This window comes from Conger conger, chromosome 10, assembly GCF_963514075.1.
Source record: "Conger conger chromosome 10, fConCon1.1, whole genome shotgun sequence".
In the NCBI taxonomy this organism is placed as follows: Eukaryota; Metazoa; Chordata; class Actinopteri; order Anguilliformes; family Congridae; genus Conger; species Conger conger.
Window position 1 is genome coordinate 22,510,280 of NC_083769.1, and position 71,428 is coordinate 22,581,707.

Genomic DNA, 71,428 nt, shown 5'->3' on the forward strand with positions numbered 1-71,428 from the left:
TGAAAAAAATCGTGCAATTGTTAAACACCAAGACACGTTTTTGGCCTACTCCAAAAACAATTGCAGCATGTTTTCATTAAAAGTGGGCACCTTTATAATTGCATAGTTTAACGATTATGAATGCACATTGTCAACAATATAAAATTATTTTGTTCATGCTAATTGAACATGCGAATCTATGTGATATAGACGAATCACTGATTGTATAATTACAATAGCAAATAGTGCTAATATAATTTAAAAGGAAAAATTAAAAAATAAATAACCATTATTTATATGAGATTCTACTGCTTCTCTCTTACCTTTGTCATGAATCTGTCGGCCTTCGTGTTCTCCTCGTCTTTGAATATGATGTCTGGGTTGTAGTTGCAAACTAGTTCGTTGAACCGTTCCGAGTTGCGCGTGATTTTGCCTTCTGCTCTGCCACTGGCACCCAAATTGTTCTCCGAAAAATTAGGGACGAAGTGCTTGTAAGGCATTGGGGTCAGCTTCCGCATCTTTGGTCGGAGGCCAATGCCAGGGCCCGGCCCGCATGCACCAGCCAATAACCATGTCCATGCGCACACTGATAACAGACCGAGCCGTGCCAAGCTAAGCCAATTCGGCAGCGGCATTGGCGCGAGCTTTGTGTGCCAAGGGACAAACCACCTGGTTAGCCCGCAGCGCGAGCTCCGTCTGGGGCACCTGCGGCCATCTGACTAAGTAGAGCCGCAGAGGCTTGCCACGTCCAGCTCACGTCGGTCGTGTCAAAGTAGCTAACAAATAATTATGTTTCAGTGTTGTAACAGCAGTGGTATTTTTAGGGTTCAGTCGTAAATGCAGCGCAGAATAGGCCTATTTATATTTGCAAAACAGCAAGGTCTTGTTTTGTTGAATTGTTAATTCAGCAGGCTGCAACAGACACTAGGCGTATTAATTGTTAATGAATAGGTAGTTCATCGTATGTAAATTAAAAAAACTGGTATTAGTTTGTCACTTATGTAGCACGCGAACTTGCAAGAAGCCTATCAATCTGGCTTATATTAGGTAAACAGTAAAAGGCTAATTTATAGTAAAACACATTCGAGAATGATAAATCACCTGTCATTTTAGTTGAACTCAATAAGCATGTAACCTATCGCATAAAATTAATCAAACAACAAACAATGCAAGGTATACATGATTACATTTCATATTAAATCTAAAAAATTAAACACAGTTCAATCTACCAATAATGTCAGAAATAAACTGCTGATACTGGCAAAATCGTGTGCCTCACTATTCTATAGGGATTAACAGGTGTTTCACAGACATACAGCAATCGACCAGGTCACGCTCTCTTACGGTTTGAACTACTTTAATGCGCAGTCCTCGAGACCACCTTATGCTATTGTACTCCACCGAGGAAATCCCTCTGCACGTCCCATCTAATATTAATGTCATCCCATTAGTTCGTTTATCCAGCTCATTGTGTTCATTGCTGTGTTGAAGTTTCGCCCGCTTGCTGTCTCCTATCCAGGCTCCGTGCGGTCCTGACCGTTTCGCTCCAGCCATTGGTCTTATTAGTGTCCGGACAAGATTGCCCTCCCTTCCTGCGCGCGCGCACAAAACCGACAGTGGCGCACACGCCTCCTTCATTTCTGTCCAGAAGTGCTGTGTATCGCGCGCGCAGCCGAAAAAAAGATGACTTGCATGACTAATAATCAAGGTTTTTTTTGTTGCAAATCAAGGAGTCAGTCCCAAGTATATTATCAGCGCTTCATTTATATAACTTTATTCACCACCAAGGTGAATGGTCATAACCGTCGAAGTTTGAGAAACCTTTACATAATATTACTTAAAGGTTTTATTCAGTAGCGTATAGCCTACCCAGAATGTGCGTAATAAAGGTTAAACGGATTAAAGTAAACTTAATTTATGGTTATTAGGCATTATCAAACTTCCCTGCACTTGTACGCTCATAGCACGAGGACACATTCGTTTTTTCTTTTCTTTTTTTGTGCTGCAGTTACATTTGCCATCTATAATTAGCTCAGATTAAAGGTGAGGGCCCCTGACACTGAGCCCACGTTCCCTGTCGCGGCTTCCTGCAGAAGAGACACCGCAGCCCTGGCACGGACTCGGTCTGACATTCGTAAGCTCCCCTCCCTTTGTTCGCGGCTGGACCAGAGGACACACCGCTGACACTAAGCCCCTGACCTCCGTGCACTGAAGAACTCCTAAAGCTGGAACCACCCTGCACGAGCTCTATCAGCGTATTATTTTTAAACCTCCCCAAAGAACAATGGTGTGGATTTTTTTAAAGTCAGTGAATGCCTAGAGATAACGACGACACGATTCAGAGCTGAATGTGAGAGTGAAGGGGAAAAGAAAAAAAGAACAGAATAATATCAGAATGATTTCCTCCAAATAAAATCGTATTTCCAGGTTTCTGACAACTTGGACATTTACATCATCATAAATCAGCAGGGAGAGTGCAAAGGGCAAGGTGTTATGCTGAGGCCATTAACTTCTGTAGTTTCCTGGAAAGACCCACACCCTAGACACACACACACACAGACACACACACACAGATCAGTATGTACACATTAAACTGCAGTAGTATCAATATATGTCCATCTGTCTGTCCTCTCAAATAGATAGAGATCATGGTTTCTACCTTACATGGGACCTGGTTTACCCAGTCTCCAAGCATCTTGATCCCATGATGAATGTCTACACCACCCTAGACCAGGAATTCTCTTCTGAACTTCTGTGTTTTTGAGCCTGGTCATGCATTGTGTAGCTCTAGTATTTTTCCTGTGTGGAATAGATGACCAGCTCATGTAGTAGAAGACCTTTTGGGTGTTCATTACCATGCCTGACAATGATGCACATTGGACAGTTGGTAAAATTCCAACAAGCAAAGTTGGACTGAAGAGTCTGTTCTTCATTATGTGTCTCATATTATAGACACCCTGCTACAGAATGTGCCCATATGCCCAATCACCATTCAACACCCTTTAACGTGTTGCTAATTACTACTTTTATTTTCCTTATTCTTCAATATGCCACCTGTCAGTTGGTACTGTATTTACATGGGAGTATCAAGCTTCATTCATAGATACTCTAGTTCAGATCCGGGGAGGATGACATGCTACCCAACCCAAAATCAACTGATCTGAAAGGTTGCGTATTCCTGTCTAGCTGAAAGACACAGAGGAGGGTCAGGGCTGGGCTCAACCCTGCCAGTGGCAGAGATCAAGGATAGCTCATTGAGAGGAAATAGAAAACACAACCAATGAAGATCACAGAAGAAATGTTTTCACTGGTACGATTGGGGTGCTACTGATGTGCTTTTCCTGAGAGCACAAATTCAAAATATTTAATTAGGCAGGGGAAGAGAAGAACCGTCTGTGTGCTTGAAATTGATTTGATGTAATCATTATTCCTTTTTATTTATGTACTTTATGTAGCACACCCCCCACCCACCCACCCACCTCCCAAACCACCACATCCCCCACCCCTCCCTGCCCTCTTTCTCTCTTCAGGATGGGAGTACAGTACTGTGAATAGCAACGTTTCCTGCTCAGCCACACCACAGAAAACGAGATCTTTCCTGTCCGGGTTAGTCTGCCCCCCTCACGTCCCACAGCCCAGTTATCCATTCACCTGAGTTCAGGAGTGGCCTCCGGCTGTTCCCCCCATGGAGATTTTGCCAAAATCGGTTATCGCTACCGTCTGGCCGGAGTGAACGCCGTCCTCATCCCTTTGTCAGATGCCGACAGATATGCAGACATAAAGGTCCAATTAAAACTTTCTCCTGTGGGGCTTTGCTGAGTAGAGCCTTCTTTTTTTAACTTGTAAAATAAACTGGTTGGTTTTTTTTATAGTTTTTTTTGTTTGCTGGGTTTGTGAGGGTTTCACACAAAGCCAGACGGGGCATTTTTGCGAAAGTGTGTCTGTTGACTTCCACAGACTTCATCTCCAGCAGCTGAGAAAACCTGTTTCCTGTAATCGGGGGGGGGGGGGGGGGGGGGGGGGGGCAAAGGAAGAAAGGGAAAGCTGGCTACCCCTACCCCCCACCCTCCTTTCTACTGTCTCTCACCCTGTTATCAATCCAGGAAGAAGAAGGGTGGTGGTAGCTGTGTCTGCATGTGCGTGTGTGTAAGTACATTCTATCCCGAGGCTTGAAACCTTAGGCTATTTGAGGCCTGACATAATGTTACATAGAGCTAACCTTTTCCCAAAATACTCCTTTCAGATCCTAAAACAATATGGTGGGAGTGAACCAATGAAATATGACCACGATCCTTCTCCAATGTACAGATAAATGTCCCACATTTACAGGAAACTCCACATGTACATTTGTATGCAGAAGCCCTTTTCATTTGTTCTTGACATATCTGTTCTGATGCTGCAGAAGACCAAACAATGGGTAACCAGGGTGGAACTTCCTGTCCTGAAACGGCCAGATCAGAGGTCAAAGGTGAAAGCATTAGATAAGGTGCTGGCCTTCCTTCCAGTGGGCCAAAATCTGCGGCTGACTGAACGGTGAGGTGTGTAGTGTGTGTGTGTGTGTGTTCAGCAGGAGTGTGCGAACGACTGTGCAGGAGCCAGAGAGTGATTGTGAATGGTAACCAATGTGTGTGTGAACATGGGCACAGGAGTGTGGAGGGGGAAGTGTGTTTGAGCATGAAGGAGGTCATGCGTTTGTGCTGGAGGCTCGGGGTCAACCAGGAGTATGTGCATTTCATAATCTTCCAATTTCACATTCCTCCTCTTTTACTGTCCATTATACTGTATAATGTGTTTTAATTCAGTCTTTGTCGAGCGTGTGAAAGTGGGCATTATTAAATGTGTTGGTGAATGTGTGTGTGTGTCTGTGTGTGTGTACGCGTGCGTGCACATCCGGGTGGAGTGCGATGGGCGAGTGCGCCATGAATGTGCAAGCAGGGAGGGGCGCGTAGAGCAAACCAACAGTGTCGCCCATTATCAGCTGATTAAAAAGACAAGTCTCGCCTTTTCCTGTGCACTGGGCTCTCTATTCGCCAGCACTTAGTGGCGGGAATAACAGCTCCTAATGCACTTTGGCACACGCTTCAAACACCCCACTGTCAGGAAGGCTAATCTGTGTCTTTTTCCCCCCTTCATTCTTGTGTTTTGACAATAAAGATAGCCTATCTCATCCAGCTACAAGCTGCCCGTCTCCAGCTTTGTCTCAAAATTTGCAGAAAGAGTAGTTAAATGGTTTGCGTCACCCAACACGATTTCCTATTTATTTTTACAGACTTTTGATTGCAGAGGCATTTGGACTATGTGTTTCTATGATGCTAAATGGCAAGATATTTAATCTCTCATATTTAGGCTATGCCTTCCAGACATCATTTTGTTGCTAATGTGCATACACGAACAATGTCAGTTTATAGAACTGGAGCATGCACTTCAGCACCCCGTATTTAGAACCAACCACAAAAAAAAGGTATTTCAAATTGAAAATAGACCAGGGGACCAAAATTGAGTAACTCCAGGACCCCATGAAGGAATTTCAAGCACCATAGCAAAACTTTTAATTATACATTTGACACTTTTACAACAAATGAGCAAAGTTGACCAATTCCTTGTTATATTATGATCATTGTAAGTTGTTGTATATTGTCCCAAAACCATGTTCCGCCCATGGGAGGATCCTCACCCACAGGGTGATTTTATGATGCCTTGAGATCGAAGTTTTGATTTTGGACTTGACCCCAAAATTCTATTTTAAAAAAACCAACTGGTTTACCTTGGTGGTCTGGGCGATTGCTTGTACTAAAGATAAATACCAATATGTTCTATATTTGAGAAGTACAAATATTTCTATTTTTCAATTTCAGGAATTTCGATGGTAATATTTTTGTAGGCTAAAATGCATTGAGTTATACTTTACATTGATGGAAAGATAACCAATGGAAGATGGTTTCAAACATAATGTAACCTATTGTTTTAACTTAAGGGTCCCGGAGTTACTCAATATTTTCAATTTGAAATACCGTGTTGATTTTTTGTTTGGTTCTAAATTAATGCAGAAATAATAACATGACTTCCAACACAGGAGTAAGTGAGGAGAGAGTGATCAAACTTTAATTGTCTGTAATTCACTCCGTAAAACAACAGACAGTACCTCAAGCGTAGATGAATATACTTAAGAGACGGAACGCCCTGAGATGCGAAAATATATTCAGTACACTGATATTCTCTGTAAACTACACAGAGCGTGAAGTTCGTAATAATTTAGTATGTTGTTTTGAGGGACTTGCTGCAAGAACTAGAGATGCTAGTTGATTTTGACAGCTGTGCTGACAGCTGTATTGAGGTCTTTCTATGCTTCAGTTCAAAATGGGAAGGGCTCCGTTCAGTTGCAAGGCACTGAAGTCTGGAATGCAGTGTCAAATATCTATAAATTGCTTACAATTATTTTGCGAGCTAACATTAGTTAATAGCCTAACTTTCTGCGATGGTGAGCTAGTGAACTTTTTCTTCATGGATGGTGCAGTTAGCTTTTAGTGCAGCAGGCACTTTCAGCCTGCGTGAATCATTTTTTTCTCAGCAACAGGGACAATTTTTTCCTCCTCGTTCCCATTTAGTTTCAATGAATACATTTGTTTCTAAACTAAAAATAAATTGACCATTATGAGGAAATAATTGCACTTCTGGGTGGAAAACAGCCAGCACCACCTTGTCGGGCAATTATTTCCTAATAACTGATTCGTTATTTACTGAACTAGAATTCCATATATATTAGCGAAGTACACTGAAAAAAATGACTTGTAGAATTTACTTAAAAAAATCTTTGTAACAAATTGCACTAAAAACAAATAAGTAACTGTAATGCTGGAATATCAAGTACAACATAATTGCCAACATCAAGTAAAATGTGCTTGCTACTAACCGTAACATTTGTGAAAATATTGAGTACATGTTACTTAATTATGTCCATTCAGGAACATCATGGTCATCAAAATATTAAGTAAATTGTACATGTCTATAATATTTAGTGCCATGAACTGAATAAGTAGATTTTACTATATTTTTTCAGTTTCAATTACTCGGTAGTATTACCTTGTTTTACTCAATAAAATTATGTAAATATTCCTTTTTTTCTTCTGATAAATGTTACCAAATGGCAGATTTCACAGACCACAAGATTCAAGTTTAATGCAAATAAACATTTATTTTGTTAAGACAAAAATGTTAGGGAGGCAGTCAACTGTTCAAGTGGCCAAACATAATCAAAAAGTGCAAATACCACTGATGTTGTGCAAAGAATGCATACATTCTGAAGAAAGACTGTAGTGAAATTAAAGACTGCAGTGAATCGCTGGGCTTGTAATTGGTGAAAGTGTTCACACCTGGTCACCAAACTAACCATTTGGAAGATTCCAAATGGTTAGTTTGGTGACCAGGTGTGAACACTTGTGTATGTGAGAATGTGTGAGTGTGTGCTTGAATGTGTGTGTTTGAGAGCAATTCTGACTTTAAGGCTTGTTAACCTGCCAGAGCTAGATGATAGACATAACCCAAACAAATTTTTTTTAACAATCAGTAAAATTAACATATATGCCACTCCTACCCAATATTCGTTGTGTCAATATTTTCTTGCTCTTAACAGACAAATCCTCAAATCTGAAGTAAAGATTGGTGCTTTACAACAGTGCAATCACAACATAACACAAATAAATGGGAAACTGAAACAACTTCCAACAACTGGTTGGTCAGGTCAAAGTTTGAACTCTACTCAATGTGCAATAGTGTGTGTGTGTGTGTGTTTATGTATTACCTGTGTATGTTGAGTGAGTGAGAGAGCGAGCAAGCAAGATAGAGAGCATGTGTGAGTGTGTACTTGAATGCGTGCGTGTGTGTGTGGAGGGGAGGGGAGGGGGGAGGGGTGATGGTGTGTGTGTTTAAGAGAGCAATTTTGACTTTAAGGCTTGTACTTTTGGGGACAGCTTCATCCCATCCAGTTCCAGGAAAAGTTTCTGAAACACCTCAAAAGTGTAATGCAGTGTTTGGGGGTATGCAAGGTTGAGGGCATAGATCAGTCCCATCAATAATGTGCAGGCTTTAGCGACGTTTCCACATCCATGCAACACTTCCGTGCCTTCAAGGATGATGGACACATCAACTGGATCCTCTTCAGAAGCACCATGGGCGACCAAGATCTTCAGGACGTGTTCAGTAGCATCACTGCGGTGGTCCTCCTGCATACAAGAAAAGGCGACAATTCTATTGAGAAAAACAAAATTTATTCATTCATAGACTTTATTGCCTGAGAGTAAATCCTATTTAGTTGACTGAACTGTGAACTAAACATGTCTAAGCAGAAGGTTTACACCACAACAAATTGGAATGATTGCCTTCCTGGAGGGCACATTTAGTCCCAGTGAACCCTATGGCTTTGTAACCAAAAGCGCATCTTGGTTTTAGTGATTATACATGTACCTGACAATCTTCAAAAAGATGCTCTCCCTCCTTGCCGAGGTACAGAATGAGGCTGCGGATAACAGTTTCCCGTCTCATCTCAATGCTTTGGTTCTGTAAACAAATAGAAGGCTGTGTGAGTGAGAAAGTCAGAGGAAAAGGATCATCTTCCTGCAAAAGTAAAAAAATAAATAAAAAAAAAACACACACCTGACTCAGTTTAAACAGGAAAGGCCTCAGTTTGGTCCCCACTACACCCCCCTTAGCCTTCATCAGGGTTAGAAGCTTGGGTGTGTAGGCGTCAAGTCTGTAGATGAAGCTCTGCTCCAGGGAAATTGTGGTAATTCTGCGGAATTCCTCTTTTATCTGCATTTATAAAAATCACAAAAACAAAATTCAAACTGATTTGAATAATCTGGTTCAAAATGAAAGGAGTGCAAATTACGAAGAGAAAATTAAAACCCTAAGACATTCATGATGGAATGATTAATTAGAGCCATTGTTACTGCCCAATGGAGCAGGTAATATTTCCATGGGTCTAGATTCACCTACCCCATCTTCACAAAACAATGCAGGCCATCGTTCTCTGAAGTCAGCCGCTGCTGGAGTTCCACTCACAACCTCAAGCCTTCGCATGGAGAATGTTTTAGACATTTTTTCATGACCATCTCATACCATAAGCCTACGATTTCTCCCTCATTGAAACCCTTCGATCGGTCCTCCTCCTTATACCTCAACTGTCGACTGCACTGGCTCGTTCTACCCGAAAAATCTCCCTGTAAAACACAATTTTGGATAAAACTATTGATCTACAAAGGTTAGCTACAATTTAATATTACATTACAGAGTGAACAATGACAAATACAATAATATTGGTGTTGTTAGTATCATACACATAAATGTATACTTGCCTCTGTATACACCGCCTCCCCCCCCCGGCTCAACTTGCAGTATCTGATGTGACAACTGTTGAGAGAAGTACACATTAATAAGACTAACAAAACAAATTGATATTAACATATAACATTTCCATCCGATATTTGAGTAAAAGAAATGACTAGACTCACATATGTAGCTTTTTACTTGATTAATGTTCAATTAATTCCAATATACCTCGAATGAAAACATAGAAAAAGTTTAAGGATCAGATTGCATTTTTGCTCACTTTTTTGGAGGCAGATACTGTTAGGTCAGTCACTCAACATTTAATTTTTATTTTTTGCTTAAACTAAGACCATCAATAATGAAGTGAATGTTTACGCAATCAAGTTTGTCACACTACCGAAAAATAGTTTAATTGGCCAGCCAAATTTCAACGACTTAAAAAAATATATTTAGTTCTAGTAGCTACTAGGCAAAAACCAGCAGCTGCTCTAAGATGCTCTAAACACACACCCCAAGTGAGCATGTTCAGCCACTCCAGTCTTTGAGCCAACTCTGTACAACATGCAGAACTCGCATGTTAGAGAGATAGTCGGTTAGGTGGGGTGAAATAAATATCAACCCGAAAAAATGTAATATTAAGAGCCACTGTTTACGTCGACGTTTTCAGTAGGTAAATGTGGACGTCAGTGGAAATATCGTTAGGCTAGCGCGAGTTAACAAGTTCAGGCGAGTCATCACCAAACATTACCGCCAAAGTTTTGGAAAGTTATTTTTTCCGACTGGAAGTAAGCCTTAAACCCTAACATACATATAAAAAACCGTTTTCGTTTTGAGTTGAGACCATGCAAGTTAAACGTTATTGTGCTTTTAATCCAAATTACTGCAACTCACCTCTACAGACATTAACTTACAGACGTTAACCTAGCTAGCTAGTCTCGCTTGCTTCATGGCGATGGCGACACAACGACGGTTAACTACGAACAGCAGTGCTAACGTATTGCGTCGAGCAGACGATAATCAAACGATCAAAATGTAGCCTAGACGAACGCTTATACGATCACAAATATGAAACGGAAGGGCAATACTCACAAGTCTCGACTCTCGGCCACTGAAGCTTGCTCTCGACACTTGCAAAATGCCGATTCCGGACTTCATGGGTGACTTCGTGATTTTGCATTGTCCAACGGCGCATGCACGAATTCAAATGCGCCGCGCTGTTTTTTTCAGAATAAATGTTACTTAAAATGTTCAGGTGTTGGTGCAGTGACAATAAATCATTTAAATAGTAAGAGTAAATATCTAGTTAAAAATACTCTTCCAAGTCAAGTACATTCATTAAATGAATATGTTGTGTATGGTTTAATGTTTTTTTACTAGTTCCTACTGAAACTTGATATTACAATGTAAGAATTTCTACTTTTGAATAAGTACATATTACAATGCCTAAAAGTCATTTTTTTCAGTGTACGATATAGCATATTAATGAGTCACATTCATTTACTATAAATATGAATACTTTATACATATTAGCTCTGCTCATTTTTTAATAAATGAAGGATTTGCGCTGATACGGTTCTTCTTTTAGTGAATGTTCAGCTGTATATCCGTACGAGGGTGTGAGCACCAGTGTGCCCGCAGAGCGGAGTGGGGAAAAAAAACAGAACGTGATACTAAGTGTTTCGGGAAAACTCCCTGCCGGCAGAGGAAAGAGCGATACGAAACAAGCCGCCACAGGAAAACAAAACAAGACTGGAGAAGAAATAAATTTCATTCAATTAAAACATTCAGCGAAACAAAACAAGAACAAAAAAAGAAAAACAAAAACACAATCAAGAGACCGAAATTAATCAAGACGCAGAGGGCTTTTCTCCCCCAGACTTCAAAACACTACAGGAAATGAATAATATGAGGGAGCGGGAACGGAACACGAGAAACGGACTGATTTATCTGACAAGGACATCCGAGCGCGGGCGGGAAACATGGGTTCGAGCGGGAGCGGCGTCCCTGCTGCAGCCCGCTGACAGACGAGGTAAAATAACCCGTCCCCCTCCTTGATTAAAGCAGAGCGACAAAGGGCGGAGGGGACGCCGGTGAGAGATGCACGGACAGACACACACGCACAAAGCTAAAACTAAACACAGATAGTGACACGCTCATGTGGGAATGCACTGGAACACTCACACGCTGATTGACATAGCTGATATGTATGCTGGCGCGCGCTCCCGCTTGCCCCTCAAACAGAAAGGACCCAAGGTATTCGCGTATGCAGATTCGCGCGCACAGTGTCCCAAATGACTGGTGTTGGTACACACAGGCACATGCCCAAGGCCTCAAAAAGGATGCAAGACTATTAAATATACAGATACACACATCCAAGAAGAAAATGAGGACAAACATAACTTATAGAAAAAGCAACTGATAAATACATTTATTGTCTTTTTAATCAATTAAAACAATTGTATCAAATCCCTACGCCATGTTAAAATAATCATACATGCCCACATTTCATAACCTCAGGTTGCTGAGGATTTGATATATAAAAAACATAATTAAAAACAAAACATTCAGCAAAATTTCTTATGGCTTCTAGCAAACCTTTTTTTATTCTTAAATTTAAATGAGTCACATAATCTGCACATTCACTCCCCTTTCAAACTGCAGTTACTGGACTTCTCAAAAAAAACTGCCGCAAAACAGTGATGACACGTCTATGTTAAATTTAAGGGCCAGCTTGTGCCCGGCCTCAGATAAGAGTGATGAGCACAGAAAAGGGCACGGTTAGAAATCCACAGCACACACAGGGATTACACTCATTCCGCATCCTCACTGGCCCCACCTCACCATGTCCCTGCACACAGCAGCCTCACAGGCTCCAGCTGCAGATTTGAGGATGGGAGGCGTGTAAACATTAAACATTAGTGTGAGGGGACAAACTTGACATCTTTGAACATTGATACACATGCTTGGATGAGCAGTCATCTTTAAATGTATTAAGAGAGAGCATTAAAATAACTGCTTGGCTAATTTGATGACAGTTGGACAGCACTGCAGCCCAGCTACAGCAGAATCCCCTTTTAGCTTGATCATTTCTTTTCGCTTTGACAGAAACTTAAAAAGGTTAACACAAAGAATGTAGTGGTTCTGATTTCCCCCATATATTTACCAGCTGGACTCAGCTTCTCAGCAACCCACTTTGAGTACTTCCCAGAGAAGAGTCTAGTTTGAGACTCCTGTTTGGGGGGCTTACGGGTCTGGGGCTATAACACCCCCTTCCCCCTTCAGTCGACAAACCTACTGCACTGGCCCCTCAGTCGACAAGGGGTTGAAGTTTGTCAGTTTGATTCTGAATTTTACCCCAGGAATTCCTGGGCATACCACTACCCATTCAATTTCGCTGTATCATGTCACATATTCCATTACAATAAGATGATGCAGCAAAACCAACGGCACAGAGCCAAATAAACGATGGTAGAGAACCGTACATATCAAACACAAAATGACACAGCAAACACAGGAAACAGAATCAGATGAACATGTACACACACACACACACACACACACACACACACACACACACACACACACAATCCTTCAAAGCCTACCCTCACCATCCCATATTCTGTATTGCACTTGTTTATACACACACCCAGGCACGTTGCATGCACACACATCAGTGTAAACACTTCACAGTATGATTTTTAGGTTGCTGGTCACAAGTAAATATACCAGCTGACCCAAGCAACGAGGATGGCCATCCTTAACCAGCCATCTTAATTTAAGTATCGCCCCTGCCAACCCTTTATGCCATTGAACGCAAAGGGCTTTCAGAAAAGGGCTCCTGTCTTCATGGCTGACAATCTGAATACGATCTCCCTCCTTTCTCCTAAAGTTCATCACACTCCTAATTAGGTCTCTGCTGCACAACAGAGAAAAAGACACAACAAAAAACGGAAATGGCATTCCACCAGAAGAGAAAGGTAAGAGGAGTGACTGAGGCAACAGAAATAGTTTGGTAAAGGGGAGAACGGGGGGGGGAGAGGGGTCTGCACGGATAGGAAATGCCCGGTGTTAAACTTCCTGCCAAAGCAAGAATAAACTCCACAGACTGAGCAGGAAGAGGAAATTATGTCACAATCATGACGTCATGTTTGAAAAAGATCTGCAGACCTTGGTTTGGACAGGTGTCAAATCCCATCGACTAAGTATTGCTATTGTTAATGTCCTACAAGGCACTGGTGTAGGGAACAGGGTGAAAGGTCACACAGCCCTGCACTTCCGTTTCTCTGCTTAACGTAATGCCCTTTTGGCAAACAACCGCATTTCCCCCCCGACTTCACAATGCAGACAGTGGCCTCCGTAAACAAGGAAACAAACACATTTGGTCCCAAAGGTAAGTCTGCGGTGGCCAGACTTCATTTTTCCTCCAACTCCTAGAGCTGATACTCTTCCAGTGTGCCTTGACTGCACGCTTCCTTCAAATTGATTGGTCGACTGGCTTCTGTGCTCCCATTGGCTCAGCGGACCAGGCACAGTAGTGTCCTGTAGTCCAACAGGAAGTCTTGCCCCTTATTTTTCCAGAAGGTTCTGCAGCTTTTAAGGTCGGAGGTGCAAGGCGCCGAAGCACGGTGAGACGTCACTGAATCTTGGAGAGGCCGTTGGCCAGGAGGAGCTTGAGGGGGATGGCGGACCGGGACATCTTCAGAGGGAGCTTGTGAAGACCTAAAGAGAGGAGGGGAAGACGCTCGTTGAGGAGGAGGAAGAGGAGGCCCAAACATTACAAACCTTAACAACCTGAACTGTACAGCGGTACAGTACACATGGAAGAAGGGAATGGGATACATCCTAGTTTGTTCAAGAAAAATAAAGTGAAGGAACATTCTGGGGAAGGGAGGAGAGGTACACGGAGTCGCCTTAGAAAGCCACTCTGTGCTTGTGTGCGCGTGTGTGTGCGCGTGCGTGTGCGTGCGCGAGCGTGTGCGAGTGTGTGTGCGTGCGTGTGCGTGCGTGTGTGTGTGTGCGCATGCACGTTTGCAGCAGAGATGCCATCTCACACACCACTGAGGGTCTGTGTGACTGCACTGGCATGCTCAAGGCTCTGGGCGAGCCGTCATGTTGGGCTGTGATGTTTGTATTGGGCGGAGTGTTCTGGAGTCCCACAGGGGCCCCTGGCTCCCCCCCGACGCCCCCGCTGTCCCACGGCACCTTCCTGAGAGGATTGTGCTCTTTCTATCTGAGGAAAGACCAGCCCACGGGGAAACCCGGCACAGAGCTGGGAACACCTATCGCCTGAACACACACACACACACACACACACACACACACACACACACACACTTTATCACATACACATGCAAACACACATACACACACACTATTACATACATACACCATCACATAAACATACACATGCAAACACGGACACACACACTATCACATACACACACAAACACACACACACACACTATCACATACACATGCAAACACACATACACACTATCACATACACACAGATTATCACAAACACATGCAAACATACACTAACACACATACATATACACACACATTATCACATACACACACACACCATCACATATGCAGACAGGAGTATACACACAACATATACTCTGTCCTCCAGAGCCCTATTCATTCAAACTGGCCTGACAGAGATGATATTCATATTCTGGTTTAATATTTGAGAGCCAAAGAGCCAAAGACTAAATGGACAGGCTCATGCAGTTCCAACATTAGATTTTATTGCCTTTTTTTGGCCTGTGATTGCCTGCATGGAAAATATGTAATCCTTGAGGGCAGAATGCAAGCAACCATCAGTAAAACACCCAAAAACATTGTATTTAACCTCCTGCTGATAATACAAATGTCCAGGCTGCAATATGTATCATGCTCTTTGACAAGACAGTGCAGGATATTAAACTTCTGGCTGAGAAGAACTCTGCTGATGTTCAGTACTAAATGTGTCAGCGTTCATACTCAGGGCCACTCGTCACTATCTTTATGATTTCTGAATCAATGTCAACATATGTGGGACTGCAATGTCTACATATACTGTGTCAAGCAAGGATTGTGGTATGTCAAATACAACATTCTTATCTTCTTATCTTTATCTTGAAAGTGCACACAGCTACTTCTACGCTTCCCTTGCCTCAAGCTCTTTGGAAAGTTAGCCTTCGATGAACTGCTTGTGAAATGCTTGATGGGAACTGCATACCAATGGAAGTTTTGCTGAGAAAAAGAGAATGCTATACAGAATATAAAATGGCATGTTTCATAATTTATGGATTGAAGTGGCAGAAATTTTTAATTGTAGTAATGGAAATAAAGTTCAACATTACAGTTTATAAAACGCAGACACAAAAGTGAATCTCATAATGCAATTTCTGCCACATGAACCAACGTGTTACAGACTACCCGGTTTTAGGTTCATTTTTACTCCACTCCTAAATCGGAATGCCCTACTGCAATAATGAGAGCTCTCATTGGCTTTCAGCAAAAGCCAATCAAGTATAACAACACAATCAAGTGGAGAGAGAAGCCAGGCTTGTTTTCAATATCCTGACTGCCAAATTCTGGTAGAATTTTCTCACATTTTTTTCCTCAGTTGACATTTTGTACTTTCATGGGATCGGTGACCTCGGTGAAAAACCCATGGCCTGAGGGCTGATTCAGAGGGACACACACAAACCCTGCAGGCACTACAATGAAGGTGTTTGTTCCTATTGGCATGCCAGTGCAATGCATGGCTTCTCTTCTTGCCGGTCAATAAACATTTTAGTGCGCATGTTCGCGGAAGTGCTGACGCCGAATACGGAATATGAAATGTGCTCAACGGTGGTGTGTGACCCCATTCATGCACTTCTGCTGATATGAAAAAGGAAACCCTCACTGGCACACACCCTGCCCCCAAATAAGGGCACAAGTATATGTATGCATTTTATCTAACCCTCTTCTATGTGCATTAACAAACACACACACACAAAAACCAATCATACACTCACAAGCACAGAAAACACACCCTCACACAAATACACATACTGTACATGCAGAGACACGATCACAAATACAAACACACATTCGCAAACACACACCATCATATAGGCGCACGCGCACACGCACACGCACACGCACACGCACACGCACACGCACACGCACAGACAGACAGACAGACAGACAGACAGACAGACAGACAGACAGACAGACAGACAGACAGACAGACAGACAGACAGACAGACAGACAGACAGACAGACAGACAGACAGACACACACACACACACACAGGGCGGGGGACTGACCGAAGGCACGCATCAGCTCTCTCTGCACGGCCCAGGTGACCGTGTTGATGAGGGAGGCAGACGTCAGAGCCGCAAACACAATGTTGTACAGGAACACGATGTAGAAGTTCCCCAGCCAGTTGTATCTTCCAAAGTCCCCGAGCAGGTCGAACCGTGTGATTCCTAAGGGAGAGAGAGGAAATGTATACATTTACATGGGGGGAAAAAATATAAATAAATAATAATAATAATTTACAGGAATTCACTCCTAGGTTTTGTCAGGTCTGCTGTTGAAATGCCAAGTCAGAATGGTTTTAAATTGAGAGTTAACTTTCTGGAGTCCGTGATGAGATACAGGATGATCAGGACCTGCACTGCCACTCTGAGAGAGCTGAATATTGAGCCGGCGGTGGACCTGTCAGACATTTCTGTAAATATCATTCTCAAAAACTTCTAAAATAACATTTAAAAAACCCACAAAGTGAACTATCACTTAAAAAATTAGGTCATGGAAAAAAATAATGTGGGTTGGCAAGTTTTTGGTAACTTCTAAATCATTGTATTGGTTTTTTTTTTTTTTGAGGAAAGAGACCAGCCCACAGGGAGACTGTTCTGAGAAGACACACACCCCCCTTTGACAACACCTAGAGTTGGGGTGGATTCAATAATGAATTTTGCTAGTTTTCTCCGGCATTTGGTTTGTTTTGTAACAAACCCATGGCAACACTCCCTCAAACAATGACACAGCCCTGATCTTTGGTCAAGCTATAACATGTCTCAGCACACCCTCCGATGGCCAGAAAGGGTATTGCAGCCTTAAAGAGACCTGTCCTGATATGGACAGTGAGGTTTCATTATCCCAAAAACAGGGTACAGCTGTCTGTGCGGTCAGTCTCTGGCTTCTGTGAACTAATGAGGAAACTTTGCTCAGCATAGTGAGAGACTATGATTGGTCGAATTCAGTGAGTCCGGCTAGACGAATATTGGGATTTGTGAAGCCCGACTCCACACTGCCGCGGTTCAATTGTCGTCCATTTCGTTCCAAGCTCCCAGACAGACACAGATACGCTCAGGAGCAGAACAGGACGCAGGAGCAGAACCTACCCAGAGTGCGGGAGAAGACGGGCAGAGCAGAACTCAGAAACAGCAGAGAGACGCAGTTTCCGATGATCTGTGTCATGTTGGTGTCGTGGGTTCGAGGCAGGAGGCCGGTGAAAAAGCGCGAGCTGTAGAACCCGACCACAGAGGACACCATCAGATACCTGAACACGGAGAGTTAAGGGCCCGACACAGCACTTAGCACCGAGACACACAGGTTAATACAATCACTTCTGCGTGCACACACGAACACAGACACGCATACACGCACGCACGCACACACACAATCACTCATGCGCACACGCATGCGCGCACACAAACACACAGACACACACACACACACAATCACTCATGCGCACAAACACACACACACACAGACACACAGACACAATCACTCATGCGCACACACACACACACACACACACACAATCACTCATGCGCACACGCATACACACACACACAGACACACGCACACACACAATCACTCATGCACACAGACACACACAGACACACGCACACACACGCACACACACGCACACACACGCACACACACAATCACTCATGCACACACACAGACACACAGACACACAATCACTCACGCACACGCACACGCACACGCACACGCACAGACACACGCACACACACACGCACACACACACGCACACACACACGCACACACACACACACACACACAAACGGAGTGTGTGAAAGGATACAGGATGATGACGACCTGCACCGTCGCTCCCAGGGAGCCGAACATGGAGAAGGAGGCGGCGCCCAAATGGGGGTCCTGCAGGGAAGCAGAGGAACAGGGTCACAGCGGGCTCAATTACCAACCCCTAAATCCTGCGCTGGAGAGCACCCTCACCTCCATTCCTCTGGGCATGGCCCGGTCATCGATCAGCAGCTCCAGCACGTGCACACACACCATCAGCACCGACACCACCTGGCCAAGGGAGGACGCAAGACACACATCAGACCCTCAATTCTACTGACACTGCGAGTGCGAGTGCGAGTGCGAGTGCGAGTGCGAGTGCGAGTGCGAGTGCGAGTGCGAGTGCGAGTGCGAGTGCGAGTGCGAGTGCGAGTGCGAGTGCGCGAGTGGACCAAAGATTGGCATTGCCCCAGAAGCTCACAAACCCCAGTGGTTACTGAAGGTATTGCAGCTTATTTAGCCTCAGGTGTCCAAAAAGCACATTTCCCCACTGAAGTCCATTCAAAACTATGACTCTATCCTGGAAAATGTATGCTAGTTTTATGCAGATTTTTTTCATTCCTATTCATCGCCTCCGTGGCTTCTCACGCCACTGAGCAGCTCCCAGAGGAACCCAGGGAGTTGGGAAGTGGAAGCTGTCTCCAGTTCTTAGACATGTCGACGGTGAGAGTGTGTCAGAGTGTGTGTCACTCAGGTGTGTGACTGTGTCCCAAAGGGAAACCCCTCCTTACCGTTAGAGCCAACAGCAGGAGCATGGCCAGCGGGTAACTGAGGTTACGCTGCCATGGGGACGCCCTCCTCCTCAACTCTAAGAGAAAGGAGACAGGGTTAGGCCTCTGAGAGACTGGCCTGAGCGCACAGACAGAGCGGCAGCGCCCTCTGGTGGGGAGGGTCTGTAAAGGCGGCTCTCACAGCTTACCCAGGGCGATGCGCCGGGCCTGCACGCTGAGGAGGTGCCTCTTCACCACTTCCATGTTGAAGCCGATCCAGCAGGATGTCCCGCCTGCAGAGAGAGAGAGGGAGAGGGAGAGGGAGAGGGAGAGGGAGAGGGAGAGGGAGAGGGAGAGGGAGAGGGAGAGGGAGAGGGAGAGGGAGAGGGAGAGGGAGAGGGAGAGATCAGGGTTCAACATCTGCATATCAGCGTCCATGCTGTGCTCCCCTCGCGCGCGCGCGCGCGCACACACACCTTTCGCACTTTTTACACTCACCAGTCAGTTTTCTGGAGAGAGAGGCCTCCTCAAACAGCGCACAGCTGACGGTCTCCTCTACATCCTCCAACAGCTGAGAAAGAAAGAGAGCGCACAGGAGAGACAGGGAGAAAAAGGAAAAGAGGGAGAGTGGGATAGATGCAGATGAAGAAAGAGGGAGGAGTTGGCAGTGAAATAAGGGGGGGAAATGCAAAGAGTGTAAGGGAGAGAGGGAGAGAGAGAGGGAGAGAGGCAGAGAGAGAGAGGGAGAAAGAGAGAAGGGCGGCAGAAAGACAGGTTACACAGAGAACAACCTCAAGGCGAGAGCAGCAAACGCAAAAGGACCCAGACACCCCAGACACCCCGTCCCCACCCCCGTCCCCGTCCCTGGAGGCGGCTCACCCGAGGCTTGACCAGCAGGCTCCCCGTGATGCTGAACATGCGCGACAGACCGAAGGGCGTGCACACTGCAGGAGAGACACGTGTTAGACACAAACACGCTTTACACACACAAATTACACCCACAAACACGCTTTACACACACGCATTACGCCCACAAACACGCTTTAAACACATGCATTAAGCCCACAAACACGCTTTACACACACGCATTACGCCCACAAACACGCTTTAAACACATGCATTACGCCCACAAACACGCTTTAAACGCATGCATTACGCCCACAAACACGCCACAGCCCCAGAAACTCCCATCACAGAGGGATGAGTCATACTCACGCAGGAGCAGCAGGACCCCAAACAGGGAGATGCAGGAGTACAGGTAGGGCAGATAATACTCCCACATATCTGAGAGAGAGAGAGAGAGAGAGAGAGAGAGAGAGAGAGAGAGAGAGAGAGAGAGAGAGAGAGAGAGAGAGAGAGAGAGAGAGAGAGAGAGAGAGAGAGAGAGAGAGAGAGAGAGAGAGAGAGAGAGAGAGAGAGAGAGAGAGAGAGAGAGAGAGAGAGAGAGAGAGAGAGTTCTGTATCAATAACAAGTAGTGGCTTTAAACAGGCACATTTTACACCAGCTACTGACCACAAGAACAGACACTTTACCCCGCAGAGATAAAGACATGATCAGGGCAGGGCAGAGCTCACCGTAGAGGCTCTCCTGGGTGGTGTCACGGTGGAGCAGGGCGGAGGCGACCCACACCATGCCCAGCACCAGCAGGGTGAGGAGCAGCAGAACCACCGCCGTCTCGTACAGCCGGCCTGTCAGGCCCTGAACACGCACAGGACAAAAAAACATCTACTAGAAACACAAAAAATCCCCACTGCATTCAGACAACACGAAGCAGTAAGAAGCTGAGGCTTGAGGACTAAATGCACCATCTAGGACTTACTACAACTGCATTACATAAGTTACATTCCTTGAGCATCTCTAATGGAAAGTTCATTTTGGAATAATCTTATTTAAGCCAATGTGAAGTAAAAACGAGACCACCAGAACTGTTGAAATGGAACGACAATGGAATGAAAGTCTGTTTTTGTTAGGTGATGGAGCTTAAGGCGAGGGTTGCAAATGAGGCAGTACCTTTTTGGAGCCGACGAAGCCCTCAGACTCGGTGAAGAAGTAGGCGAAGGGCATGAGGAAGAAGAGGGAGAGATTGGAGAAGAGGAAGACCAGGTTCCACAGGCCTGGGGAGAAAGCGGTGATGGAAATATAAAAGATAATATGCCAGTCCTGCAGGGTTACCCCATCACACCGTCTGCAGAGTTATCCCATCACACCGTGATCAGACCCCATCACACAGTGATCAGACCCCATCACACAGTGATCAGACCCCATCACACAGTGATCAGACCCCATCACACCGTGATCAGACCCCATCACACCGTGATCAGACCCCATCACACAGTGATCAGACCGTCTGTAGGGTTACCCCATCACACCGTCTGCAGGCTGAACTCAGTGTGTTCCTTTAGTAACCCTAGTGGCCAGCCCTGGGCATTAGCTCACTCACACAACACAGCACATCACATCCAAATCGAACAGTTTGCTCCGTGAGTCAGGCTCTGTTCCTCAAGAAAGCCTGTGTGGATGAGGGTAACCCTATTCACGTGTGGTCTGAGTTTAACACAGAACACAGGACTAGAACTGATTCACACATTTAGCAGATGCTTTTGGCTACTGACAGCAGAATGCCCAGTCATAGGAATACTGTTTGGATGCCAAATCGGATAACTGAGCACAAGTAGACACTTTACATCAATAAAAGGTGTGTGCGACCCGGGGCTGCATGAATGTACGATGTGTGTGTGAGTGTGCAAATGTACATGAAGGTGAGTGTGAGTGTGTAAATGTACATGAAGGTGAGTGTGTGAGTATAAATGTACATGAAGGTGAGTGTGTGAGTGTAAATGTACATGAAGGTGAGTGTGAGAGTGTGTAAATGTACATGAAGGTGAGTGTGTGAGTGTAAATGTACATGAAGGTGAGTGTGAGCGCGTGTGCCGTTACGGGTTGGGGCAGGGCAGGGTCCATACCGTGGATGAGGGAGCCATTGAGCCACTGCATGTAGTAGCTGTCTGGGAAGGAGAGCAGCACCTCATTGGACAGGATGGAGAGGGGGAGGAGTAGGACCGCCCCCATGGACACAGAGAGAGTGAAGGTACAGAGCCATAACCTGAGGGAGGAGATGGGGGAGAGGGGGGAGAGGGGGGAGAGGGGGGAGAGGGGGGGGAGGGGGGGGAGAGGAGGGGTGTTACTGATGGCTTAGCTCACGTACCATCTGTATGTTAGGCCTAGCCCCTCATTCAGCCAGCCTCTGGTGTTAACTTTTAATTTCTCAACCTTTGCACATACATTATTTCAGTTTAGCCTTTAGAGCGCGTTTGTCCCGGGGCGTGTTGCCAGACCTGTCGGCAGATGCCAAGTGACACTATCCCAACTAGGGAAGAACAACACCAACGTGGAGGTACAAAGAGCAGAGACACACGGATGCACAGACACACAGGTCTTGATGACATTCACATGCTGGAAAGGAGAGAAAATTCACAGCAGAATTATGGGTAAATTACTGTTTACTTACGCAATCCTATTGACAGTAGCTTCCTCGTTGTCATCTAAAATAACAGAAAATATTGACATGTTAGTTCTGTCCAGCATATTACTGCCTTAGTTACCACACTGCTCTAGTTCAACAAATGTATATATGTAGACAAAAACACAAATGACGCTAGAAGATTTTTTTTTTATTACACCCTATTTTCTGGAGAAATAAAAACCCAATCCAAATCCAAATATCTAGAATTACATAATTTAGTCAATGCGTCATCTTCCTTGATGTACAGTACAACATCCATCTATTTTGCAGGCAAAACACTCAAAACAAAACTCAGTGTGCATGGTACATATTTAAATGGTACTTTATGGAAGTGGTGTCACCACTAAGGTGACAGGATATAAAAAATCTTGAGAGTGAAACTCTGACTGTAGCCAACAGGCCAAGCTGGCTTGTGCAGAAACCTGTCAAAACTACGTTTGGCCTCAAGAGGCACCCATGACACATCGTGAGCTAGAATTACCAAGCATTGGGGCAATATTTATAAATGATTCATGATGTTCAAATGAGGCATGTGACTTTTTACTGCAGTTTAACGCATGTGGAATTATTCCAGACCTTTTATTTTAGCTCATGTTTTTATACATTATTTCAGCGTGTGTATGTTCTAATTTTTCGTATGCGATGAAAGATTTTAGATAATTTCCGGTGACCAGCTGGCTTAACGATGACTGGTGCTAGTAGAAATCCTATCGAGTGCGAATTATGTTAATGTGGTTAAAGAATAAAAGACTCAAAGACGAGCCTAATACAGGACAGGACAGGACCGCAAAGCGCGCTGACAGACATAAAAAGCCACTTCATTCCGTCTGTTATTAAATAAAAATAAGAAAACTCTTACGCAATTAAATAAGTATCCAAAGCAGAAAAGCACATCGGCAGTCATGACATGACAGATCGACATGACAAATAACCGACCTACAAAGGGCAACAAAACGAGCCGGATAAAGTTAAGTCAAACCACAATACTGGCAAAAACTGCACAAATACGGTCACCATCCCCCTCGCCCAATGCCTTCAGGAACTACATTGCCTGTAACAGCAGTAGCAGCTTCTAATGACAGCTATTTCCCCCCATCGTTGCATACGAGGCTAATTATGTGCGTCTCTTATTATCCGTTTCAGCATAGGGCAGGCCTATACGGCTCTGAAAAACCATCATAGTTGTGCTTCAGGTGCTGTTCGGAACATTGTGAGCTAACATGATCTTCCAAACACAGGGAAGTTGTGTAGTTATTTGTCGTTTTCCGTAGAATTATTGCAAAAGTTTTTTTTATGTCTGGAATAGCCAATAAGCAACCATAATGATAAACCACATTCCTCAGGAGGAAAAACTATAACTGAGTGGACCTTAACTTCTAGTGGAAGCGGCCGCTTCCCTGTGTTCTGCTCAGCGAGTCTACGTTTCATGTTGAAACCAAAATGTATGAAAGCCTAAAAAAAAGTTGAGAATCTACATTTTAAATGCATGTGAATTGTTTGATTACAATCAAGGAGTACAGGAGCAAATTGAAGAAAAAAAACATGTCTTTATCCCAAACAATATATATGTGAATAACATATCCAATCCTAGATTTTGTGTACATGCTGTGCTAGGCATGTCTGTGGTTGCTTGAATACAGAAGGGTTTCCAGGCAGTGACCTCGGTGACTCCAGGAATATACACACACATCTCCCAGGGGCACTCATTACTCAATCCCCTCCCGCCTCCAATCTGACAGGCAATGCATGTGTTGTTAAATGTATTTTAAACCCAACAGGGTTTGAATCCAAGGATAAGAGTATTTGACAATGTGTGGTTCCTAATATGTTAGCTGATAAAATGATTTATTGTCACACAATAAATAAATAAATAAATAAATAATATATGAATAAAAACATGTTTTTAAACTGACAACTTAGTATGGTATCAAATTGTATGAAATATCAGATGGCCACTATGGTAAAACCCACCAAGCCTCTGACAGGCACAAGGCCCAGAGGGAGTGATGGTGATGAAGGTTCTGATGGGATGCAGCTACGCTACAGGCCGCTACAGGTATAGCGAAATTACTCAATACACTGATGTTTGAATTATCCCAGAGTTGGCTCATCTCAACCAGCAGCCTTTCAACTCTGTCATCTGCTTTTGAACAATTGAAGCCAAGCAGGTAGTGCTTGGGTGGAGGGGACGGGGGGGTCAGTCTTCCCTCTGGGCAGAAATGATCTCCTTCATGCTGCAGGAGGTCCCAGCTTTAATGTGAGATGTTAAACAAAGATTCTGACTTCCTATAGACATACACGGCATCAAGCCTCTTTTTAAAGCACATGTCTGACAGCAGTCTTGTTGCGCTTCTCGGCTCTATTTTTGATTCTGGAATATTCTCACAGTGTGGTGGGCATCGGACAAGAGTCTGGACTCAGGACACAGTACTCCAAACTCAATTACTAAATCATTCTACTTACCAGATACAAACTCAGCATTTTTTTTGAAGTGGGTGATGATGAAGTAGCAGAGGATATAAAGACAGATGAAGAGCAGGATGGAGATCTGTAAAAAAAAAAAAGAAAGACAAATACACATTTTTACCAAACATAACTTCTGTTGTAACAGCACCAGTTGTAACTGCAGTAAAATCATTTCTAAAGATAATAAACAGATAAGATGCGCAAAAACTAGTTCAGAAAAACTGTCTACGATAGGGCTGTAAAACAAAATGTACAGCTATTAGAAAACCTGTGCAGAGATGCATATCTTCACAAAACAAGAACATTTCACATACTGGTTAAAATTAATGTACAAAAAAAATGCATAAATAAATGAAATGCATGAATGCTGGAAGTTCACTAAATGGAATTAACAAGCGCAATGGCATTCAGCAGGCTAATGTTCAGCTTTTGAACACTTGTACTCGACACTATGGACACTTTATGAAGGCATTGAATTCAGTCCACTCAATTTATTATCTTATCAGAGCTTTAGCTCAGACACAAATGAGCAATTTCATCATAAGATGACTTGATTACTTTTTGTTTCTCAATTTTGCTGAATAGCTAACACTAGTACTCCTTCACAGACCTCCAGGGCTCTCCAGATACCAGTGGGGTTCAGGGTGGTCATTTTCCTCGGATACAAGTACTTATGTACATCACTTAAAACATCACACAAATACTTCACACCCGTGGGCTACATGTTTGACCCACTATCAGAAGGCAGAAAAACCAGAGCACCCGGCAGCAGCCAGGTTATCACAGCTCTGACTGTGCTTATCTCTGCCCTGATTGCAGCTGTAAAAACCAGTGCAGTTTAGTGCATCACAGGACAAAGATGAGGGTAGGGTAGTGGGAACAACTGCAAAACAGGGCAGACGTCAAAGAAGAGGGGTTTCGGGGTCAAGTCTCATGTGGCGCTCTGCCACTGTACCCTTGAGGAAGGTGGTGTGTCTGATTTGTATCTTTATGGATGTAAAGGAAAGAAAGTAAAATAATAACAACAATAATAATTACAATAAATAAATAGTGGATTGGAGAACAAACCGTCAGTAAAACACAAAACAGAGGAGAGGTGACAGTATACCCTATAGTAAAATAGTAAAAAACTGTTGCAGGTTGTGTCCTATAGCACAATAAAAGAGTTTCAGTACCGTACACAGAATACATTGGGGTCTGTAGGTTGGTTGAAAAACAGCAATACGGGAAGGGAAGCAGGTGTTTTTTTTACATTTCTATAGAATAGCCGCCAATTGCATCTCCTTCCAGAGGAGTGGAATCAGCTCTCATATCAGGAGTCCAAAGTTACTTCACACCATCAGTCTGTCGGCCATTATCACAGCACAAAGAGTACTGAGCTGAACTGCTGTCTGTGATATCGGCGTGGTGACATAACACAGGACTTGACCCACAACATGCCCATCAGTCAAGCGCAACCCCTTATTTTGGGGGTGGCGCGACCCCAGTCTGCTGACACACAAACTTTCTGTCGGTGGGCCATGCAACCGCAAAATGTAAGGTCACAAGCAAGGGAGGGAGAAAGGTCGGTGCCAACAACCGTGAACACCCAGGGTCTACAATAGAAGCCAAACTGAGGCTAGCTTTCTTAGAAAAACGTCAGCTCGAGGGCTATAGCTGAAATCAAGACGGAGCTCTTGACCTGGCCAACAGGGGTATGGAGTTCCCACAGCTCATAAGGCGAGGTCTATAAATGACCAGCTGTGTTATCTAGGTGCAAATAAACACATTCAGAGTTGAATATTTAACTGAAGTTGTGAAACCGTTTCAGAACCTTTAAAGAGCAAGCTGCATTAAAGCCTGGCAGATCTTGGCCAAGCAGCACTTGAGCACAAATGAGTCTCCGATACAAAAGCAGTGTAGCACAGTGCACATCCTCTCAGTCTAGAGGGGGGAAGGGAAGAATTGACCTCCTGCCATTAAAATAACTCCAGAGAACAATAGATCTGGAGACACAAGGAAGTCCACCGTGATAGGACTTCTACTTCCTTCAAACTTAACGTAAACATAGCTCTGTCAAAGTCCCAACAACAAGCCTCACGTTGAAGTCACATGTAGGAGTGCAGTATTTTTGCAAAGCTAAAAAGAGTGCAAAGATGTTTTTAGTGTCTTGCATTTTAAGTCCAAACAACGTTGAGCCGGTCCACTGTTGCCGCATATGATTCTGGTTCTCAGAATTACTGGAATAATTAGCCAACTGAATAATTGTCAAAATAACAGCTGGTGGATTGACCTCTTACCAGACAATTTACACAGTATTGTTAGTGAAACAAGATGAAACGACGAAGACAATAACATCAAGTCAGGACAGGACCCTGAACAACATGTGCTGGTTGCCTGATTGTCTCTGGGTAGAAAGTCAGTTTGAAATGGAGCCAGGAATGAGTCGAGCTTAGGCTTGTTGTTTTTGCTCTAATGACATATACAGCAGCACGTACATGATAGGGGTAGTAAACAAGCAGGGGTCTGTCCACCCTATGTTGAAAGGCAGTTACAGGAGGACACTAAGCATGTGATCTTTAGCAGGGTTGTTAGCCGGTAGCTAGCTTTCTGCAGGTCAAACCTTTATGTCTTCGGCCAGTTAGCCCCAAGGGAGCCTAGTTGCCTGGAAACAGGCAGTCATTAAAAATTGATTGACTCGGTCATCAAAATTTAGGTCACAGGTCATCACCAATGATGCAAACTGGCTAGCCGTGACCATTATTGCAGTAAGAGTTCACTTACAGCCGCAGCTGCAGTGCCTAGTCCTGTGTCTATATCAGTCTTGTTTATGTAAGTTGATACTGCCGGCCAGCTGAGAAGCACCAGGCTCACATCTGCAGTGAGTAGCTGGCCAAGTCAGCTGCATCATGAAAAACAAGAGCTCCTCCATTCTGGCTGCTGCAGGACAACGGTGGTGATGCTGAAAGAAATCAGTCAAAGGGTCTGAACGAACACAAAAACGAGAACACGCGTGTCTGATAGCAGTTCAGTCCATCGAGGGTCACCAACTGTAAAGCACAGCTTAATTTCTGGACTGCCAAGACCCAAATGATATCCCATGCATCAGCCAAATCAGTTCTGAAACATGTCGGAGGCCGAAGAAAGGTGCAAGGTGGTGGGACTAGGCTGATGGCACAGAAAGTAGCCCAACCAATGAGGTGAGGGACATGGGGCTGGCAGGGTTATCGCACAGCTACTGACAGTGTAGGTCATGTAATGACCAGGTGTGAGAGGGGGTTAAGACTGGATTTCAAGGGGGGTGACACACTCAGTGTCAGTGCGCGCGTGTGTGCGTGTGTGTGTGTGTGTTTCTATTGCTTTCTGCGTTGTGGGGGCACACTAAAAGCCACCCACGGTTACAAGCAGAAAGTACTGTTGTACAGAGTACAGAACAGTGAAGTCAACCGTGAGTCAGGAATGTACAGAAATAACAGATGTTATGCAACACCATGGAATGTGCAGAGACATCACCGTACGATTCAGTGGAAAAATAAACCGAACAGCACACAGCGCACTAGACAACAGTGAAATTAAATTGCCTGTGTATTTCAATGTATAGACTTCTCTGTTCTGATATTTTTAGGCACAGGATTTGGGAACATTTGTCAAATCAATATTTAAGGTGTCGAGTTTTGGGCCACATAAAACTCAATCAGGTCCAGGAATAAGCCTAATCTGTGTCTGTGAAACTGGTCCATCTTGTCCTACTAATAAGTATAGCCACTAATGGCCTTGAAAGTCACTTTAGATAGTCAAAAGCAAAATGAATACATATAAATGCAAGCGTCACAAGCCTCTCTGGCCTTGGTTTGTGGAGAGAGCTTAAGCACATGGCAGATAGGGTTTATGAAGATGAGCCGTGTGCACAGTCCAAGTGCTGACTGCTACAAACCCGAGGACACAGCAACCCGGCTGCAACGCTGACACAATCAGTGCCAGCGTGAGCAGAGAGCACGGTACGCGCCCTGCTAATCCATTTATTTACCCCGTCCTTCTCTCGTTCCACTGCTCTGCTGACAGAAACACAAGACATTGCTCTCCGGGTATTAGGTTTCTTCACACACGGTTTATCGCATGGTGAGGAGTTAGAGGAACTTGATCTCCATGAAAGCTAGTAAGAAAAGAAGCATGATATGCGAGCTGTGCACCATTTAAATCAAATAAATAGGCTAATGACAATTAGCTATTCTACCTCTTTAATAATTAAATTGGGAGGCAGGATTAAGGTGAAGAAGTGTGCTTCAGAAGAAATAGTGCATGTAGTTTTTCCTGGAAAAAAAAAAAAAAAAACGGTTTTACCCTTGATTAAACTACGTGTTCGAGAGAATCAATTCCCTTGCCCAAGGGGAAATGAGCAATATCCCTTATGGGCCAATTGTGTTTCCTCATTCACACAATGTTGTAAGTTCCAAGCATCACCAAGATTTGTGGAAAGAATGTGCTTCTAATGAAAATAATGATCGTTTGCATGGTTCCCAGTATACCCCAACTCATCCTTTAAACGCTCTGAACAGTTTCTATGCATTTACCCACTTGCTTATCTATTTATGCCCAGTAATACCAGAAGGATGTCAGCACAAAAAACTACAGCCCCTTAAACCATTTGGGGCCAGCCCTGGATATAATCAGGTCATGGGCAGAGCTACCCAGCTCTTTGGTGAAGTTGCTTCAGTGTCAGAGGTGTTGCAAAGAATGTAATGTTTCAGCAGGCTTACCTGAATACTTGTAAAGTGTCACTAGCAATTGGGTCATCAAAAGACTGCGTGCCCAAATTATCTGGCAAGAACTCTTTGTTCTCTTGTGCATCTCTTACAAAATGCGTGGATGCCAGCTTCACATTTACCACAGAATGAGCAGGATATTTGACATTGCCGCAACAGAAAATAATACCAAACATAGCCAACTGTACTCGTTTTCCCACAACAACACAGTTTTCAAAACAAAACAATAGCTTAACATATATTACTGTATTGTAGTGACACGATGGCAATGGAAAACGACTTGTGGCTCATCTCTGTATTTCTTTGCAAATTGTAATCTTCTGATTCTTACAACTGATGAGTGGTTTGCATCTTATGGTATTGCCTCTCAATTGCTGCTCTCCAAGTCTGCTTCGAACAGTTGATTGAGATACCTTCAACCCTGCCCTGTGGAGATTATTTGTGATGTCACTGACTGGTGTTTTGGGAGTTTTCTTCACAGCTCTCACAATGTTATCAACTGCTGTGGTTTTCCTTGGTTGACCTGCTCGATGTCTGCTGCTCAGTACACCAGCAGTTTCTTTATTTTTCAGGACATTCAAAGTTGTTGTACAAGCTATCCCCAATCATTTCCTCTGTTCTCTAAGCTTGAAAATAGCTTGCTTTTCTTCAAAAGACAGCTATCTGGCAAAAACAAAGGAATTGGCCTTGCTGTTCCAATACTTTTGCTAAGCAGGCAATCCAGTGCTCTTACAAGGAATCCCACTCACACCACTGTGTCACTAATTCATACAAACATCACAGTTTAGTAGTGCATTTTACATTTTTAAAGGCAGAAGATTAATTAGGTAAGTGCTTAAATATTCAACATACATAATATTTGTGAAATATTATTGGGCACTCTCCTTTGGGAGAGTGTAGCACAAGACACCATAACCCTCAGAAATATAAAACAAGTTCTTGCAATACACAGTACTTAATCTTGTAATAGCCTACCCATTTCTCTGGCCGTCTATGAGGGGAACAGTTTTAGAACCAAAGAAGGCCAATACAGAACTATTTAAGCAGTCACAATCCCAATGCATCAAAAAACAATTTTAGAAATGTCTTTTCTCATACAGGGCTAAGCATTGCAGTTAGAAACTGGACATTTAAACTGACATCCAAATGGACTGAACCCCTTGAGAAGCCAAAAAACTCCAATAACAAAGCAAAATCATCTCAATTAATGAACTTATTACAAGAATATTAACACATTACAATATGTTTGTTCTGGCATGAGATCATTACAAACATTGAAGTACTTCAACATCCCACATTCTTATTTTCTGATATTCTCTTCTATTTATTCCTGTTTTTATGTTATGTAAGCAGAGGAAATAGTCAGTCCGGTATGGCGCTGGGCATATCTCAGTGTCAAAGTGTGCGTGAAGTCCTGTGCTTTGAGAGGTCAAAGGTGGCTGCCACAGTGCTGTGTTGTAACTTTTGCAGGGCTAAAGTTCAGTAATAAATGCACAGTGCCCTCCACGTAACTGGCCATGGCACACACATACACACACACCTGGCACACCAACTGCAGCACAGCAAATTGCAACCAATGGGAGCTAAATGTGAGTTTTATGGTTTTATGTTTCTCTTCTAAGGGCTAGATATGGACGTAATCTGTGTGCATTCAGAATGAGTATTTTGGTTCCTGGTTATAATGGTGAATTTGCACTCGTGCTTTAGTGTTAGTTGTAATCTATAATCACTGGCTTGATGGTGTTGTTAGTCAGGTCGAAGATTAATAATATTGCACGTGCACATATTAATCAGGTAAATGACATGAACCACTGTGCTTAAAAAGATCTGCATTGCTTGCACTGTTAAAATCTCATACGCAGACCCCAACCCCCCCATGTTAAAAGGACCAGCTGGTCAATTAACATCCAGACCCCAGGTGTCCATTTTGTAATGGACAGCTGTTCTTCAGGGGTCCTTGGTTGCCCTCCGATATGATCGTTTAATACTTCCAGCAAACCCCCCAAAAAAACACTAAATGCCCTGGCATTTGAATCTCAACAGTTTCACGTTTAGCCTTAAGTTAACTGCAGAAAATATGCTGTGTTGAAGCTATAGGCACAATCAGATGTTACCAATTCACCAAAATACAGTAAAGTTAGCAAGTAAATAGTGTGACAAGAGTAATTTAGTACAAGTTAGCTAGTCAGCTAACGTCAAGTTAAGGTTATCCAAAAACAAATTTCCATTGCCTCGTCGTACATTTTGAATTGTGGCAAATATAGACCAGTCCCAACCAAAACCGGATGAATTCCTACTAGTTAACGTTAGGTGCTTGGATTGAAAGCCGACAGTAACGTCTACTTAAACATTTAAACAACTTGCAAACTTAGCTCGCTTTGTTAACTATTTGCGCCACATTAAAGCAACCATTGACAGATAATTACTATTCAGACAGGCACTTACTATGATCTCCCGAACCCGGTCGTGGAATATCTGCTCTCGAACCGACACGTCGTCCGCTTCCATCCTCCGCTAACCATATCGTGAGATATGCACCCGTTGCTACCTAGCTAAAGATGAAAAACAAATGGCTCAAGACCTAATTTTCTCCAGAGACATAATGCTGCCACTCCTCCGTTTGGATAGTCCCGGTAGACACTGCTATTTTAATCCAGTAACCAACCGTTAGATGTTTCTGTGGTTGCAGCACATTCGCGGGATAGACTACCGGCAGCGTGCAAAACTTCACGCGGTTTGTACAGGACAAGGCTGGGGTGGAGCTTGCACATTGTGGGTGTAGCTAATCCTGACTGATTGATTACGGTACAGTAAACTATCCGTGCCGATGGCGAACATAAATAAAGAGGCACCGTCAAACGAGAATGGGAGGTTTATAACATTAGGAACGCCCAGCAATAAATAATACAATTTAAATACTCTGTTCTTGAAGCTGATTGGTTGATGAAGACAGACTCGTACGGGAGCCGCAGGGTTCAGAGCTCGCGCTTCCGTCCTGCGCAGATTCTCAGTCAGTACAGCTCAGTTAGGCTAAGAATGTATTACAATGTTCTAACTTACGAGTTGACCATTTAAAGTTACTGTAATGATACGGTAAAACCTGTGAATGGCTGCAAACTTGAATGGCGGTATGGGGCGACATTGGCTCAGCAGGTAAGAGCAGTCATTGGGAATTTAATGGGTGGAGTTCAATTTATTACCAGACTATGATGACTTCAAGACTTCTCTGACCTATAGACCAATAAACGGTCATTTATTTAATAAATATTGATATTGATATTTGATATTTATAAATTAATTATATTATACATTTATATCTATAATTAATAAATGGTCAATAAATGACTGAAGCACCCCAGTACTCTGGGGCAAAGTGTCCATGTCTTCCTCCCGACATTGTGAGCTAAAGGAGTTTCTTGGCTGGCTAATATGTACACTTTGATGTTTCGATTCACTAGCCAAGTGCAACAGAGCAGGTTCAAAAACAGATCAAAACAATTGACACTTTGCCACAGAATAATGTTGTGCTTCAGCGTATCAACTTCTGCATGGAATAGTTATGGATTAAAATGTGCATTTTTCAGCTCTGTTGATGCTTGTGAGTAACAGTGGCTTTATTATATTTGTAAAGAAACCAAGCTGTTGACTGTTTTGAATGTACATTTTTGGGGGATTCATTACCAGAAATAAAAACGTCCATTATATTTTATATATAAAAAAGAATTTGTCACATCTCAGCAAAACTATCTGGATGGATAGATAGTACTCTGGGCAAGTGGAAACATACTTAAAGACATGACTGAAATCAAAATGCACTTTTTTCTCAATTTAGTTAATTCTTCACAACCATCCTAGCACATCTCAAAGTATATATTCCAAAAAAATGTATACATTTTTGTAATAGTTGTGTATTTCCACTCCTAAGTTTCTTAATGTTCTTATCCACTTCCTGGGAAACAAGATTTTACGAGATTTGACATCATCGTGTACCTGTGGGTCTGTATTAAGATCAAATGTTTGTCAATTTTCCATTCCCCTCCGATCAATATCCTTTCATGCAGCAGTGCGTATTCTTCCTCCAAAGCCATAGTCTGTTTCACCCTCCTCATGTAATGTCAGTCAAATTGACTCCCCTGTCATATAGTGGAAGTTGTGCTACCCTAACGTCTGTTTCAGCGTGTCTTTAATTATTTTCTTGGGTGAACTGCCCCTTTAACAGAGGGGCCATGGCCTAAAGGGGGTCTCAGCATCAGGCCTTTGGAGGACATTGACATGATTGGAAAGTACTCAAAGCTTCACAAATGCAGCTCAATAAATAACACAAAGCAAGCATTTAATAACATATAATAACCTTTTTACTTTCTGTAGATGTCACTCTCATGCTTGCTATGAATGTGAAAAAGGAATACATATTTTATGACTACAACATCAAAATGTTAAAAATCACATCTATGCTCTTATGGGGTTAAACTGTTATGCAGCTCTGTGGGTTAAATTGAATACATTTCACTAACTGCACTGGAGTGTGTAGTACAGATGGAGTCACGATAATAATACTGAGGGGTGGGCTTGAATATTTCCATGGATCCAGGGGGCAAAATGGTTGAGAGCCACTGGTCAAGCCTATTCCTTGAAATTATGCCATTATTGCATTTCATTTTTCAGTAATCAAGCTAATTTAGACGATTTAAAAAGTGAAAGTGAAAGGTGGATATGAATTAGACAACAATTAGAGTTTTATATAACATAACATAAGGGTATGGCGAGAACAGGCCATTCAGCCCAGCAATGCTCGCCTTTTCCTACCCCTAAGTGTACCCACTGCCTACGTTGCCTAAAAGCTCAGTTGAAAACCCCGAGTGTTTCTGCCTCCACTTACATTTTTGTTTTGAAGTTTGTTTTAATGAAATTAATGTTTTAAAATGTAGAAAGAAATTTGATGTCCAATAAACGACAGTCTTACATTGACGTAAGTAGGCTAGTTGATAGGTTCGGTTTGTCGCTGTTTTTTTCTGTCTGTATCATTTGATCAGGTGAGCGCTCTGCACATTTCATCATTGTATTCCAAAGTCCACGTGCCGCTGACACGGACAGAAACGACGTAAACGAGAAAGTTGTCGCTACAGTAGGTAAGCTTAAAATTCAATCTTATGGATATAAAAAAAATAGTCAAACTTAGACAGGACACTGATATTAACCGTATTTTCGTTCAAAAAGCGACATGTCCAGTTAGTTAGAAATGCTTAACGGACGTTCCCCTTTGCTCATTTGGTAAAATGAAATCGCATTTAGGCTACTGTAACTTAAATAGGCCTATTTCGGCCTCCAGGCTAAATTGAGTAGTCCTAATTACGATTTCTATTAGTCTGTAGTGAGAATTTGATATTGTTAAGGTTCATTTCTGACTAAAACAAGCCGTTTTGAACGACTGATTGTTTTGATCATCAGAAGGCGAGAATAGCTCAATGGAATCACGAGACAGCCAGTTGACTGCTTCCCAGTAATATCTATGTCTTTTGATTTCCAATTCGCCTATATATTTTAATGTCATTACATGTCTGATCAACTACTGTAAACATATAGGCTGTGAATTGCAATGCAGACCTAATCATTTTACCGACAATAGATTCAGTGATTATTTCTTATTATCTTAGCATGACAAAATGCATTTGTAAAAGGCTAGCTCTTAAATTAGGCAGGTGATTGTTATTGGATTATAGCGTATTCCAAATAAAATAATTACGTAAGATTTTTCAGATGGGTTTTTAAGTTAACTTCCAGTTAGAAACATTATATGCCATGCCTGCTGCCATGAGGCACAGTAAAATGTTCAGTGTACATGAAATCAACTGTACATTTGATCCTTCTTTGACTCATACACATTTCAGTGTGCAGTAAGGACTTGAACATTGACCTGAGAATTTCCTGTCTGTCCTTTATTCCTGCGGGGGTTATCTTGGGTTCCAAGGCTGAGGATAAAGGCGGATCACAGGGTGGGATGAGAGGTGTCCAGTGAAGCCACTGGCCCAGGCATTCCTCCATGGCTAAGGGAGTGGTGACTGCATATGCCCTTTGGGCGTTCGGGGGCCCGCTGGGCCTGCACCACCTGTACCTGGGGAGGGACAGCCACGCCCTGCTGTGGCTCCTCACCCTGGGGGGGTTTGGGGTGGGCTGGGCCCGGGAGCTCTTCCGCATCCCGTCATACGTTGGCGAGGCCAACCGGGAGGCGGCCAGACGGACTCCGCGGCACCCCCTGGCCAGGCCCCCGCCCATCAGCGTGGCCCGCTTCGCCGGGCAGATCTGCGTGGGACTGTACTTTGGCACGGTGGCGCTGATCGGGCTGAACTCGCTCAGCTTCTTCTACCTGATGGTGCTGCCGCTGTGCGTGGGCGCCGGGGTGCACCTGGTCAGCATCGCAGGACACGAAACCTCCGACCTGCGGAAGACGCTGACCGCCTGCCTCATCACCTCCCCCATCTTCTACGGCAGCGCTCTGTCGCCCCTGCCCATCAGCCTGGCGGCCAGCTTCACCGCCGCCCAGCACCGGCAGTTCAAACAACCCCGGCCCACCAATGCCCTTCCCGAACCACTGGGTGAGATTTTTCTTCACTTAGAAACTGCTACTATGGTATGAAAATATTAACAAATACCAACAGATACATACAGTATGTAGCATTGCACTCTCTAAAAAAACCCAAAAAACTTCTTTTTAATGCAATGTCACACTATTTTGTGGCCTTTCCCAATAATTCAATTTTATGCGGGCAGAAACGGGTTGCTAATCACAGAAGTCAGAGGAGAAGGGCCAGACTGGCCGAAGGTCACAGTAACGCATAATAACCAGGCATTACCACAGTGGTATGCAGAAGAGCATTTTGAACACATGTCAAACCTCTAAGTGGATAGGCTATATCAGTAAAATAAGTAAGTAAGTAAGTAAGTAAGTAATAATACTATATATATATATATATATATATATATATATATATATATATATATATATATATAGCACCTTTCTAACCAAATGGTTACGAAGTGCTTCACAACGAAATATTAAAAAAGCACAGAACATCGACAAACAAAACATAAAAACATCCCATTGTTAAGAGGAAATGCAAACAAATAAATCAGTTCTCCTAAATAGACACAGTATATCTCAGATAAAAGTATGCAGTGGATTTTGGAGCTTTATTGGTTGACTTTTTTTTATCAACTTGTTCAGCATGACTGAACTTGCAATACTGTAAATCGTGTGCATTATGTGATGAAATTGTGGAATTAAAATCCTCTTCATTTCACCAAAGCCTGTATGGCTAAAGCCATGCAGAAGAGGTTACCAAGGTTAGGAAATCAGGCAGAATTCTGGAATGGGGTCCTGTGTTAATATCCATGTTTCATAGGGTTTATTTTGTCCATTGTAGTCTTATGATGTCTACTGTATGCTTGGGAATGTATATAGTTAAAGGAAATGTAACTTACAGGAAATTGTTGTTTTCAGTAGTACCCTGCCCCAACCATCCCGCTCATCATTATTCTGCAGGTGATTCCTGATGTCTGCATACCCTTCCCTCCTCAAATGATTTTCCTGTTGGTGTCTTCTCCTCTTTTTCCCCAGTTTCCCGTCTCTACCGCCTGGGCCTGGCCTGGCTGGCCTTCTCAGCCCCTCTGGGGTACTGCGTCTTCCACAACACCACCGCCACCCTGTACTACCTGTCAGACTGCGTGGTGGCTGTTCTGGATGCGCTGTGGTTCTTCCCCTGGTTTGGAAGGGCTCTGGAGTACCTCCTCCTGCTGCCCTACAGGATTCTGTGCACTGTCACCGGAGGAGGAGGAGGACTAGCAGAGGAGACCTGGAGAAAAGTGATGGAGATCCTGCTCCAGGAGTACAGTAAGAGAGAGAAAGAGGCGCTGAAGGTGAGAAGGGTGTGTGTGAGTGTGTGTGTGTGTGTATATGTGTGTGTGGACTGTTTGTATGTGTGTGTCTGACATTTGGGCTGAAAAACAGCTGAACCTCTTGACCATGTCTGCATGCTTTTATGCATTTAGTTGCTGCCACATGATTAGCTGATTAAATATTTGCATTAACTAGCTGATGTACAGGTTTGCCAAATAAAGTGGTCACTGAGTGTATATAGAATGGGATAGCCCAGTATGTGCCTGTATTATCTGACATGAGCGGCAATGGTGGGGACGTTATTATGCTGTTCAGATCATTTATTGTAAAATTTTGCACTCCTTCCTTAAGAAGGCAGCTCCATAAACTCTCCAGACAACGCTGAGCATTGAGTTTGATCATGGGGAAAGAATGCCCCCTACTGGGAAATCAGCAAAGTTGTTTCTTTACCATCGTTTTGATTTGGAAACCACCAGAGTTTCTGTAGCTGCAAGAAGGATGTGGTGAAGTGTTTTTGTGAATTTCTAATGACTCCTGTCTTTGGGAGGGCATTACTCTTAGTTTGTTCTGTCAGTCCATTTGTCTAGCTTGAGAATGTGTGCGCCACCATGGAAATATGTTGTGTTTCAGGTGCTTTTAGTCAGTGAGGAAGCCTCTCTGGAGGAAATAACACAGAGCTACAGGGAGCTGGTGAAGGTGTGGCACCCGGACCGCAACCGCAACCGGGCCCAGGAGGCCCAGGAGATGTTCATTCAGATCCAGGAGGCTTACGAGACGCTGCTGCGACACCACAAGGCCTTCCACCGGAAGTAGCCTGATTTCCCCACAAACAGACCTGACTGGACTCTAAATTGTAGCGCGTATATAGTGACTATAAGCATTGACATGTTTTAGACTATTTTTAATGCCCATTTTCCTTTAGTTCTCAAGGCTGCAATATACCCATATATTAAGTTTGCAATATACCAATAAACTAGAGTATAACCTGCACTGTGTTAAGCCTGGACATGATCACCACTGAGGGCCATTGACTGCTCTGCAAATATAACAAGAAAATTGTATGCAGCCAGCCTGCCATTGCTTATTTTATTGTCTAAATTGAGCTGAGCTACATGTTCAAACAGGTGGACTGCACCATTTATGCAGCTGCCACAAGCAGGCAGCAGGCACCTGATTGACTTGATGTGTCGCTATTGTGCAATATTGTGTATTTTGCTTACAGTACTATGAAAAATGATGTGCCCCCTTCCTAATTTCCTCTGTTATTGCATACTTGTTGCAATAAATGGTTTCAGATGAAAACACATTTTTATAATTATGATTTTGTTTATTTAATGAAAAAAGTTATCAAACACCCATATCACCCATGTTAAAAAGTAACTGCCCCCTTAGTTACTCAATCCAGCAATTCAACTAATTGAATTGCTCAATAGATTCAACTGATTGAACACAGCCAGACTTTGTTGCAGCCAGCCGTGTTTAATCTAAACCTTGCTTATGCTGAATCATATCATCAGAGTGAAGTAGTCACCTTATAGTTTCTACAAGCACGCTATGCCACAAATAAGGGAAAATTCAGAAGATATTGCGGAAAAGGTTTTTTAAATATATCAGTCTGGAAAGGGTTACAAAGCCATTTCTGAAGCTCTGTGACTCTACCAAACTACTGTGAGAACCATTATCTCCAAATGGACAACACTTTGAACAGTGGCTGGCATGCCAGCATTTCATGACAATTCATCTCAGAAGTTGTAAAAGATCCCAGAAGAACATACAAAGAAATGCAGACCTCATCTGTCTGTGAGTTGAAGTAAAATTGGGTTATGCAGCAAGACAGTGATCTAAAACACAAAAGCAAGTCCAGAACGAAATAGCTGAAAAGAAACAAAATGATAGTTTTGGAGTGACTTGAATCCAATAGAGATGCTGTGTTAGTTATTTAGCTGGATTCACCATCCAGGAGCCCCAGCTCTCAGCATTTAAAAGGTATTACTAAGAGATGCATTGAGTTTAATCCAGAGAGCGTTTCAATACTGTGCTGTTAGATCAGAGTTCAGATCACACAAAAAGAAGAACATAAATAAATGTCCATTTGACCACAAAAAGAAAATAGAGATGGACATACCCAGTGCAGATTCAAAGCCTCATTGTGGGTACATGAGAGCATATATAACTAGGGGAGAAAATGTTGCTGTTCAATGTCTTCACAAGATTGCATCAAGCTGTTGTAAAAAAAAAAAAAAAAAAAAGAATAAATAATTAAAGTTATTTATGTTGCCCCCATGAGATAGCTCTCTTTGATTGGACAGATGGAAAATATTTAGGACTGAGTTGGTTAATCACAATCATAAGAAAATATTCAACCTGTTCAGATTTCTGCATTACTACCAATTCTTCCTAAGACTCACATACCTTTTAACAAGCCTGACTAAAGCACAAGGCAAGAACTGAACAAAACTTACCACATGCTGAATAACAAGCATTATTAATCCACTGCAAGGGCTGCCAAACAACCACCTGACTGGGATTGGCAATACTTGGAGTTGCCAATACCATCTGATTGGACTTTTAACAATTCAAGATTTACAAATAGACTATGTAATTGCCCATATGAACATGTGTGAAACATGTCTTGTGGTTCACACCCAAATTATTTCTGGTCAACTCCAGTTGTTTTACTGGAAATGTGCTCTGGAGCCTGTTGCACAAAGCAGGATTACTTGAGTTAGGTGGATACCTGCACTGAGTAAAACCTAGACCCTGCCTAAATCTGGAACGTGGAAGGAAGTAAAAAGACCTGTTCTGGGTTTTACTTTGTACAGTTATCCGGCTAACTCAAGTAACCCTGCTTTATGGAACAGGCCCCAGATATACCAAATCCTTACTTCAGTTGCTGTAGACATAGAACCTACTGTAGTAAAGTCCCGCAATCTGCCACAATAACAACAGCCAGTCATCAGCTTGGCCTAATCATTGGCTCAGGTGATAAGGGCAGTTGTCTGGAAGTTGGAGGGTTGCCAGTTCGATCCCGCCCTGGGTGTGTCAAAGTGTCCCTGACACCTAACCCCCAATTGCTTCTGACAAGCTGGTTGGTGCCCTGCATGGCAGCCAATCGCCTTGTGTGTGTATATAAACAGGTGCTATATAAAAAGCAACCATTTAACATTATGCTTGCTTGCTGAAACAAACCTAACAGTACCAGAATCACTTCTTTCCTCTCCTTGATTTAGTCTTAGTCTAAAAGCAACAGGGGCTTTCATATTTTCATTTAAAATGCATTTAATATAAATAACGTTTACACCTCAACACCTCATCAGAAAAAGATAAATACATTTATTTGATAAATAATAATAATAAAGATAAATATTTATTGTAATGAGCGCTGTTTTTGTCTGTTACAGGACAAAGGTATCTAAGTCGTGTGCCATTGTATAGTGCCTTGTGTTATATACTGTGACCGGGACAATAATAGGTGCTTGCATAACAATGATCAAGAGGCACATAAGAAAGTATCACTCCGATTGTTGATCGTCAGCTTGAATACGTTTCTGGTTCACAAATATACTTGCCAACTACTTCGACATAGCGACTCCAGAGCAAACCACAGCAGATAGCTTTTCACCACTTCTGTTCCACATCGATGTATTCGATAATCATTGTCAATCGGCGATTCAGCCGTAGAATTATGGATTATTAGGGCCTGTATCCCCGTGTGGGACCGGAAGTTGTTTGGTGTTCCAGGTAAAAGCTCCCGGAGATGCTGCCCTCTCCAGAGAAAACAAACTGAGAGCCAGACACATAAATCCGACAATCGGAGTCTATCGCCAGGTAAGGTAACGTTGATGGCGGAATGAAGTGTTGATGTTTAAGAGGAACGAGAGCACGGCGAATCGGTATTAGCTAGCTAATAATAATAAAGCTAGCTGCCCAGCTAACCTGCATCGGTCGGGCGGTGGGTGCCATAGCAACGGTGCAAAAGAAACATTATCCACAAGCTTTTCGCAGACAATGCAATGAATGATATAGCTAGCTCCTTTGCTACTGCTGCAAAGGAGTGTCAGTCTATGTCAATCGAAATACGATATGATTCGAATCGGTAATTGTGGTTAACTGTTCCATGTGTAAAATCCGCGACACTGCCAAAGTGGTTTGCTGGCTGCTGTCTGGTTCGCGTGACAGGTTTGGTGGTTCAACAGCTCGAGACGAATTTGCCAGGCAGCCAGCCAGCCGTATTTTCTTGACTGCTTGCTACCTACCACGCTAGTACGCTAGATGGCTAAATGTACGATAAGCGAATAACTGACCTTACTTTCACGCCCAATTTGATTTTTAAAATATTATTGTGAAAATGTTTCATTTAGTATAATTAACAACTGTCTGGCTAAGTCAAGTTTCCCGTTCAGATCAGTTCAAAGTTTCTACAGTTTGTCAGATAAGTTAGCTAGTTGCGTTAGTCGAGGTAGATTTGACACATTTTCCCATCTTGAATAATTAGCTAGCTAGGTAACAATGTTAGCTCGTTAGACAGCTTATTGTGTTATTAATTAATGCCTCACATTCTAGCTGACCAGGTTAACAGTTAGATAACTGGGTGAGGACATTTTTCATACAGCTTTCCGTCTGTGTTAAAGAAGTTATGACCCCCTTTTTTATTTAATTTGTCTGTTTCGATAGTATCAATTAGTAAAAGATTAGGTGAGCTAAGGTATCTGTGTTGTAGTAACAATGCCAACCAAGTATTGCCAATCTGCAAAAATCGACCATGGTAGTGAACAGAATCTCAGAGTTGACCATAACCCAGTAACTTTGCATATCCCAGACGCCATGGTATACAGTTGCGTGTATCATATGGCATGAAATTGAATATCAAATGATCTTATTAATATTATTGCACTAAACGAGGAATGGTTTACCATTTTTCACCACGTTTTTTTGCCCCTGAGTAACTCTTCTTAATCCTCTACACCACGAGTCAGTTCACAAGTCACTACACTGTGGCAATCCACCTCGATGATCTCTGTTTTTCAAGTAGTGGGAATTTAAAAACAACGTTAGTTCTACATGATCAATACTCAAACAAAGTGGTGAATCTTAAAAGCATTTTAAAGAATATTGAAAAACCACAGTGCTTTTACTGGAATCAATTTAGCATACTATATTGATAAAAACTGATCTTATTTGGATACTTTAACAGTGTGCAGTGATCTAACTACAGATCTAACACTTCTATCTACACTTACTCGGAGCAAAACACTTTACTGCTGTAAGCTACTACTGCACTTGCATACTTCATTTTTAAGCTGTTCTGGATGAAAGCATCTGCTAGCCTAAATTAATGTACTGTAATTCACTTTGTAATTATTTTTTTTCGTCAGATAATAGTAAAAAAGAGAAAAAGTTTTATTTGGGCCTGTAGCCTATATTTTAGTTCATACACTACTTTAGATCCTCATGCCCCAATACAAAGTTGCCTGGTCCCCTTTTGGGGTTTTTACGAACCAGGAAAAACATATCCTGCTGCTGACCACAAGAGGAGAGTTTTAGTGTTATGTGTGTGTTTAGGCATGTGTGAATTTGGAGATGTGTGTTGCTTCATGAGATTTCCACGAGGGTGTGGTGAGGTGCTTCTGAAAAATGCCTTGTCTCTTTTTGTGTCTGGGGGTTTGAAAGGTTAAGTTTCCACAATGTTTCCAGCAGACTGCAGCACACTTGCCAGGTGCCATTTTGTCTAGGAGAGAGCACTGTCATAAACCTTACATCAGCTTGCTAGGTATTGGGGTGTAAGGTCTGCCTTTTGCCTCACTCTTGATGTTTTATTTATTTATTGTTAGTTTCACCCTCAGTCTCTCTCACTTTCTCTTTCTGTGTGTCAGTTCAGGTCTGTTCTGTTAATTTCAGTTCAATTCAGTTGGCTTTGTTGATATGACAGTGTTACACTTATTTTGCCAAAGCATATACTGAAAAAACTAATAACCAGTAATAATAAAGAAGAAAAAAAAATCTACAGTGGGCTTCAGAATTATTGGCACCCTTGATGAAGAAAAAAGCCTGCATATAATAAACAATACAGATAATAATCTATGTTCAAACATATGGGGAAACATTCTACTTTTATTTAAATACATTTTCAATGTTTTTTATTAAGTAATTTAATCTCTTCTGAAAAACATAGGTGTCAAAGTTATTGGCACCCGTAACAATTATTGTAAATAAAATCAAACAAAGTGAAATTGGCAATACATTTTATTTTAATTTTTTTATTTTACTTAATTTAGTTAATGTCCGTCTAAAGAAGTTATATTGTGTCATTCTATCACTTCCTGTTTCACTAGCATATAAAAATGAGATACAAGCATGTATTATGCCTCAGCTTGGGAAAAGCCAAATAACTTAACTGAGAAGAGACAGTAATTGGTGATTTATTATCACATGTATGTTAAGGGGTAGAAAAAAACCCCCATAAATGTTTAAATATATCACTTAACCCTGTAACGTCAATAATTATATATATATATATACATATATATACATATATATATAACAAAAAACAAAAAAGTAAAAATATGTGGAATTGTTGTGGACTTGCCAGGAAGAGGACACAAGTGCCTATCATCCCCACGGATGGTGAAGAAGATGGTGTGGGAGGCCATAAAGAACCAAAAGATCACAGTTTTAGACCTGCAGAGATTGTTTGCATCCTAGGGTCACCAAGTCTCAAAAACCATACCAACAAACTCTTTGGAAGGTTGGCACTAAGACGGCCCTTACTGAGCACAATTAACAAAACCAAGCATCTGGAGATTGACAGACCTCTTTGGAATTATGACTGGAAGCGAGCTCTGTGGTCAGACCAAAATTGAATGTTTTGGCCATGCACAGCATCGTCATGATTGGCAACAAATGAAGACGATTGCATACAAGGAACGCCTACTGTCAGATATGGAGGTAGGTCAATGAAATTTTGGAGATGTTTTGCTGCCAGTGGTCCTGGGGCACTATTTCACATCAATCAATGGCACAAGAAATTCAACAGAGTACCAGGACATTTAGGCAGAAAATCTGTTTGTGTCTGCTTGGAAGATGAGACTTGGTTGTAAGTTTATTGTCCAGCAGGACAATGACTGCAAACAGGAATGGTTTAGTGTAAACACCATGAATGTTCTGCAATTTCAGTCTCCAGACTTAAGTCCCATCAAAAACCTGTGGTCTGAACTGAAAAATGGGGTCCATAAGCACAAACCCAAGGATATCAATGATTCTGAAAAGTTCTACATTGAGGATTGGTCGAAAATCACAAAGTATTAATCCAGGGGTGACAATAATTGTGCGTAATTGTAAATATTATATTTTTTTGTAAGACACTGGTTGGTTCCACTGAATCATAATTACAACTACCCATGTCGAAAAAAAATCTTTATTCCAATAATAGTATTATTTGGATTATTAATTTAGAGTATGTTTTGTGCATATTTATCAAGGGTGCCAATAAATCCGGAGCCCTCTGTATATGTGTATGACAAAGGGTTTTTTTTGTTTTTGTATTGCCTCAATGCTCTTTGTCTCACTCACTACCTTTCATTCATCCTTCTCCTTTGTCTATTCTTCTCTCTCACCCCATTCCCCTCATTTCTCGCTTTTCAAATTTTTTCACCAAGTTTTTGACGCACACCTATGCTCGCCCCATCTCAGAGTGTTGCTAAGTGAGGAAGTGTTTCTTTGGTGTGGGTTAGAGAGAGGAGAGAGGGCAGCAGGGGCGTGCATGTGCGTGCGTGTGTGCGCTGTCACCCCTATAAGTGGCACAAGGCAGGTTCACACGCACACCAGCGCACGAGGCAGCGATTTGACAGAGACGAAGGCACTGTCATACATAAATAAAACAAACCGCAAAATACTGAGGGAGGCAAACTGACGCAAAGACAAAATCAAAGAACAATTCTTACAAAATAAAAAATAAAAAAGTTACAGGACGACTAAAAAGAGAGACAGGTTCCCTGACTCACTGTGAGAGTGAAGACAAAAGGTTTTAGGTTTAAGAAGAACCTCTACCATCAAACATGGACCGTGGTAATTTCAGCGATGTAAGTATCATTAAGCAGGCTTTGATAGTGGGGTTTTGGCTGATAGTTGCTTTCACTGAAAGTTAATGACCTCACTGTATAATGGGATGATTTCAGAGGTGAGAATACAGGTAACACTGGTGGAGCAATAAAATAAAAAAAGGTTTTGGACAATGGACAATGGAGAAGGGTGTCACATAACCTCTGATTCCACATGACCCTGCTGTCTGTGTTTGTCTGCCCCTTAGTCAGCTGGTGTGAGAATGAATGCTGACAACTGCAATGGCCGTTCCTATGTGTCAGGTAAGACCAACGATCAATTGAGGTGCGTGTATTTGTGTGTAAGTGTAATTCCACGTTACAGTTGATTAATTCTGTGGGTGGGTGTGTGTGTGTGTGTGTTTGTGGTGTAACTTATCACAAAAGGTAACTTGGTAAAATGCATGTTGTGTATACGCTATGAGACTCACAGCATATTATGGTGTATTAACTGGTACATTGATTGTTTGTTATGTACGTGCCTAATTTCACGTGTTATGGTCCATTAACTTTGTGTGTGTGTGTGTGTGTGTGTGTGTGTGTGTGTTTGCAGGCAGTGGAGACTTGTCGATGGAGAGGGAGTTCTCGGGGGGATTGGGGGGGCCTACGATGAGTACTCCAAACAGCCAACAGTCGTCCCCTTGCCGCTCCCTCAGTGGTCAGTACACATACACACACACACATATACACACACAAATACACAAACACACACATGAAGACTGTAATAGTTACTTTCTGTATATTTACTGTTGCTTTAAGGTGTACAGATTAATCCGTTTACTCTGAACTGTGTCATGGTATTTAGAATTAAGCACGCTGATTCAGTCATAATCCATGTAACATAATCACTGAGGTGAAACTTAAACTATACACTCTGCTGAGCATCTAATTAGAAAGTAAACAATATAAAGTAATGTATTGGCTGTCTGTCTGTCCCCCTCCTTCTCTTTCTTTCTCTCTCTGTCTGTCCAGCAAACTCCATCAAGGTGGAGCTGTACAGCGACGATGACCCAGGCTCCGCGTCTCGAGCGCTTGGGAGAGGGGGAGACAGGGAGGAGGGATGGAAGGAGGAGAGGGAGGAGAAGATGGACGAGGAGGAGGGCCAGGAGCCTGGAGGTGGAGGAGGAGAGGGCGGTGGATACGGCGAGAGGGCCAGTCCCAACCCTTCCTCCCCGGGACCCATCCGCCTGCCCAACGGGAAGCTGAAGTGTGACGTGTGCGGGATGGTCTGCATCGGGCCCAACGTGCTGATGGTGCACAAGCGCAGCCACACAGGTGGGGCAGCAAGGGGGGGACCTTTAGGGTAGGGAAAGGCAGCTGGTTTGGAGAGTTAAGTGACTTGCATTTATTTTGGCTTTGGCTTACGTTATTAAATTAGGAAGAAATTTGCTTTGTCTACACGGCATCGAATCAGGTAATTGTAAAAAGCAGTGAACCACCATAAATTGAACCATCATCCTAGTAAAAGAATAAAAATGTAATATGCAGTGTTACACATAGAAATATAAAGAGGGTTCTCTTGTATTTTTAAGCCAACCTGGATAAGTCTACTTGGTGAAAAAGTATTTGCCCGCTTCCTGTTTTCCTATATTCTTCCATATTTGTCACACTGAATGGCTTCAGATCTTTAGACAAAATAATATTAGTAGGGTTAGAAATGGAGGGAATTTTCCAGGACATTTTCTGCAATTTTCCTGACTCTAATAGAGTCATTATTTTCATTATTTTCCAATTTTCAGTCTCATGACACTATACAAATGGAGGAATCTTCAGATTCTCCAGAGAAGACCAAGCTGGACTATGGTTCAGATAAATAAAATTTATAAATAAAATTTATAAATAAAATTTATAAATAAAATTTATAAATAAAATAAATAAAATAAATAAAATAAATAAAATAAATAAAATAAATAAAATAAATAAAATAAATAAAATAAATAATTCAAATTAAAAAATACAAATTAAGGGTGTCTCGGTGGCGCAGCCTGTAGAGCACTGACCGCATGAGCCGCGACGTCGGCGGTTCGAATCCGGCCGTCCGACATTTGTCGCATGTCTTCCCCTCTCTCTCACTCCCATTCTTCCTGTCTCTCTATACTATATACTGTCCAATAAAGCTGAAAAAGGCCTAAAAAATATCTTTAAAAAAAAAATATATATTTTTTAAATAAATTACAATAACAAAGGTGATGCAAGCTGTTATTCAGTTTAAGAAGTTTCACATGGGTAACATGAGTGTTTGATACCTTTTCATTTAATTAAATTATATTAAAAAACTGAAAAATAATTAGCCTTGGTCAAGCAAGTCAATTTAAGAATGTAAAAGTTCTGTTTAACCTTATTTTAGCCAAAATGTTTTGTGGAAGGTCCAGACTGGGCAACTGGTAGGGGCATAATGGTAAACAAAAATCTTGATTTGTTGTGCCTCCGTTTTCACAGTTCAGTAGAGCAGAAAAAAAGCTAAACATTAAATTAGGCACATTACCACAGTCACTAGAATTAACTGTTTTTAATTGAAGTTCTACACACACACAAAAAAAGTTATGCACATGCATCAGAGCAAGACCAATTGTTTACAGCATGTGCTGAACCAAAAGTCCGATATTTAAGGAAAAGAGCCTTGAAAGATTAAGTGGTGATGCGTTTCTGATTGCGCACGGTACTGCTTCTGCTGTTTCACAGAAGCCATGTCTCTCTCCTAATTGCATCTCGGTGCACTGGCAAAGACATACAGGTGAACCGGGCTACTATATTTGTGACATAGTGGCACAAGTGAGGCATACCGCCACCATTACATTCTTTGTATATTTGTATATTATTGAATTGATTGTTTCCTTATTTAATATTTTTGTTCAACTGCTTTTAAAATATATAACATCAAAATAATTGTCTTATACCAACGCCATGTTTTGTGACATTTCTTAGAACCCATGGTTTTCTCCCTAACAATGTGTGTGAAGTATTTTCAGTAACTCTTAAAATGGGGCCAATACATGAGAAAAAAACATGCAAACAATTTATGAAAAATATTGTTAACCGTATTAGTTTCCAAAATGTCCTCAAAATTCCCCATATTCCCAGAATACCAACCTAAATATTAGACAAATGGAAACTGAGAAAACACAAACCACAAACACAAAAATTACGATCTCGTTTCATTTTTGAAAAAGTTATCGAACACCAATATCACCCATGTGAAAAAGTAATTGCCCCCTTAGTTACTCAATCAACCAATAAACCAAATTTAATTGATTACATCAAGCCAGACAAAATTTCTACAAGCGCATTCACCACTCACGTGGTGAATCGGCCTGCCAAATTGTCTCCATGCGTGCAGCAACAACTCATCCAGGAAGTCACAAATGATCCCAGAAGAACATTTAAAGTTCTTGCCAGTTAACCATTTAACTGTAGACCTCCCTAGCCTCAGCTACAGGTCAGTGTTCATGACTCCACAAAAAGAAAGAAATGGGGCAAAAATGGGATTCATAGGAGAGTGAAGGCAGAAACCTGAAGACTATATAACTGAGCTGAGGCTTGAGATGCCCGCGGGTCTTTGGATGTTCTTCTGGGATCATGTGTGACTTCCTGGATTAGTTGTCACCGTACCCCTTGAGGAATTTTGGCAGGCCAGCCACTCATGGGAATATTCACCCCTGTTCCAATTTTGAGATAATGGCTCTCGCTGTGGTTCGGTCCCAGATCCTAAGAAATGACTTTGTAACCCTTTGCAGACTGATATATTAACAACTTTTTTTAAATAATTTCTCCTTTGATCATGGCATACCACTCTGTTCAAACCTATGAATGTGTATGAATTAAAGCAGTCACTTCTATAAAGAAAATTGTGCTAAAATATCTAAAAATTGTAGAAAGTGTTTTTTTTGCTGCTAAAGTTGGTGCGACCAGTTTTTAAGATTAAGCGGGCAGTTACTTTTTCACGGGAGATTTGGGTGTTTGATAACTTATCATTAAAGGAAATAAATGGTAATGAATTAGTCATTAAAAAATTTGTTTTCTAATTACCCTTTGTCTAAAGATCTGATACCATTCAGTGTGAAAAGTATGCAATAATAGAGGAAATCAGGATGGGGTAAAAACTATTTCACTGCACTGTAGCTATGTGACTATGACATTACATTACATTACATTATTCGCATTTGGCCAACAGTTTGACGTAGCAGGAGACAATCCCCCCTGGAGCAATGCAGGGTTAAGGGCCTTGCTCAAGGGCCCAACGGCTGTGCGGATCTTATTTTGGCTACACCGGGAACCGAACCGCCGACCTTGCGGGTCCCAGTCATGTACCTTAACCACTACGCTACAGGGAATTTGTTTCATTATGGGTAGAGAGGCACGTGTCATAAGAAGCCTGTCTTTGTGGTGCGTGCGTTGCGTGTGGTGTGTGTGTGTGTGCGGTGCGTGCGGTGTGTGTGTGCGGTGCGTGCGGTGGCAGGTGAACGGCCCTTCAAGTGTAACCAGTGCGGAGCCTCCTTCACTCAGAAGGGGAACCTGCTGCGTCACATTAAGCTGCACTCCGGGGAGAAGCCCTTCAAGTGCCCCTACTGCGCCTACGCCTGCCGTCGCCGGGACGCCCTGTCCGGACACCTCCGAACCCATTCCAGTGAGAGCGCCGTCACTGTGGGGTCCTGGGGGGGGTGATGGAGCGGTGCTGGCACCAATATACAGCTGGAACCAGGCTGGCTCAATGTTGCCATTTCCTACTGTAGAGCTGAACCAGGCTGGCTCATTATACCCCTTTCCCACTGTAGAGCTGAACCAGGCTGGCTCATTATAGCCCCTTTCCCACTGTAGAGCTGAACCAGGCTGGCTCATTATACCCCTTTCCCACTGTAGGGCTGAACCAGGCTGGCTCATTATAGCCCCTTTCCAACTGTAGAGCTGAACAAGGTTGGGTCATTATAGCCCCTTTCCCATTGTAGAGCTGGAACCACACTGGCTCAATGTTGCTCTTTCCCATTGTACAGCTGGAACCAGGCTGGCTCATGATAGACATTTCCCACTGTAGAGATGGAACCAGGCTGGCTCTATGTAGCCCTTTCCCATTGCTGAGGTGGAACCAGACTGGCTCATTATAGCCCTTTCCCACTGTAGAGCTGGAATCAATTTGACGAATATATGCTGTATGCTAATGGGCTAGCAGCATAACCCTTATTCAGAAAATAACCTTATAAGTGCCTGAATACCACAGCTTTCTTAAACAGGCAACTCTATTCAGTGGTGAACAAGTGCTTCAGACTCAAGTGATTTTGTTGACATAGAAAACAAACTAGGTGGTGGAAGAGCAGGGTTAGAGAACCATTCAAGCATCCAAGGTGTCTGGGATCATGTGTGATTTCCTGGATTAGTTGTCGCTGTGCCCTTGGAGGAATTTTGGCAGGCCAGCTACTCCTGGGATCACCATTTCCAATTGTTCTCCATTTGGAGATAATTGCTCTCACTGTAATGGCTTTGTAACACTTTGCAGACTGATGTGTCTCTTCTGGAGTTTCCTGTGATCATGGCATGCCAAACCTATGAACTTGTCTGAAGTCGTGCAGATACGGGTCAGGATCTTCAGTTAATGTTAACATCAACCATCAGAATGGGGGAAAAATGTGATCTAAGTGGACTGTGGAATGATAGGTGTCAGGGTGGTTTGAATATCTCAGAAACTGCTCATCTCCTGGGATTTTCATGCACAACAGTCTCTAGAGTTTGCAGAGAATGGGGCGAAAAACAAAAAAAACATCCAGCGAGCCGTAGTTCTGTCGGCAGAAACACCTTGTTAATGAGAGAGGTCTGAGGAGAATGGCCGGACTAGTCAGAGCTGACAGGAAGGTGACAGTACATTACATTACATTACATTATTGGCATTTGGCAGACGCTCTTATCCAGAGCGACGTACAACAAAGTGCATACCCATAACCAGGGATAAGTTCACTGAAAGACCCTAGAGGGAAGTACAATTTCAACTGCAGTACAGTACAGTACAGTAATGCAAATAACCACACATTACAGTGGTATGCAGAAGAGCATCTCTGAACAGACAATGTGTCAAACCTTTAAGTGGATAGGCTACAGCAGCAGGAGACTTAATAAGTAAAAAAATTTAAAAAAAAAAATGTAATAGTGCTCACTGAGTGTAGGTGCACAGCGATGTGAAAGACTAATATAAAATTCTATGAAGAGTTCGGTTGCTAAATATCGTGCAACCAGTTTTTAAGTTGAAGGGGGCAATGCCTTTTTCACGGGGGTGATTTGGGTGCGTACCTGTGACAGACCCAGCTGATAGAGTGCAGATTCAGGTGCCGCAGCACTTCACCGCATATGAATGACATTTAAAAAATGATGAAAACAGGAAATCCTGTTGATGTTTTTAAAATAATGAAGATTTCACAGGCACCAGGTGTTTCTGCAGACGGCCTGTTGCTCGGGGCCCGGATTGGGCTCCACACTGCAGGTATTTGCCAGAAAAGCCGCAGTTCTCAGAAAGGTGCGGATTTTTGGGCGGAATGACGGCGGGGCGCAGCTGGCTCTGTGGGGGAGGGGTGGGCCTTTCCTGGCAGTGGGTTAGGGTTACGCAGGGAGGGCTCCGGTGAGCGTCACAGGCGAGCTCCGAATGGCTGTTTCGGGGAATCGTGACGAGAGGGGAAATCTCGTTTTCGATGGAAATCGGAGAGAGAAGAAAAGATGACTGAGAGTCTTCCGAACTACCCCACCTTCGGAAATCCCGGAATCATGGGGGTTTCACATTTTACTCTATGTGTTTACCACGTGACTTATTTATTTATTTATTTTAATTAAGTGTGTCAGTTTATCTTGCATATGGATTTTTGAAACTTAATGTTTTTTTGTAAAATGGCGATGAACTGTAGATATTCAGTCTGTGTGCAGTAGCTAAGTGAAAACTTAGTGTACTTTGTTTTACATCTTTGATGGTGCCTTTACATGTATATGTGTTTATGTCTATGTACTGGTATATGATGTGCATACTTGTGCTTCTTACACCCTTTCTTCCTCTCTTTCCTCTCCCTCTCTCCTCTTGCTCTCTCTGTCCCTCAGTGGCCTCTCCGATTGTGGGAAAGCCCTATAAGTGCAGTTATTGCGGCCGCAACTATAAGCAGCAGAGCTCGCTGGAGGAGCACAGAGAGCGCTGCCACAGCTACCAACAGAGCCTGGAGTCCCAGAGTGCCCACACACAAGGTAACTCACACACACACACACACACACACACAGGGTAACTCACACACACACACACACACACACACACAGGGTAACTCACACACACACACACACACACACACACACACAGGGTAACACACACACACAGGGTAACTCACACACACACACACACACAGGGTAACGCACACACACACACACACACACAGGGTAACTCACACACACACACACACACAGGGTAACACACACACACAGGGTAACTCTCACACACACACACAGGGTAACACACACACACACACACACAGGGTAACTCACACACACACACACACACAGGGTAACTCACACACACACACACACACAGGGTAACACACACACACACACACAGGGTAACTCACACACACACACACACACAGGGTAACACACACACACACAGGGTAACTCACACACACACAGGGTAACACACACACACACACACAGGGTAACACACACACACACACACAGGGTAACTCACACACACACACACAGGGTAACACACACACACACACACAGGGTAACTCACACACAAACACACACACACAGGGTAACTCACACACACACACACACACACACACACAGGGTAACTCACACACACACACACACACACACACAGGGTAACTCACACACACACACACACACACACACACACACAGGGTAACTCACACACACACACACACACACACAGGGTAACTCACACACACACACACACAGGGTAACTCACACACACACACACACACACACACACACAGGGTAACTCACACACACACACACACACAGGGTAACTCTCACACACACACAGGGTAACACACACACACACACACACACAGGGTAACTCACACACACACACACACACACACAGGGTAACTCACACACACACACACACACAGGGTAACTCACACACACACACACACACACACACACAGGGTAACTCTCACACACACACACAGGGTAACACACACACACACACACACACACAGGGTAACTCACACACACACACACACACACACAGGGTAACTCACACACACACACACACACACACAGGGTAACTCACACACACGCAGGGTAACTCACACACACACACACACACACACACACACAGGGTAACACACACACACACACACACACAGGGTAACTCACACACACACACAGGGTAACACACACACACACACACACAGGGTAACTCACACACAAACACACATACACAGGGTAACTCACACACACACACACACACAGGGTAACACACACACACACAGGGTAACTCACACTCACACACACACACACACAGGGTAACTCACACACACACACACACAGGGTAACTCACACACACACACACACACACACACAGGGTAACTCACACACACAGGGTAACTCACACACACACACACACACACAGGGTAACTCACACACACAGGGTAACTCACACACACACACACACACACAGGGTAACTCACACACACACACACACAGGGTAACTCACACACACACACACACACACACACACAGGGTAACTCACTCACACACACACACACACACACACACAGGGTAACTCACACACACACACACACACACACACACACAGGGCAACTCACACACACACACACACACAGGGTAACACACACACACACACACAGGGTAACTCACACACACACACACACACACAGGGTAACACACACACACACACACACAGGGTAACTCACACACAAACACACACACACAGGGTAACTCACACACACACACACACAGGGTAACTCACACACACACACACACACACACACACACAGGGTAACTCACACACACACACACACACACACACACACAGGGTAACTCACACACACACACACACACACACACACACACAGGGTAACTCACACACACACACACACACACAGGGTAACTCACACACACACACACACACACAGGGTAACTCACACACACACACAGGGTAACTCACACACACACAGACACACACACACACAGGGTAACTCACACACACACAGGGTAACACACACACACACACACACAGGGTAACACACACACACACACACACACAGGGTAACACACACACACAGGGTAACTCGCACACACTCACACAGGGTAACTCGCGCGCACACACACACACACACACAGGGTAACTCACACACAGACACACAGGGTAACTCACACACAGACACACACACACACACACACAGGGTAACTCACACACACACACACACACACACACACACAGGGTAACACACACACACACACACACAGGGTAACACACACACACACACACACACACAGGGTAACACACACACACACACACATACAGGGTAACTCACACACACACACACACACACACACAGGGTAACTCACACACACAGGGTAACTCACACACACACACACACACACAGGGTAACTCACACACACAGGGTAACTCACACACACACACACACACACAGGGTAACTCACACACACACACACACACAGGGTAACTCACACACACACACACACACACACACACAGGGTAACTCACTCACACACACACACACACACACACACACACAGGGTAACTCACACACACACACACACACACACACACAGGGCAACTCACACACACACACACACACAGGGTAACACACACACACACACACAGGGTAACTCACACACACACACACACACACAGGGTAACACACACACACACACACACACACACACACACAGGGTAACTCACACACACACACACACACACACACACAGGGTAACTCACACACACACACACACACACAGGGTAACTCACACACACACACACACACACAGGGTAACTCACACACACACACAGGGTAACTCACACACACACAGACACACACACACACAGGGTAACTCACACACACACAGGGTAACACACACACACACACACACAGGGTAACACACACACACACACACACACAGGGTAACACACACACACAGGGTAACTCGCACACACTCACACAGGGTAACTCGCGCGCACACACACACACACACACAGGGTAACTCACACACAGACACACAGACACACAGGGTAACTCACACACAGACACACACACACACACACACAGGGTAACTCACACACACACACACACACACACACACAGGGTAACACACACACACACACACACAGGGTAACACACACACACACACACACACACAGGGTAACACACACACACACACATACAGGGTAACTCACACACACACACACACACACACACAGGGTAACACACACACACACACAGGGTAACACACACACACACACACACAGGGTAACTCACACACACGCGCACACACACACACACACACACACACACACAGGGTAACTCACACACACACACACACACACACACACAGGGTAACACACACACACACACACACACAGGGTAACACACACACACACACACACAGGGTAACTCTCACACACAGGGTAACTCACACACACTCACACAGGGTAACTCGCGCGCACACACACACACACACACACACACACACACAGGGTAACTCACACACACACACGGGGTAACTCACACACAGACACACACACACACAGGGTAGCTCACACACACACACACACACAGGGTAACTCACACACAGACACACACACGCACACACACACACAGGGTAACTCACACACACACACACACACACAGGGTAACTCACACACACACACACACACACACACACAGGGTAACACACACACACACACACACACAGGGTAACACACACACACACACACACACACACACAGGGTAACTCTCACACACAGGGTAACACACACACACACACACAGGGTAACTCACACACACTCACACAGGGTAACTCGCGCGCACACACACACACAGGGTAACTCACACACACACACACACACACAGGGTAACACACACACACACACACAGGGTAACACACACACACACACACACAGGGTAACTCTCACACACAGGGTAACACACACACACACACAGGGTAACTCACACACACTCACACAGGGTAACTCGCGCGCACACACACACACACACACACACACACACAGGGTAACTCACACACACACACGGGGTAACTCACACAGACACACACACACACAGGGTAGCTCACACACACACACACACACACACACAGGGTAACTCACACACAGACACACACACGCACACACACACACAGGGTAACTCGCACACACACACACACACACATACACAGGGTTACTCACATGCAGGGTAACACACACACACACAGGGTTACTCACACGCAGGGTAACACACACACACATACAGGGTTACTCACACGCAGGGTAACACACACGCACACAGGGTTACTCACATGCAGGGTAACACACACACACACAGGGTTACTCACATGCAGGGTAACACACACACACACACAAACACATACACACACACAGGGTTACACACGCACACACATACACACACGCAAACATGCAAACACACAGATACAGGGTAACACATATGGACACTGGCTAATGTTCACACACAGGCGCATACACACACAAGTACAGAGTAACGCATGCAAGCACTGGGTAATGTATACACACACACACGCAGGCAATGGGTAATGTGCTCACACATACAAACACAAAGGGTAACACACACCTACAGGTAACTGCCAGCAGACGCTAATAATAGCATCTCTTTTTGTTCTCGACAGCTGTTTGCTCATGCCCTAGTTTGATATTTCCACCTGATACAGAGCTGTTCATCCGTTATACCTACGCACCGTATATATCCGTATCCAAACTATGAAACTGACATCACGGTTGAGGAGGATGCACTTTTCGACCATGTGCCTTATGAAACCTCCTTATGAGATCTGAGATAGGGCGGCCTTTAGCGTAGTGGTTAAGGTACGTGACTAGGACACGCAAGGTTGGTGGTTTGATCCCGGTGTAGCCACAATAAGATCCGCACGGCCGTTGGGCCCTTGAGCCCTTGAGCCCTTGAGCCCTTGAGCAAGGCCCTTAACCCTGCATTGCTCCAGAGGAGGATTGTCTCCTGCTTAGTCTAATCAACTGTACGTTGCTCTGGATAAGAGCGTCTACCAACTACCATTAATATAATGTAATCTCATCTTCTGGCCACGGTGGAAAATCGGCAGGCTGGCCAGAATTTTTATAGACTACCATATTCATGCTGGGTTGTTAATTACATACTAACTAAATCAGGAACCTCATCGGTGTGTAAGCACCTGCTTTCAATACAGTGTGTACACCTCAAGTGATTCTTTTTTTGGGAGTAACCTGTATGTACACACAGTCACACACCTAGGGTAACACTAACCACTGACTGTCCTGTACAGGAGAGGACTTGGAGCTGATACAAGACCCTCTGATCCAGCCACCCTTCATCGACAGGCTGGCCAACAGCATCACCAAACGCAAGAGGACTACACCCCAGAAGTTTGTGGGTGAGTGTGTGCTTGTACATAGCTCTGCTCAGGAGGACAGTGCATTTTACAACAGCAACAGAATCTAAACTCTATATGTAGATTAGAACTTTAGAGATGTACTGGTCAGCTGAATGGGTATGAAACCCCACTTACCGTTACAAAATAAGATTAGCCTATTTCCAGAATTAGAATAAATTCAAGGAAAGCACCAACATTTTGGGAAATATGCTTTTTTTCCAACTTACCCAGACGAGATGTTTGATTTCATTTACATTTTTGTGCATTCACTGGCTCAATTTCTATATTAGCATAATGTGTTAGCTTAGCATAAAGACTGACTCCGATCGGCTTCAACTTATGCTAACATGGAAAGTCTGGGTAAGTCGGAAATAAGGTGCATTTCCCAAAATGTTAATGTTTTCCTTTAACTAAATAACAATTGTAATTGTAAAGGATTAAGATTCTTAACCCTTTCAGTCTCAAGCCCAATATAAAGTGGCTCCACCCAAATCCCGAGGGTTTCTTGCTTTGGTTGAGAAAATTGAGAAAATTGACAAAGTTGAGTTTTAGTTGAGTTGAGAATTTAGTTGGGTTTTAAGAAGGGCTCAATTTTGATTGGTTGGAATGGTATACGGTATTCCATAGGCACTCTTAGGACTGAGAGGGTTAATAATGGCATTTTCAGATTTTAAAAAAAGTTAGTGATGTGCCAAGTTCCTACGGTGAACTCAGATTCTGTTCCTAGAGGGATACAGTGTCCAAGAGACACAATGTGCATCAACTGCCGCGGGGGTCAGGCTTGTCCAGCATTACGGCATGGATTTCTGCACAGCGACCTAATTTCATATGAAACCAAATGTTGCAAAATTATTTTCACGACGTTGACACGACTGAATCGATTTCAACATTTCTGTTTCTAAACAGCGGTTTGTACAGCATGAGCTTTTACAGGCGCTGTAAAAAAACACAAACACAAATTGGAAGTAGAAAAAGAAATACAAAGTGCAATTTTGTTTAACAAAGTTATTTCAACACATTCAGCATGCTTCTCCCTTCTCCAAACTCTCTCCGCTTACTCATCAATTCCACAGAGAACGCAGATCTTTGGTTTGTGTGAGCAGTCTATTGCATTGTCTTTATGCGTCACCATAATGTTGTCTATTCAGAGTATAGTCTATTCGGTCTCAGTTTCAGTGAAAAACCGAAAATATGTTTGAGGCGTGAAATGTTTATAACTACGCCATCATTTCTGTAACTAAAATGCCCACTATTTGACTTCCACAAACGATTGCAATGAATTAGCCTTGTTTGCTTATATGTGCAAAATGAGTTTAGACAGTGCTTGATTAACCAATTCACATCAAAAGTGTTGAAGTGTTCACATCATTAATTGCTGAATATTGCAAAGGAGGAGAGCAGCACATTCACAGCTGGGTACCAGTACCTACTGCTGATTGACGGGGGGATTTTCTGATGAGAGACAAACAAAACTGCCATTATTTCTTTACTGCGTTGACTTCTTAGAATTCACAGTTACATTCGAGTCTTAAGACCCACGTACTACTTTATACTGTGTGCAAAAAGCAGACATGCCCTTTTCCATGTGTTGAGTTGGTGACTAATCAGTGGTGTGTGTTTCCGTTCTTTGCAAAGGAGAAAAGCACATGCGTCTCGACATGGCCAACACCCCTTATGAGCTGAATCCCCCCCTGGACAAGGTGGGAGACACGCTGGGCCCCCAGCACCAGGGGGTGGACCCCATCCACTTCGCTGGGGTGGGAGGGGAGTACCTCAGTGGTGGCAATGGGGGCCCAGAACCCCACCGGTCGCTGCGGTTACCCCACCCCCACGCTGTCACCTGCCTGTCCGAACTCAACCCCGTCATCAGCTCCATGTACGGCCCGCTGGGGTCCCTGGGGCCGCGGGGAGACTGTGCTGGGGGCGGGGCTGGCATGGGAGGCGTGGCCTCAGGGTTAGGAGGGCGGGAGGCGGGCGAGGGCCACGAGGACCTACCCCCTCTGAGGCGCAGCCGAGCCCCGTCTCCCAGCAACAGCTGCCAGGGCTCCACGGACAGCGAGAGCGCGGCGGAGGAGCAGTGCGCCATGGCCATCGCCGTCAGCAACTCCAACCACCACCACCACCACCACCACCACCACCCACCCCCTCCTCCTCCTCCCCCCCCTCCTCCTCCCCCGCAGCAGCAACGCGGTCAGGACCGGCGCAGTCCCGCGCCCGCCAAAGAGAGGGACTGGGGGGAGGCAGAGAGGGACGGGGCCCCCCCCGCGGGCTCCTGGGGGCCGCTGCGGCTGGTGGACGGCGAGGGCCGGCCCGTGCGATGCTACCGCTGTGAGCACTGTCGCGTGCTCTTCCTGGACCACGTCATGTTCACCATCCACATGGGCTGCCACGGCTTCCGCCAGCCCTTCGAGTGCAACATCTGCGGCCACCGCAGCCTGGACCGCTACGAGTTCTCCTCCCACATCGTGCGCGGCGAGCACCTGGTGGGCTGAGGGCGGGCCTGGGGGCCCAGTTTGTGTTTGTTTGAGACAAGGATTCCTAGGTTGATTAAATGGGGTTATGACAGACCGTGACTGTATGTTTGCTTGCTAATGCCACCAAGCGGGGAAGTAAATAGCTGTGTCAGTAATGTGGAGCAGCTTAGTTGTGGTATTTACAGCGCATAGGTATTTGGACAGTGATGCTGTTAATATGGCTCTGTACTCCGTACACTTTGGATTTGAAATGAAATTATGAATATGAGGTTAAATTCAGGCTGTCACATTTGGGGGTACTCTCAGCCATATCGGGTGATCCGTGTTAGAGTGGCATCCCTTTTTTAATTACTTCCTTGACTTTCATTTGGCAAAAAATTGGCTCCAAAGATAATCAAAAGCCTAGAATCAAAACTAGATACTGAATATGTTCTTATACCTTTACTAAGGAATAGATTGAAGATATTTGACTAATCATAAATAGCTGAGGCCAACTGTCCAATTACTTTTGGTCCCCTAAAATGGGGGACTATGTATTATTATGTATAGGGATATAATTCCTACATAGATCACCCAATATGGATGTAAAACCGCTCAAATTAAAGGTGACAGTCAGTTTGACATCATATACAAATCCAATGTGCTGGAGTAGAGAGCCAAAAGAGCAGAAATTGTACCATTGTGCAATTACTTATGTGTATATATATATGCGTGTGTGTGTGTGTGTGTGTGTGTGTGTGTGTGTGTGTGTATGTGTCTGTGTGTCTGTGTGTGTCTGTGTGTGTGTGTCCCGGCCTGTTGTAACCCTGTTTTAATAACCGAGAGATGCGAGGGTTTGGTCTGCACCAGAGTCAGGGAGGTAGATGGGCATTAGGAGTTGTGCTAAGTGTTGACTGTTGATTTTTGCAGTATCGACTGTTCAGAGGTGAACTGAGGGAGAGTACCAATGCACATACAGATGGGGCTGTCAACCGTTTTGTCAACCAAAACCTTTTTGCCCATGGAGGCACTCCCCCCCCCCCCCCCCAAAACTATTTTGTTTTGGTTAAGCACAACTATTTTTCCTCAGAAGTGCCTTGCTCCTGTGATTGACCTTTGAACTTGTGTAAAAGCTGTATAAATGGTGCTGCTGATGGAGGTTCATTGTTCGGGGATTGGCTGGGAGGTTTAAGGGGCTTCGGTCAGAGGGCTGGGTTTCTTTAGGGCTGGGCGGGGTGGGGGGGTGGTCAGGGTTGAGGGGTCATGAACTACATGAACTATGCACTGGCCAGGTAGAAGCACAGATGGTCTCTTCAGGCAGTAATTTCTTGTGCTCTTGCCATCAAAAGCTTGGTTTCCCTACCGATGAAGCTGAAACATTCCAATTTGATACATTTATGAATATGCATGAGGGGGAGTGGTCAGGGCCCAGAGCAGTGGCAATGGATGCTGTGCCCGTGGACATGTCCCCTCATATTCATAACTGTGAAGAAAGCAGGAGCCGGCCATTTTGTTACTATAGAGAATCTCTTGTAGGAGAGGAGCAGACACGCATTGCCTTAATAGGAGTTGCAGAATATTGATTGAGCCCACATTGCATATTTAACACATTATGAAAATGCAGTTTCTATAATGATTATTATTAGAATATGTTGGTTGGTTCTTTCATCCAATCGTGTCATTTTTATAATATTTTAGGCTTTTCAGTGTTTACCACAGGGTGAGTCTGATGAGGTTAATTTTGTGGTTTTGTAAAATCCGTGTGTGTATCACTTTAATGATTACTTGGAGCTTGTGGTCCCTCGTGGTCATTGGATCTGGCAGTGGGCCTTGTTGGGGGCCTTGGCTTTAAGTTTCCTGTGGATAGAAACATGGTCCATTGCATGTGACCACTGCTGGCCAATGGGTAGCTTTTCAGCACTGGTGCAGATCAGATTACGGATCCATCTCAACAGATTCGGGCATTTTGGGGGGGAGGAGGGATGACCTCTGTGGACTTGCACTTTCTAATGTTTTTTTTTTTTGGGGAAGTTCCTGATATTTAAATGCTTTAGGGTCAGGGTGTGATGATGGGGGGGGGGGGGTTGGGGTTTGGAAGGGGTACAGGCAAGAACTATTTTCTCCATTTTGCACTGATTTATGTTGCTATTAAGAAAAAATGCAACAAACTAAATGTAAAACAAGCAGAGAGAGTACGTTACAGAGGCGAGGAGCAGCAGGTGGGTTTTGAAAGGTCAAAAAAATTGAAAAACCCCTGGCTGTTTTCCACTGTGAAGCAGTATGTGGTTGCTACAGCAACAGAATGGAGAAGTGGGCGGTTGGCTGTTTGAGTACATGTATGGTTGTTTTGCTGTGCAAATTGGTTTGTTTACTTTCTGTACTTGAGTACTGCACTTCTGAGTACTGGCACAAGAGCCGAGCCTTGGATGTAAGACTGTGTTACTGGCCATTTCAACCTCCACCACTTCTCCTTGGCAAGAGCTCTCGCCCACAGTCTTTCAGCCTGGGCTGAAGTCTTTCACACACGCTGCTGTGGACGTGTGGGCAATGTAGTTCTTCTGTTCTACTGTTACAGTCTGTGCCTCAACATAAAAACATCCCTATTTTCTAATGTACATTCTTATGGCTTTAAAACACGATTTTAAAAGGGGAAATTGCATGTTTCATATAGTGGAGGGAATTTTTGGCACATTTGTTTGATGGAAAACGTCGCAGTAGCACTTTAATTGCAAAATGAATCCTTTTAAAAATGTAAAACAGTAGTCACATAGAGGAAGGAAAATATAAGCACTAAAAATGAATGAAAAGAATATCAAAGATTTTTTAAGGCTAATAGGCTAGTGTGCTACCAGCTGTTAAGCAAAATGATGGTAATGAAAGAGAAAATGTGTGTGTGTGTCTGCCTCTGTCTGTGTCTCAGTTGGCCTTGGTGAATGTAAGCCACCTTTTCCTTGGGATACCAGTGCAGTAATTTATTTACTCAGAAAGGTGTTGTTCCTTTTAAAAACAAAAGGTACATTTGGAACTTGGAAGCTTTTAAAAAATGTTTTTAGAAAACATACTTTTTTTTTTTTTTTTTTTTTTGATTAGGAATGGTCAAGTGACCAAATATGCTGGTCTGTTGTTTCATTAGAGTTGAAAGTTGGGAGCACAGTTGAAACAAAAACTCCCAAAATGTTAATTTTATATATATATATGTGTGTGTATGTGTGTGTTAATGATGAGTATAGTTATATTCAATATAAATGCACTTAGAGATGGCTGATATAACAAAGATGAATGCTTTGTGTAAGAGATTAACCCAGCTGTATGTGCGCGTGCGTGTGCGTGTGGAAGACGTCAGGAGACTGAATTGGTTCACACTGATGGACAGTGGGGTGGGCTTGGCTTCGTTCTGGCAGCAGATAGCCCCTGTTAACCCCAGCCTGTGTTCTGTGCTTCTTTCTCTTTTCTTTTGGTTTTGTTTGTGTGCTTTTTTTGTCGTTGTATTTTGGATTTGGAATGTATTCAAATCCCACACCTGTATAAAAAGGAAAGTTTTATATGAGCTGTGAGGCGCGACCTAAGAGCCGCTTGTGAATGGGAAAGGGGGGATTTTAGCATCACTGGCGTCAATGAGTTTCATGTCTTTTATTATTCTGTGTTGAGAACACAAATTATATGATGGAGAAAGAAGTCTTTACCTCAGATTTGTAATATGTATACAACTGCCTCAAGTTTTTGGAAAAGAGGCGTGGTTCCTGGAAGGTGTCATTTCCTTTTGTTCTTAAGGAGGAGCATATCCCAGCTGTCTGTTCACATAGTTTTTCATGTCTTATAAATTGAATAAAGTCATATTTGTTGTAAAAAATGAAAAGAAAAAAGTTTTTATTTTTGAGACAATATTAAAGGTATAGATTTTTAGTACTTCATTAAGGAAATGATTATAGTATATATTTTAAATGCATCTGATCAGACCTAAACGTTAAAAGATGTTCAACAGTGATGTGCAGATGCAGAAAATGGCCTCCGATAAAACATTTTAACAGTACATAATGAAGTGCTGCATAAAATACTAAGACAGTAAAGCACTGATTGTACATATATCCCCGGTCAAAAGTTTGGAATCTTTTTTCATTCTATTTTCTCTTGTAATCAAACACGTGATCGAAGCGTGGCTTTAAGTTAAAAAGGGTCCAACGTATCAAATGAGCCCAAACCACCAGGCTGCTGGCAAATATTAAATAGATACTACAAGTATTGTTTCTCCTGACTCATTTTCATGTTTAACTGGGAAAAATATTCATGAGTAATAGCCCATTATGTATGTTCTGTATATCTGGTAGCAGCACGGTGGTTTGAGGCTGCTTTGATACCTTGGGCCCTTGATGACTTAAAGCCACTTACCCAACATGTGTGAATTGTTTGATTACAAACGGAGAAAATCAAATATTAAATCAGTAAAAGCAGAAAACGGCAAGATGAACAGGTATGACCAGGGGTGTAATGCTGTGAAAAATTGTTTCAGGTCTTTAGACAAAATTCGATATTAGATAAAGGGAAACTTAAATAAACACATTTTAAATTGTTTCATTGATTTAATGAAAAAACATCCATGTCACCCCTGTGAAAAAGTAATTGCTGTTTTACCCTGTGAAAACTGGTTTCACAAACTTTAGCAGAAATTATTGCAACTAAACACTTCCCATAATTTGATGTCAGTCCCACATTACTGTGGAGAAATGTCAGCCACATTTAGCCTATTGGTCTGGAGATTAAATGTTATTAGCTCCAGTCGTGTTCTTAAGGGGGTCCAAGATGCAAAGAGAGAAAAAGAATACTAATTTACTGAAGTAAATGGTCCTGCCAGTGAACAATACTGGGTTCTGGTCAGACTATTTGGAGTAGAGGTTTAATAGCTCCCTGGCTGCATTTCTGCACCTCCTATTACCTACAGTCCCTATTTTCCCCTCCCCCCTAGTGCTCAGTAGTAGTAAATCTGACAAACACCTACATGCATAGATGAAACTGCTTTTTGTTGAGGCCAACTCTTGCAATGCTATAATGCCATACATGAGAAATGCTATGTAATTTCCCATAACTTGTAAATGCAGACAACTGGTCTGCATGCTGCCACAAACACCACAGTACTGCAAGATATATCCAAACAGTCTTTATTTTTGATATAGCATAAAAATGTACACCATCTCCTTGGCGGACCAGATCACATGGGTTTTGGGGGAGCTCTCGGGGGTCCACCCTGTTACAAAAAAAAAGCATTTTTGTGTAAGTGAAGTATTAAGGTGATGAAACTGCTTACTACTTGCAGACGCCTGACACTGGTCATGAGCTCACGCATCCATTTTTAATAAAATAAAAAAAGTCCTTTCAAGAACTCAATTCAACTGCATTTAAGACAGTGGGTATTTAACCCTCCTCCCCAAAATCTCTTTCCACCCATGACCTAAACGTCCTAAAGAAGGGGTCCATGGGCAAGGAGGGGCTCAGTCTGAGAAGAGCATCAGCGTCTCCTCATCGCCATGAGTCTGAGAGCCTCAGCGTCTCCTCACTGCCTGTGGTGTGGACTTACGGTGGGCCTGAAGCGGGGGGGTGGGGCGCGGTCCTTGCGGGCCTCCCGGGAGCGGTTCCTCACCACCTTGCTGTGGATGGCACAGCTGACGCAGTAATGCAGCTTCACGTACAGCTTCGGCAGAACGTATGCTGTACACACAGAGAGGGAGAGGGAGGGAGAGAGGGAAAGATATTTAATTATAACAGAGTGACAGATAAAACCTCAAAGTGAGGGATCTGCTCACAAGACTATCAAAGGAATCAGAGACTGCTTAAAAGTATTTAATGTCTGTGACCCATTGGAAATGGCTTTACAGTATAAAATTAGCTTGCGTTTAGGTTAAAAAAATTAAAATATAAAATACTGGTCACCCAGTAAAAGTGAAAACGGTTAGCTGTGGGAACACTGCACCAATTAACACCTTTGTGCCAAGATAACTTAAAACTGAGACCAGTGTCATAGAAATCTGACCCCAAAACCAATGGTCACATTAATAGAAAAATGACCATGTATGTCACAACCATGAATAAGGTGCCAAAGCAATGGAGAGACTAGCACAAATGTTGGCTGTACATAAAAACACAATTCCACACCCTAGTCGTAATTATAGACGATCTTGAACATAAACCCTGGTTATTTCAAAGAATGTTTACCTTTGCTGCTACTCACATTCAAAGACGCTGGCTTCGGAGATGTCCCTGACTGCAGCCGCCTCTACAATGTTCCGGATGACGAATTTCTTGATCGCCTTGTCCTTGGGAACACAGCGGGCGCAGTTAGTACAGCGGATAGCCTGGACGTGTCCTCGTCCCTTTTTGGCACGCCCATGGTTCCTTCTCTTCAGAGTCTGTGGAGACAGAGGTTTTAAAACCAAAACAAACACACAAAAACGACGAGATTTCGAACCGTCTCCAGTCAGCAAACCAGTGAACCCAGCACAAAAAGGTAAACTTGATTGCTACCAACTACCGACGCATCCCCAAACTTATTTTTAGAAAATCAGCCAAAAATATTATAGCTATAACTGTACATATGCCTCTATGTCACTATACATAATTACCAGCCACTGAGGCTAGGTAAGGTTAGCACATTTGCTCATCTACTTAGCTACTATGATACATGTATGTATTTTGATAGCTCCGTTAGAAAATGGGAGAAGAATAGGACCAACTTGAGTTATTATCACAGTGTAAGTTCACCAGAGACAAATTGGATCGCCAACTTGGCAAACTAGGCAAAATGTACGGGCCAGGTAACTATCTTCGGCAACAGTTTGCCAACAACTTAGCTAGCTCACCACTTCAAGCTCGTGTATTCGCACTTTACCGCGTTATACTTCCATTAATTACATATATTCATTTATTCTGGAAAGTAGAAAAGTGCGACGCGTGTCTGCATAAATGGGGCGTTTAACAGTACATTCATGAAAGTGGGAAATGTGTATTTAGACCCACGTGTAAATCCAGTTCGCACTCACCATCTTGGCTACTGCGGCTGCAAGAAAGACCGGAAGTTGTCGCACTCGAAACTTTATACCACTCCTCAGACGACAGGAAGTAACCGGTTATGTGTACAATATATAAACTTAACAGAACAAATTAAGTTGAATTTCTACAATGTGAAAAAAGTACATGTCGTTCATTCAAATTGACTTGTGAAATCTACATCTCGAAAGGACATGGGGCAGGAACAAATTAATACTGCTTGGCTCTAGCAACATTATTGTCAAAGAGAACGCTGTATGTAGCCTACATCATTTATCTAAACCTACACTGCAGTATTGTAACTATAACTATAACTATATAACTATCTAGATTTCGCAGTTTCGCCGAGTATGAAATATTGCCAGTCAATGATCACGAATTAACTGCTTTCAGTTTTATGACCCCATCCAAAAACAGTAGGTGGCGCTGTGCGCCTTTGACTTCTCAGATCGTCATAAAAGCTACTTAGGAAGACAGTTATACATACTGTGCTTTTTTCCCTTCATGCATTGGAAATTTCCAAATAAGGCACAGGACTAATTATGCGTATGCGCGAGTGGTCGTACTTTTGGACTGCTTGTGTCCATTTGTACCTGAACAATATTCTAGATAATTGGCACAGCAAGGCAAAATAAGTGGTGGTTCCTAAATAGATACACTTGCTTAAAACAAGACCACCACAAATTCCACACAAGGAAATGATAACACAATAACACCAAGCATGCTTGACACTGTGGTGTTGCTGGAGGCTCCTGCTCTAAGTACATACGGAGGAGAATAGCAAGTTGAGCCGTGAACCAGAAACAGGAAGGAAAAAAGTAGAAACTACTTTTCAGGGGTGGACATTACGTAATGCAAGCGATAGGCCTATTGGTGGTGAAACTCACCAGAGAAAATTCTACCATAAACAAGTGTCAGGCAATGTCTTTCGACTATTCAACATTTGTAACTTAAGAGCCATCACCTGTATGGTAAGTTCCTTACCATAGCTTCATGCCACTGCCACTGGATGTTATCTGCACTGGAGGCAAAACCTTTTGGTTCTTTGTGCTTTCCAGCCATCCTTACCCTACCCTGACACCCCACCATCCCCCCTTCCCGCATACCCTGTCGTAATGGCAACCCTCCTAACACAGGACTGCCAAGCTGCACTTGTCCAAAAGTTTTTTCAGATAAATGCACACATTATTCTGTTAAAAGGAAATACACAGACATACAATTACCTACACGGGACACGTACATGTTTTTAAAAAATCATATATTTTTTATTTCTTCTTTAACTTGCTCTTCTTGTCCTTTGCTCGTTTGTTGGGCTGTTGGGCACTGGCCTTGTTGTAGAGGTAGAGCCCTACCAGACCCAGCAGGGTGGGCACCAGGGCCAGGCACACCAGGGGCAGGACGTCGTTCACCAGCTTCTGCCAGGGCGTCTGCTTGGTGAGGGACAACACCTCCACCTCAAACTCCAGCGGGGAGTCACCTGGGCGGGAGTGGGGAGCAGAGACTTACTCATTCCCTCAAGCGAATCTACACATCAAGCCCAGGCAGAAGGACAGGATTTGTCCTGCATCAGCCACCTTATAAAATGCGCTGTGTGTCTGTGAATGGCCAGGGTCTGGCTAAGAATGCAAACCCAAGTTTTAGTGTGGGCTCGATGCAGTCCTAAAGTTGACAATGCAAATTATTAGGTAAGTTACCCTTACCAACTTTCAAACATACACTCAGTGAGCACTTCATTTGGTATTTATTATACTAATTTTTTAGACTTCTACTGCTGTAGTCTATCCACTTATAGTTATGATACATTGTGTGTTCAGATGCTCTTCTGCATACCACTGTTGTAATGTGTGGTTATTTGCGTTACTGTCACCTTCCTGTCAGCTTTGACCAGTTTGGCCATTCTCCTCTGACGTCTCTCATTAACAAGGCATTTATGTCTGAGGAACTGCTGCTCACTGGATTTTTTAAAATTTTTTGCACCATTCTTTGCAAACTTTAGAGACTAGTGTGCGTGAAAATCCCAGGAGATCAGCAGTTTCTGAGATACTCAAACCACCCTGTGTGCCACCAACAATCATTCCATGGTCAAAGTCACTTAGATTACATTTTTCCCCCATTCTGATGGTTGATGTGAACATTAACTGAAGCTCCTGATCCATATCTACATGATTGTATGCATTGCACTGCTGCCACACGATTTGCTGGTTAGATAAGTGAAGCAAGAATAAGTAGGTATAATAAAGTAAAAATGTTCTTAATAATAAAGTGCTTGGTGAGTGTACACTACAATTCCTGGCAATTTATTCATGTTTAGGATATTATGAAATTATTAAATTTACTACCAGCATTACCAGATGTGTCAAATATCTAGCTTCTTTTAGATCAGAGCTGTCTGTTTGCTAAATGGCATGCAGGTGTACCTGCTGGAACACTGCATGTGTGAAGGTTAATTTAAAAACTGGTCTGGGGTAATTATCATGTGGTGCAAGAGAGGACAAACAAGACTGTAAAACTCATCAGCAGGAATTTGCCATTATGTTGGTGTCAATCTTCAGAATGCGGTTTGGTGGGTGTCTCCAACCCCACTGTAGCAGACGGCTTTGAGAACCAGGTATCAAAATTCTAAATGTAAAGCCTTTCAAGTTTCTCTGTGCATAAAAAAGCATGATTTGTAAAATGAATGAGCCAATCTATTCTCATGATTCAAAACTATGTGGGGAAAAAGTGCTGTAGTGCACACAGCCACCATTTTGTACAGTGTGTAAGTACATAAACATTGTATTGCATTCCCCCCTCTTTCTGTACCTTAGCTAATTTTCACAAACATACCAGGCTTAGCCTGTGGGCGCCTCTGTTAGGTCCTATTCACATCTATTGTATGCACCGCATTCAGAACGGGTGCCTGCCGAGGGAGTCACAAAGCCTGCAGTTTCATTCAGCGACCTCGTTTAGCAGTGCATTATTCAAAAGCAGCCATTTTGTCAGCCTGTGTCGACCATGTCTGACTGACCCTGTTGCCATTGGTCAATCATGGCCTGTGGCAGAGGGGGTAAATTCCACAGTCCAGCGCTTATGAACGGTCAGCACGCTTGCAGCTGCAGCACAAGCCCTGGTGAGCTCACCTGGGATGGTCGGAGGGTAGCCGCGCTTTCCGTAAGCCAGGTGTGACGGGATGGTGGCCTTGATTTTTTGTCTGGGAGATTAATCAACGAAAAAAAAAAGTTCTTGCCAAATACTTTAAGGAATAGATATGAAGCAGTTTTTTTTCCAGTTTCCTAAATAATGCACATGCAAGTATTTCTGAAGCAGAGAATGAAATGCCTGATCTTCATGTCTACTCTTTCCACTTAATGTGACAGGTGAACATTCTGCATCCGTAGATTGATGCTTGTGTGATTCACCATTCACGAGGAGGAGAAGACTATGCATTATAACACAGCTGCTAAAGAAGGCATTGCACTGAGGCA

General features: G+C 43.3%; 7 protein-coding genes and 1 long non-coding RNA gene across 14 annotated transcripts in view; 3 read left to right on the top strand and 5 right to left on the bottom strand.

Moving 5' to 3' along the window:
* dhh (desert hedgehog signaling molecule) overlaps positions 1-1,493 on the bottom strand; it is a 10,759-nt gene extending 9,266 nt beyond the window's left edge. Inside the window, exon 1 of the mRNA XM_061257946.1 lies at positions 303-1,493. Coding sequence (XP_061113930.1) covers positions 303-614 — 312 coding nt within the window. The 5' untranslated portion in view covers positions 615-1,493. The remainder of the gene's footprint in view (positions 1-302) is intronic.
* A 5,968-nt stretch (positions 1,494-7,461) lies between these two features.
* Positions 7,462-9,072, bottom strand: LOC133138189 (uncharacterized). Its single transcript, XM_061256731.1, has 4 exons — positions 8,971-9,072; positions 8,629-8,784; positions 8,440-8,532; positions 7,462-8,198 (listed from the first exon to the last, which is right to left on the bottom strand). Exons 1-4 carry the CDS (start codon positions 9,070-9,072, stop codon positions 7,902-7,904), a joined length of 648 nt encoding a protein of 215 aa, XP_061112715.1. The 3' UTR covers positions 7,462-7,901.
* Positions 9,073-11,703: 2,631 nt separating this feature from the next.
* On the bottom strand, positions 11,704-32,702 carry lmbr1l (limb development membrane protein 1-like). 2 transcript variants are annotated; one of them, XM_061257550.1, is made up of 17 exons: positions 32,510-32,702; positions 32,290-32,396; positions 25,100-25,184; positions 22,622-22,655; positions 22,077-22,216; positions 21,124-21,227; positions 20,688-20,811; positions 20,328-20,396; positions 19,992-20,056; positions 19,611-19,683; positions 19,322-19,405; positions 19,134-19,210; positions 18,556-18,633; positions 18,404-18,477; positions 17,694-17,851; positions 16,611-16,772; positions 11,704-14,022 (listed from the first exon to the last, which is right to left on the bottom strand). In XM_061257550.1, the coding sequence occupies exons 2-17, from the start codon at positions 32,350-32,352 to the stop codon at positions 13,937-13,939; spliced, it is 1,476 nt and encodes a 491-aa protein (XP_061113534.1). In that variant the 5' UTR covers positions 32,353-32,396; positions 32,510-32,702; the 3' UTR covers positions 11,704-13,936. The 2 variants fall into 2 exon arrangements, with proteins under 2 accessions (XP_061113534.1, XP_061113533.1); XM_061257549.1 differs by having other exon boundaries at positions 32,290-32,702.
* dnajc22 (DnaJ (Hsp40) homolog, subfamily C, member 22) lies at positions 31,380-39,040 on the top strand. 5 transcript variants are annotated; one of them, XM_061257552.1, is made up of 5 exons: positions 31,380-31,433; positions 34,878-34,973; positions 35,813-36,437; positions 37,460-37,758; positions 38,369-39,040. In XM_061257552.1, the coding sequence occupies exons 3-5, from the start codon at positions 35,885-35,887 to the stop codon at positions 38,549-38,551; spliced, it is 1,035 nt and encodes a 344-aa protein (XP_061113536.1). In that variant the 5' UTR covers positions 31,380-31,433; positions 34,878-34,973; positions 35,813-35,884; the 3' UTR covers positions 38,552-39,040. The 5 variants fall into 5 exon arrangements, with proteins under 5 accessions (XP_061113536.1, XP_061113539.1, XP_061113535.1 ...); XM_061257555.1 differs by lacking the exon at positions 31,380-31,433 and adding an exon at positions 31,911-32,997 and having other exon boundaries at positions 34,878-34,969; XM_061257551.1 differs by lacking the exon at positions 31,380-31,433 and having other exon boundaries at positions 34,111-34,973.
* Positions 39,041-45,680: 6,640 nt separating this feature from the next.
* On the top strand, positions 45,681-61,969 carry ikzf4 (IKAROS family zinc finger 4). Its single transcript, XM_061258013.1, has 8 exons — positions 45,681-45,816; positions 46,044-46,098; positions 46,388-46,492; positions 46,807-47,109; positions 50,291-50,458; positions 52,900-53,040; positions 58,369-58,476; positions 60,112-61,969. The coding sequence occupies exons 1-8, from the start codon at positions 45,793-45,795 to the stop codon at positions 60,966-60,968; spliced, it is 1,761 nt and encodes a 586-aa protein (XP_061113997.1). The 5' UTR covers positions 45,681-45,792; the 3' UTR covers positions 60,969-61,969.
* A 4,097-nt stretch (positions 61,970-66,066) lies between these two features.
* Positions 66,067-68,107, bottom strand: rps26 (ribosomal protein S26). Its single transcript, XM_061257533.1, has 4 exons — positions 67,958-68,107; positions 67,150-67,327; positions 66,499-66,629; positions 66,067-66,168 (listed from the first exon to the last, which is right to left on the bottom strand). Exons 1-4 carry the CDS (start codon positions 67,958-67,960, stop codon positions 66,133-66,135), a joined length of 348 nt encoding a protein of 115 aa, XP_061113517.1. The 5' UTR covers positions 67,961-68,107; the 3' UTR covers positions 66,067-66,132.
* LOC133139645 (uncharacterized) overlaps positions 67,151-71,428 on the top strand; it is a 6,556-nt gene continuing 2,278 nt past the window's right edge. Inside the window, exons 1-3 of one of the 2 annotated variants that reach the window (XR_009709827.1) lie at positions 67,151-67,425; positions 69,303-69,649; positions 71,321-71,428. The exon at positions 71,321-71,428 is cut by the window's right edge and continues 5 nt beyond it. This is a non-coding gene — a long non-coding RNA (uncharacterized LOC133139645). The remainder of the gene's footprint in view (positions 67,426-69,302; positions 69,650-71,320) is intronic. The other variant, XR_009709826.1, reaches the window with a different exon arrangement.
* fkbp11 (FKBP prolyl isomerase 11) overlaps positions 69,206-71,428 on the bottom strand; it is a 6,036-nt gene continuing 3,813 nt past the window's right edge. Inside the window, exons 5-6 of the mRNA XM_061257532.1 lie at positions 71,084-71,154; positions 69,206-69,441 (exon numbers count right to left, since the gene is read on the bottom strand). Coding sequence (XP_061113516.1) covers positions 69,230-69,441; positions 71,084-71,154 — 283 coding nt within the window. The 3' untranslated portion in view covers positions 69,206-69,229. The remainder of the gene's footprint in view (positions 69,442-71,083; positions 71,155-71,428) is intronic.

Coding starts and splice junctions, on each gene's coding strand:
- LOC133138189 (XM_061256731.1), bottom strand. CDS start 9,072: ATGTCTAAAACATTCTCCATGCGAAGGCTTGAGGTTGTGAGTGGAACT. Junction 8,785..8,970: donor CATTGTTTTGTGAAGATGGG/GTAGGTGAATCT, acceptor TTATAAATGCAG/ATAAAAGAGGAATTCCGCAG. Junction 8,533..8,628: donor TCCTGTTTAAACTGAGTCAG/GTGTGTGTTTTT, acceptor ATTTGTTTACAG/AACCAAAGCATTGAGATGAG.
- lmbr1l (XM_061257550.1), bottom strand. CDS start 32,352: ATGGAAGCGGACGACGTGTCGGTTCGAGAGCAGATATTCCACGACCGG. Junction 20,812..21,123: donor GCTTCGTCGGCTCCAAAAAG/GTACTGCCTCAT, acceptor GTGCGTGTTCAG/GGCCTGACAGGCCGGCTGTA. Junction 18,634..19,133: donor TCCTGCTGTTGGCTCTAACG/GTAAGGAGGGGT, acceptor TCCCTTGGCCAG/GTGGTGTCGGTGCTGATGGT.
- dnajc22 (XM_061257552.1), top strand. CDS start 35,885: ATGGCTAAGGGAGTGGTGACTGCATATGCCCTTTGGGCGTTCGGGGGC. Junction 36,438..37,459: donor TGCCCTTCCCGAACCACTGG/GTGAGATTTTTC, acceptor CTTTTTCCCCAG/TTTCCCGTCTCTACCGCCTG. Junction 37,759..38,368: donor GAGAGAAAGAGGCGCTGAAG/GTGAGAAGGGTG, acceptor GTTGTGTTTCAG/GTGCTTTTAGTCAGTGAGGA.
- ikzf4 (XM_061258013.1), top strand. CDS start 45,793: ATGGACCGTGGTAATTTCAGCGAT. Junction 46,493..46,806: donor CCCTTGCCGCTCCCTCAGTG/GTCAGTACACAT, acceptor CTGTCTGTCCAG/CAAACTCCATCAAGGTGGAG. Junction 47,110..50,290: donor GCACAAGCGCAGCCACACAG/GTGGGGCAGCAA, acceptor GTGCGGTGGCAG/GTGAACGGCCCTTCAAGTGT.
- rps26 (XM_061257533.1), bottom strand. Junction 66,630..67,149: donor CGAAGCCAGCGTCTTTGAAT/GTGAGTAGCAGC, acceptor CTGTGTGTACAG/CATACGTTCTGCCGAAGCTG. Junction 66,169..66,498: donor CCCCCCGCTTCAGGCCCACC/GTAAGTCCACAC, acceptor TTTTTGTAACAG/GGTGGACCCCCGAGAGCTCC.